Genomic DNA, 59,791 nt, shown 5'->3' with positions numbered 1-59,791 from the left:
TAGCAGAACAAATGAACAGAACCTTGACTGAGAGAGCCAAAAGTATGCGATTATAAGCAAGTTTACCAAAGTAGTTTTGGGCAGAAGCTATCAACATAGCTGCTTATCTTATCAATCGAAGTCCATCAGTACCATTGCAGTTTCAGTTACCGGAGGAGGTATGGACCAAAAAGGAGGTAAAACTTTCACATTTAAAAGTTTTCGGTTGCATTGCTTATGTACATATAAGTGATCAGGCTAGAAGCTAGCTTGATCCAAAATCTCAAAAATGCACATTTCTTGGATATGGTGAAGATGAGTTTGGTTACCGCATATGGGATAATCAAAACAAGAAAATAATTAGAAGTTGAGATGTTGTTTTCAATGAAAAGGTTACGTACAAAGATGCGACATCATCAAGTAATCCCGCACTATATGACCCTGATATTGTAGAGTTAGATGATTTCACTAACAGCAACGTGGCACAGCAGACTATTGATAATTCCTAGATAGAGGAATCTATCACAGAGGAGTGCTCTAAAGCACCACAAACTCCTACTCCGACTCTGAGGAGGTCTTCTCGACCACATGTACCAAATAGGAGATATTTGGATAACTTGTTACTAACTGATGCAGGTGAACCAGAGTGCTATAATGAAGCATGTCAGGTAGATGAGGCTAGCAAGTGGGAACTTGCCATGAAAGATGAGATGAAATCACTCACCGACAACAGGACTTGGGAGCTAGCTAGGTTGCCCAAGGGAAAAGAAGCTCTTCAAAACAAATGGGTGTACCGCATAAAAGAAGAGCATGATGGTTCGAAAAGATACAAAGTAAGACTCGTGGTCAAAGGTTTCCAACAAATAGAAGGTATTGACTACTTAGAAATCTTCTCACCAGTTGTGAAACACAACCATTTGGATAGTTTTGAGCATTATTGCAGCAGAGAATTCACACCTCGAGCAGTTAGACGTAAAAACTACTTTCCTCCATGGTGATCTAGAGGAGGAGATATATATGCACCAACTTGAAGGTTTTGCAGAGAAAGGCAAAGAAAAACTTGTTTGCAAGTTGAATAAGAGTCTATATGGTTTGAAACAGGCTCCAAGGCAGTGGTATAAGAAGTTTGACGGCTTCACGCAAAATAATGACTACCACAAATGCAACACTGATCATTGTTGTTATTTCAAGAGGTATAAATTAGGTTACATAATTATTTTGCTTTATGTTGATGATATGCTAATTGCAGGATCAGACATGGACGAGATCAAAAAATCGAAAAGGCAGCTGTCCACTGAATTTGAAATGAAAGACTTGGGTCCAGCAAAACAGATGCTTGAGATGAGAATCACTAGAGACAGAAAGAAGGGAACCTTGCAGTTGTCTCAAGTCGAGTACATCAGGAGGATTCTCAGAAGGCTCAACATAAGTGATACTAAGGCAGCTAGCACACCATTAGCCAGTCATTTCAAGTTATCAAAGACTCAGCCTGCAGAGTCAGAGGAAGAGAAGAAAGAAATGGACAAAATGTCATATGCTTCGGCTATAGGAAGCTTAATGTACGCCATGGTTTGCATAAGACCAGATCTCAGTCATGTAATGAGAACCGTCAGTAGATTCATGTCGAATCTAGGAAAAATTCATTGGGAAGCTGTAAAATGGATTTTACGGTATCTCTGAGGTACAATTAACAAATGTTTATGCTTTGGAAAAAGTGATCTGATATTGTAGGGATACATAGATGCAGACTTTGCTGGTGAGATAGATCACAGAAGAAGCACTACTAGATATGTTTTCACGGTAGGTGCTACTGCCATTAGTTGGGTATCACAAATTCAGAAAATCATTGCTCTATCCACTACAGAGGCAAAGTATGTGGCCATGACAAAAGCAAGCAAGGAGATGATCTGGTTACAGGGTTTGTTGACAGAGTTGGGTTTCAAGTAGATGAAGAGTGTTTTGTATAGTGATAGTCAAAATGCTATACACTTGGCAAAGAATTTAGCATTCCACTCAAAGACCAAACACATTAGACTCCGCTATCACTTCATCAGATCTCTTTTAGATGAAGGGATATTAGTAGTTAAGAAAATCCTTGACAGTCAAAACCCAGCAGATATGTTGACAAAGACTGTGACTTAAGAGAAATTGGAGTTATGCTCAAAATCAGTGGGTCTCCTAGATCTACTGAAATTATCCAGAAGTTGATCCCTGCATGTGCCCCTTAGCAAGGGGGTGCGGGCACTCTCTCGAAGGAGTGCGGATGCCTTGAGTCTAGGGCGAGGTCACAGTGTTGAAGTATTAGTGGACACTTGGCTACCCCCACATGTTTAGCGGGGGTGATTTGTTGACCCACCCATGTGGGTGCATTTATTCTGCTTAATAGTTGCAGCGTTGTGGTGCATGCGCAGCCTCGAGCATGCATATTCCTTTTATTGCTGCTTCATCCCTATACATATATATATGTACACTGCTTTGTATAGCTGTGTGTGAGTGTTAAAGAAAAATTATATAGACAATAGAAGAAAAAAGAGTTGTGTGTGAGGCAGAGAGATTTGTGCTAAGAGTTGAGTGAGACCATGTTCTCCTCCTCCACTATATTTTTCTTGATAATATAGTGTGACTCTCTCTCTTCCGTGGATGTAAGCCGAGTTTGGCTGAACCACACAATCTCCTTGTGTTTTGTGTGTTCTGATTGTGTTGTGTTTGTGTTGATGTTATCATCCCCTTTCCCTAACAAAAACACTTGAGAATAACTTAGAGAAAAAAGAATGGTTAGACAACGCTAATATGCTGCAAGACCTGCCAATTTAATTCATAAAAGACTACCCTCAACCTTGATTAGAATGCTTTAATATATATTGAAGATGTACCCGCATGCATGGCACATTGCATGTATACCACCACTATAAGAAAAGAATGCAGGGGAATCAAACACTTGCGAACTTGTTTTAAGCATGTTAGATGGCTTTTTTTTTTTTAAAACCTTGCGGGAAGTTTTGTTGTGTCTATTGTTCTTGAACTGTCTACATTGCATTTATTTGTAGGTAGCATTGAATGTTTGTGAGTGGTGTAAGAATAAGATGAGGAAATGTTGTAGAATAGAAATTTATTTCAAGGCACGTTACAATGTCGTTTTCCTTAAAGCATTATTTGTCCCCACCAGATTTATTTGTATTGGGTTAGCAAATACATTTTCAAGATACAATGAAATCCAAAATATGATCTGATATTAGTTTGGGTTATACACAAACGAAAATCGATCACAAACACCCTTAGAGTAATATGAACAAATTTTCTAGATAATAGAATCCAGATTTGAAAAGATATAATTTGTGGAAGCTTTTGTAAGAAAGAGAAGGAGAGAATGATGAATTTTCAGTACATTTCATGGAGTTAATCCTGTCTATTTATAGACAAAAATTATGTCTTTTTTCTGAACGGTTGCATCTATTCAAATTGCGAAGCAAATTTGACTTGGTCACACCCGATGTCAACTTGGTTGAGCCCTAGTCGAGCCCTGGTCGAGAATCTCAGGATTTCATGTTCAGTAGATGGTACCATCGACCAGGTTGCACCTGGTCTCCTGGTCGCACCACTTGGTTGCGCCACTTAATCTTAAAAATTTATAATTAATTTTTAACCATCTGATCATGATCAACGGCCGCACTTAAGTGCTTGTGCGCAACTAAATGCGCCACTAGCACCCCATAGCCCACGCCACGCATGCACACTTGTGCGAACAGTGCGAAGCACTAGAGTACACACTAACACTATCTCTTAACCAATTTTAAGAGATTATTCCACCTTGTAATTTATTAATGACCTTTCCTTTTCTACTTTTTCCAATGTGGGACAAACCCACATGACATTAAATGCTTTAGAAAATTCATCAAAAGAAGACTTTGAAAAACCCATATAATCATATATCTTAGAAAATATTTCAACATCCCCCCACCATTTTCAAAATATATATGAAAAACAATTTATTTAGATAAGACATAATTTATGCATAAATGAAGGTGTTTTTAGAACTTGAACCTTCACTTAGTGAATACATATCAAAGTTCATTAGGATTACATAGTAGACAAACTTTGAACTAGCAATCCTCTTTTGATTAACTGGATACATATCACACACAAATTATCATATCTTTGGGTGTTACCAAAATCCGACACATGGATTGGCCTTACGTCTTTATCCCAGTTTAATGAGTGCTATAGAGATAAATCCATTTCTCATAGGAAGCGACACCACTTTCGATACTCATATAGGTAGGTTTATCAAAGGTATCCCTGTAATTAAAATATCTCACAGAACCTGTTATAAACCTATTAAGAGCTTAAGTTCAACCTTTACCTTTACACATTACAGGTACAAAGCACTATTTTCCTTGGGATTGATTATGTGATACATATACTTTAGTGCTTCCAGTCACTATGATGTACTTTGCTCATTGAACATAAGAGCTTGAAAATTTCAAGTGTTGACTCAAGTTTCCCTCATTGGTGACTATGGGTTATGGATTTAAGTCCCATCTCCTTTGATTTCATCCAAACCATGTCTCTTGCAAGTCCTATTGTTAATGGGTCAACCAAATTTTGGCTTTATTTCACAAAATCTATAGTAATTACACCATCAATAATTAACTGCCCCACATAGCTATGTCTTAGGCCAATATGTTTAGATTTGCCATTACACATATTACTATATGTCCGTTACAAAGTTGTCTTACTATCACAATGCAAAGATATAGATGGCATAGGCTTTGGCCAAATTATAATTTCTAATAGCAAATTCCTAAGTCATTCTGCCTCTTCAAGAAGCTAAAGCCACAAATTCTGATGCCATAGTGGAATATGTTATAAGGCTTTGCTTCTTTGAACCCCAGGAGATACCTCCTCCACCAATGGTGAATATCCACCCACTGGTTGATGTATGATCATTACGATCAGTGATCCAACTAGCATCTATGAATCCTTCTAAAACAGTAAGATATCCTTCATAATGTATGCCGTAATCCATAATATTTTTCAAATACTTTAACACTCTATATATAGCATGCCAATGAATATCACTAGGATTATTAGTATATCTACTAAGTTTACCTACAACAAATGCAATATTAGGTCTAGTAGAAGTCATAGCATACATCAAGCAACCAATAAATCTAGCATATTCTAATTGATTTACTCCTCTACCAGTGTAAGGATATAATTTCAAATTTGCATCAAAAGGTGTGCTAACAGGTTTGTAGTCATAGTGATTAAACTTTTTCAATATATTTTCAATATAGTGTGATTGGGTGAGAATCAATTTATCATTGTTTCTAATTATTCTAATACCCAAAATCACATCTGCATTACCTATATCTTTAATATCAAAATTAGATGACAACAGTTTCTTAACAATTTCAATACTTTCAATATTAGTACCAAAAATTAACATATCATCAACATATAAGAAAATAATTACACCTTTATTTCTATCAAACTTACTATATGCACATTTATCATGTTCATGTATTCTAAAGCCTTTAGAAAGAATAACTCGGTCAAATTTTTCATGCCACTATTTTGGGGCTTGTTTAAGTCCATAAAGAGACTTAACCAACTTACATACTTTAGATTCATTTCCAGGCTTGTTCCATGTAAATTTCTTCATTCAATTCTCTATTCAAGAATGCAGTTTTTACATCCATTTGATGGATTTAGAACTTGTAGATGGAAGCTAAAGCAAGCAAGACTCTTATAGTTGCAATCCTAGAAACTAGAGCATAATTATCAAAGTATTCTATGCCTTCCTTTTGTGTAAAGACTTTAACTACTGACCTTGCTTTGAATTTGTCAATTGTTCCATCTACCTTCATTTTATTTTTGAAGATCCATTTACAACCTATTGGCTTTGAACCAAGAGGTAAATCAGCCAATTTCTACGTTTTATTACCCATGATAGAATCCATTTCATCATTTATAGCTTCTTTCCAAAATGCAGAATTTTGAGACTTCATTGCCTCTTCATAAGTAAGAGGATCTGATTCCACACTTGGTGAAATTATAATTTGTCTAGAGTGTGATTCTCTAGTACCTTCTACTAAGTAGATTATGAAGTCTGGTCCAAAAGACTTTGTTGTTCTCCTCCTTTTACTCCTCTTAGGTTCAGAAGGTTTACCACTAGTACAAAGTGGTTTCAAAGTCTCCACTGATTTATATTGATCACTAACCTTTTGTGTGGAAGTGAACTTATTTTCAAAGAATTCTGCATCTCTAGATTCTATTACTGAATTAACTCCTATAGAATCATTTGGTTCAATTACCAAGAATCTATAAGTTTTGTTATGTTCAGCATAGCCAAGGAATACACATTCTATTCCTCGCTCACCTAATTTCCTTATCATAGGTTCAGTAAGCCTTACAATTGCTCTATAGCCCCATATCTTAACATATTTTAAATTAGGCTTTCTTTTCTTCCATAACTTATATGGTGAAGTCTTAATCCTATTAAAAGGAACTCTGTTTAATATATGAAAAGCAATTTGTAAGTCTTCACCCCAATAACCACTACGTAGTCCTACATTTGATATCATGGCATTGACCATTTCAACCAATGTTCAATTTTTTCCTTTCTGCCACTCCATTTTGTTGTGGAGTATATGCTGCAGAAATTTCATATATCACACCTATTGATTCACAATAGGCGGGAAAGTGATATTCACCTCCTCTATTCAATCTAAGACACTTTATCTTGGTGTCACATTGGTTTTCAATTTCTGCCTTATAAACCTTAAATTTATCAATTACTTCATCTTTAGTATGCATAAGATAAACATAACAAAAACTAGAAAAATCATCTATAAATGTTACAAAATATTTTTTGCCTCCTATGGTAGGTGTACCATACAAATCACATACATCACTATGCACTAATTGAAGTAAATATGAAATTCTAGCAGTTTTTTTAGGAAAAGGTTTTCTGGTTATTTTGGTTTTAATACATATACTGCACTTATCATCCATGTCATTCACATATTTAGGAATTAATTTCATAGTAGTCATATCATGCAGTTTTGTAGTATTAATATGTCCTAAACGATTATGCCATAAAGAAATTGAATCAACTATATAAACAAAAACATTTACTTTATTAATATTAAGCTTAAACATACCCTCATACATATAGCCTTTTCCTACAAAGACTCCACCCTTGGAGAGTACAAATTTGTCAAATTTAAGCACTAACTATTGACTTTTTGAGTTTGATCCCTGTTTTGATCCTAACAAAGCATTTGTATCTCATGTGTGCATTTAGTGCATGAACATGTCTATATTTTAACATGCACATGAGGTAAAAGAAAAATGAAAGCCAAAAGGACCTCAAGATCATACATCTTGGCATATTCCATAAGGCTTGAAGAGTAAGACAGAAGAAGAGAGATCTACTTTCAATTTTATTGCATTTTATTTTAATTTGGTCTGTAATAATTGCATGGCATGCATGATGTGGACGTAAGATCAAAGTGCATAGACTGACCCTAGGGACCAACACTTTACACAGAAACTCATTTCTTAACTAACTGGTTAGGGTTAAAGATTAGGGTTAAACGAAGTTCACAAAAACAATTGACCGACGCCAAGTTTTTGGGCTTAATTAAAAGCCTCGGTCGACCAACCATCACAAGATCATTTGACCTTGGTCGACCGAACTGAGAAAGTTTACCAAAGTCAAAGCTTCATTCGACCGAACCCTTGGCAGTATAAATGTCTTGGTCGACCGAACTGACCAAAAGTCAACATATTGACTTCACTCGGTCAACCGTTTCGAAATGATTGTGTCTTGCGCGGTCGACCGAACTAACACGTGTATGACCCCCAACAACTTGGTCGACCGAACCATTAGTTCAAAACTCCCTTGGTCCACCGAACCTTAGAAAATGGTCAACCGAACTTGCCTTGGTCGACCAAACCTACGAAGGGTTCGAATCACCTTGAGACGGTCAACCATATCTCCAATTCAAAATGACCTCGGACGACTGAACTTAATAATATGGTTGACCAAACCTTGAATATGGTCAACCGAACCTCTCGGGTTGGTAAAATTTTTACCGCAGTAAATCAGGGCTAATTTTCATTAAATATAATTAAACAATTTCCAAAATACCCTTGATGTCCCCAACGGTTATATTTTTAGCAATATCTATATATATATCTCTTCATTTGTCTTAATTAGCATAAGATTAGCAAAAATAATTAATAAAAATTCTATGAAATTTTCATACTCCTCTTATTGCTCAAATTCTTTTAATCTTTTCAAAACATACTACTTATACTCTTTTTTATTATTTCTTTGATAAATCTTTCAAGAGAACATAGTTTTAAACCTTGGTTTGGTCATTCGTTTTACAAATCAAAGTCGTTTTTACTCTCATCTTTCACATATCTTTTATACCTTACTTTGAGAATATTATCTTAGTTTCTCCCACATATTTCATTTGATATATATTCTTGGGAGTTAATATTATTTGCTTGTGAATCTTGCACATCCATTGCAAGATTCAAAGGCTCATTGGCCTGTGCTTGCAAAAATATTTTTGAGTCATAAACCCTAGATTCTCTAGCACTTTATTTAGAGAAATATTTTGGGAGGAATTTATTATTTGAGCATAAAATCTTTGAGCACTCATCATACACATATTTATTCAAAAATTATTTTTGTGAAAATCACATTCTCATATTGAGCTTATTTGCATATCATACGTAAGTGTATTTGTGCTTATTGTTGTACACATCTGCATGTAGTAGAAGCATTTCCTTGTACAAAAAAATTATTTGATTATCTAATGTATTCCCGATAGGTTGTCGGAAGAGGGAGACTATCCCTGTGAATAGTCTCGGACTTGCTCAGACCCGATTAGGAGAATACCGAACTGGTTCATACTTGGTTAGGAGAACTAGGTGCACCATCCTGGTAGGGTATTGTAAACGGTGTCACTCCACTCGCAAAGTGAGCAACTAGTGGAATCCTCTTGCTTGTGAGCTTGAGGCAAGGACGTAGGCAATATTGGCCGAACCCTGATAACATATCGTGTGTCTACTTCTAATTTCCAGCACTTTATATTCCTTCACATGTATGTTATATTTGATATATTGTGAATGTTGTGCATGAATTAATTTCAGCATATTATTTTTATCTGCACAATTGGTATATGCTTAGAAAGACCTTAGGTTGTGTATTACTGATATCTGGTTTAACCTAGGAAGAAGTTTTAAAATTCCAATTCATCCCACTCCTGGGAATATACCAATTCCAACACTAACTTAAAGCCAAACTTATTAAGTAGGCTTCCAAAAACTAGATTCTTCCTAATTTCTGGTACATGGTATACATCAGTGAGAGTCAAGCTTTTTCTAGAAGTAAATTCAAAAGTGACATGTCATTTGCCTTTGATTACAGCAGTGGACGAATTTCCCATGTAGAGAACATTGTCATGTACCACCGGTTCATACTTTGAGAATGAACTCTTGTCTTTGCAAACATGTCTTGTTGCACCTGAATCAGTCCACCATGCATAGTAATCTTCAACAGCATTGATTTCAGAAATCATTGCCACAAACTTGTTAGAGTTTGTTTCAGCTTACTTTTTCATGAGAAGACGACATTCACTTTCGTAGTGTCCAGGTTTTCCACAATGGAAGCATGAACCTTTCTTTTTCTTATTTTGATTCTTGACAGAATTGTACTTCCTTTTCAAATTCCCTTTCATAGGATGTTGGGGTTGTTTAAAACTGCTTCCTATTTCCTCTTCTGCACCTTTTTGGTTATGCTTGAACACTTCCTCAACTTGGAAATGTTGGCCCGATTGTTCAAGAGACATATCATCCTTCCTATGCTTCAAAGATTTTCTAACATCTTTCTAGGATGGAGGTTGTTGACTCTATGAGTCCAATCCCGTTTTGATAATGACAAATCACATAGTATCTTACCTATGCATTGAGCTTTTGAACAGGATTATTACTTAACACGCACGGATAGTAAGGACGCTATGGAAGTCATGAGGAATTTGAAGCGCATAAGGCTTGGCTCATTCCATGGAAGTAGAAGAGCAAAAGGATGAAGATAATTCAATTTTTCAATTGTAATTTGTATTTAGTCTTATTTGTATTTACATGTCTCATAAGATATGATAGGAAGCTCACAACGACCAATAGACTGATTCTAGGACTCATGCATTTCATGAAAAATTTATATACACTTGTCCTAGGTTGGTTAAGCAATTTAGAAGGCTGAATTGGGCTGAAAAATAGGGGACTCATCGACTAGTGCCCTGGCCTTGTTGACGAGTACATGAAGGCCACTCACCGACTAGTGCCCTGTCCTTGTGGACAAGAAAATATCGAGACCTTAATATTCTCAGTCAGTAACTCATCGACTAACCCCCTGGTCTCGTCGACGAGCGAGTGAAGGACACTCATCGACTAGTGTGCCACTCGTCATAGAGTCTGTCGGGCAGACCTAACGCTCAGCGCTCAATGGTAAGAATTTTTTGAAATAAAATATCTTTTAATTCTCCATTGGTTAGAAAGCAGCTATATGCCGAAAATGCCAATACATATCACCACTAAGACTTATTTTACACCTTTTGCCAATATTCTTTTACACTTAAATCATTATTTGGCATTCTCTTCTTCTATTTTCAAGTTTCAAGAGTATCCACTCACATCATGTAACGACTCGAAAATCTTTACCATTTTTTTAAAATAAAATAAACTGTCACATATAACGTTATGATACTCATGTATAATCTGCTATAACATCTCAGGACCCAAGTGAGCACTAAGGAAAACCTAATTATATTACATACCTATGCAGCAGAAAAACATAAAACTGTTCATCCATATAAACAATACTAGAATTTAGTAACTCTTCCCAAACCGTATATACATATTTACACATCACCCCAGTATCATCCACTCAAAAATACAATCTCCTGAATACACTTACCCTACAAACAAGGTAGTGTAGTCACCTTCTCTATCTGCAAGCCTGATCCGCTCGCCTAACTGGATCACCTGAAAATATTAAATCACTAGGATGAGACAATGCTCAGTAAGAGGAAATATGCTATTACTAGTGTGTGGCAACTGAGCTTACATAAATATTATACTGATAAATATCTAAAACTAAGTTTAACTGATAAAACAATACATTGTACAACTCACACCTATATGCTTTAAAATACAACTGTAGCATCAGATTTTTCTATTTATTCATACTTCTAGTAATATAATATATCATTTGCTATTTTGTAAAACTGTATACATATAAATCACTGGAATAATATCCTGGAAAACTGTACGTTATGATTTAACTCCGCATGACAAGGTTGTGCGGCTCGTAGGTGGGACTTAACTCTGGTTGGCTTACCAGGTAAGTCAACTGTAACTTTACCAATCCTTAGCCCAGCCAATCTGCAACCTCTCCTAGGTACAGTACTGGTATTTACCTCGTCAAATCGGCCACCTCAATCCAAACTTCTGGGGAGCCTGCAATCCCTCCAGGTACGGTTGACGGAAACCTTCCACACACTATCTAAGATGTGTGGTTGCACTCTGATCTGTAATAACAATGGTACCGTGCTCTGATAACTGATTATTTACTAAACTGATTCATCAGGGTTTGATACTATATAGTACTGATATACATAATTATCTTGTTGTTTCATCATGATTCCAAAATAACCATAACACCGAAAGCTAATATGGAAATATTGTAATATCTGTACTGTATCATCTGTAATACCATAGTGTTATGGAAAATAACCATAACACCGGAAATTGATATGAAAATACTGTATTATCTGAGTTGTATAAATTGTAATATCATAGTGTTATGACTTTAGTATTTTGGAAATCATGGTAATATGCATATGCTGTAAAATATATGTCTGTATAAACACTGCAATTCATATTCTTGTTAAATCTGATAAAACATATCTCTGCATAATAATATAAATCATACCAATCTAAAAACTATATCATTTCTGTACTAATCTGATAAGGTCTCATAAACATATTTTTGTATAGATACTATAAATCATAATAATCTGGAAACTGTATAATTTCTGTACTGATCTGTTAAAATCTCATGTTGTCATGCCCCGAACCCGCAGATGGGTCCTAGGTGTGAATATAGTAACCTAACATGTCTCTATATCAATTTAACATACATGATACTACATTGAATGAGGGCCTGACCTTGTGGGGTACACGTACACCCTATACACATCCATATACATATCCATACTCATCAAATACGCAACGGAAATGTTCTTTCTATACATGCATCGTACCATACCAAAGTCTATACATAACTGGAAATATACATCCCAAAATACAATACATACTTCGGGTGTCTACAAAACCCAACACTGACAATCCTGTTACAAAACTCATACCTACTAAAGTACCAAACATAGCTAGACGACACCCCTGCTTTTGGACGCTAAGATGCTAGTTTTGGCTACCCGAAGGACTTGAAAAAAATATTTGTATATTCAGGGTGAGACAACTCTCAGTAAAGAAGAAAGCAGGTTATATCAATGTGTGACATACGAGTGTTATTTTGGCGTAAAACATAACACAATACAATACAGTACAATACAGTTCAATACAGTTCTAGTATTTTTCACAAATCCATTCTAGTACATACGATACCAAACATACGGTTAGTATCATCACACTCAAGCACCCAATACCCTATGATAATCGAAGCTTCACAGCGATACCGTTGCCAGTACAGTGTAGCTCACACCCTTCAATGACTAGCCGAAAAGAACAGGCGATATTTCAAACCCTCGGATATAGAGTCAGACACTCTTACCCACGGTAATTAGTTAAGACATAGCGTTAGCGTACGGTAATTAGCCGCCCCTAATTGATTTACAGAACCTGGAACAATTTTGGAACTCATGTCCTTATACTCATCAACGTACGGCAATTAGCCACCCCTAATTGTTTTTACAAAATCCTGGAACATTTTACATACAATAGTTCATTCCACACTTATTTGAGTATACAACAAATCATATCGTTTTCAGTTCGAAAAATACATTTTAATACAAATACAAGTACGACCATCTCAATACTACAATTTTATATAACATACAGATTTTCCAATAAAAATAGAGATGATACTCGAAATCTCCAATTTTCCTAAAAACTGTAACCCGAAAATCTCGTATTTTCACCCGATAGATTTTCCCAAATAAGTAAGCAAAACATATATACGATTGTAAACTACAAGTTTACCGATCCCGATTTCAAAAATAAACTGATATAAAAAGCACTCCTTTTGCTACACACTTTAGACTACGTCAAACAAAGTCCTTCTATAGGAAAACAGAAGGAAGACATGCACAAAGTTCCTTATGCTTCAGCCATAGGTAGTTTGATGTATGCAATGGTATGCACAAGACCTAACTTAGCCTATTCTGTTGGTACAGTTAGTCAACTTCTTTCTAACCTAGGTAAAGAGCATTGGCTAGGAATGCAGTGAAGTGAATTATAAGATATCTTCGAGGTACCTTTAACTTGAAACTTTGTTTTGATAATGAGAAACTTGTTATAGTTGGTTACACACATGCTAATATGGCTAGAGATATTGACTCCAGAAAATTTACTTCGGGTTACTTGATCATTTATGTAGGGGGAGCTGTGGCTTGGCAATACAGATTACAAAAATGTGGTACATTGTCTAGTAGTGAGTCAGAGTTTATTGTAGTGACCGAAGTGTGTAAGGAGTTGATTTGGATGGAAAGATTTATGCAAGAACTTGGCTTTACACAGGAGAGGTACGTGTTAATTTGTGATAGCCAAAGTCCTATTCATCTTGTTAAGAATTCGACCTTTCATGCTAGGTCTAAACATATTGATGTAAGGTATCATTGGATACGAGATGTTGTAGATACTAAACTACTAAAACTCAAGAAAATTCATACTGATGATAATGGTATTGATATATTGACTAAAGCCTTACCAAGAGGAAAGTTTGAAACTTGTTGCTTGATCATCGGGGGAGAGCACCTCCACATAGTTGAGAGGGGGAGATTTGTTGGATTTGGGTATCCCTCTTATGTGGAGAAACTCATTCAACTCTTTAGCACATTTTCTTTATTCTTTTTATTGAGCTTATTCAGAGGCTCTTTTTACACCATATTTAATTAAAGAAAATTAGGGTTGGCAAAGAAGAATTTCATCAAAAAAGTGTGTGTGTGTGTGTGTGTGTGTGTGTGTGTGAGAGAGAGAGAGAGAGAGAGAGAGAGAGAGAGAGAGAGAGAGAGAGAGAGAGAGAGAGAAGCATAAGATAAAATCTAGGTTTTTTCAATAATGTGCAGTTTTGATTAAGCGACGATTGGAAGGTCATCCATGGTCCGATCGAGCTGATTTTTTGTCTCTAGATAGAGGATTCATAGACATTGATTTTGAACATTTGGATTGGTCATCCAAGCACTATAGCATCAGATATCATATTTGAACAATAACCACATTTTTTGTGAAAGTCTCAACTTTCCCTCTTTGATTTTTAAGATCTCTTATTGTTAGTTGAAAATAGAGTTATGTACTCATTGTGATAGCTGAAAATTGTGATCTTATACTCGCACTTTTATCATAGTGAAGTTTTTGGGTGGACTCTCAAGTCTCGTGGTTTTTACCTTTGATTTGAAGAGATTTTCCAAGTAAAATTGTGTCTTGTGTGATTGATATTTGTGATTATTTTTTGACTGATTTTGTGCTACTGAAAATATGTATTCTTGTACTATTGTCATATTATAAGAACTCATTTTGTTAATTGGAAGAGAAAAAACTTCTAATTGTACTTTCGCAATTTTTCGATAAGTCTCGTTTCTTCTCAACAATACTTTCAAAACGCTACCCCTGATCATATTGACCGAATTTTCAAAAGCTTGCAAAGAATACTTTCAAATTGGTGGACAATACATTACAAAGGAGAAATATTTTTTATGCAAGGGTGTAATAAAAAAGAGATGTCTTTGAAATGTTATATTTTTGCGGAGCCCAATAATATTGCGGAAAACTTAGGTTGCAAACTGTGTTTGTTGACTGCTAGCAAGTTACCAATTGTTCCTTCTTTTTAGTTGGAAGAAGGTTTTCATTTTCTTTTTTTCCTTTTTCCACTCCAATGTAGTTCTTTGATATTATTTGTATTAAATTTTATTATTTTTATATTATATATGTCATATAATATATATATATTTTATAAATATATTTAATATTATATTTGCATTATATATATTTAATTAATATTAATTTAAAATAGAGTCAAACTTGAGTTGTATGAACTTGTGGTTGAATCGAGTTCAAGTTTAACAATTATAGACCTGATAAGTTCGAGTCGAGTAGAATTTGAGTATTTTATTATATCGACTTGACTCAACTATACTCGAATACATCCCTAACTAAAACTATTACTCCAATGAAGGTAGAATAGTACTTCATCTCAAAATGTCAAATGTTGTGTGACCTAAAAATGCATCATTAGATATATTAATTTGATCTCTTTCAATCGGCTTTTAAATATATATATATATATATATATATATATATATATATATATATATTTGGCAATACACTGCACCAAGCTAGTTTTTGAAAAGCACCCAACTGATCCTTAAATAATTTTATCATCACATCCAATCAATGTCAGCTCTCTCTACTTTTATCTTTTTGTTTTTTGTTTTTTATTTTTATTTTTTTTGAAATATCGCATTAATTCATTAACTGCAAAATGTTAAATGATTTACTACTCTAAAGCAAATTTTCAAATTAAATACAATTGTTTGAAGGAATTGCTTGCAACTTTGGATTAATGTGTAGATTATTCATCAAATTGTTAGAATTATGACCCGCTTCAATTTTCTTATATTTTGAATATAAAGAGGGTAAGTTGATTTCTACAAAAATATCATAATTTTAAAGATATTTTTACAATTCTCCGGATCATAAAAATATTTTGAGAAAAATAAAGAAACAATTTGAGAAGAATAGTTTTCCATAGGAAAAGAGTTGCTAAGTGGGCTCAAATATATTTAGCCAAACACTCAAAAATAAAACAGTTGCTAAGTAGGCCCAGAGTCATTCTATAAACCTTCTCTCTCTCTCTCTCTCTCTCTCTCTCTCTCTCTCTCTCTCTCTCTCTCTCCTTTTCAAGAATTTTCCATGCATATTCTTTCACTATTGTTACCTTTTTTTTTTTCTTTGGTGGTAGGTGGTAGCTAGTATTGAAACTTAGCAGAATTGATTTTTGTAATATGCATCTTCTATCTCCTTAATAATGTCCTCTAACATCCTATAAACATCATTGATTTGTGGATGACTACTGTCATCTGCAGTAAACACATGCATCGTATTATCGACCTCAATCCAACTACAACCAGGATTCTTCTGAATCCCTTTCTCTCTCATCAGTTTTCTTACATTTGCAACACCTTCTAATTTGTGATGATCTGAATACATGTTAGCCAGAAGGACATAACCTCCGGATTCTTCTGCATCCAACTCAAGCAAGTTCTTCAGTGCCAATTCTGCTAATTCTGTGCTGCCATGGATCCTACAAGCACCAAGTAGGGCTCCCCAAATGGCAGCATTTGGTTTAAAGAGCATCCCGTCAATCATATTTACAGCTTGTTCTAGCATCCCAGCCCGGCCAAGTAGATCTACCATGCACACGTAATGCTCATGCACCGGTGTTATTCCGTGATCTTTAACCATGGAATTGAAGAAATGCTGTCCTTCTAATACAAGTCCTGAGTGGCTACAACCCGATAGTACAGCGACAAAGCTTACATGGTCAGGTGTACATCCCGTCTTTAACATATTCTCAAGAGTATCAATCACTTCTCTTCCTTGTCCATTCTGAGCATATCCTGCCATCATTGCATTCCAGGATATCAAATTTTTCACAGCAATTGAGTCGAAAACTTTCCGGGCCTCAGCAACTTGTCCACACCTTGAATACATAGTTATAACACTATTTGCCACTGAAACATTAGAATCAAACCCTAATTTATTTGCTTGAGCTATAATTTGATTCCCGAGTTTTAATACAACAGAATTAGCACAAGCACTAATTGAAGCTGCAAAAGTAATCCAATCCAGCTTAACCCTTTCCTTCAGCATTAAAACAAACAATTTGAAACCTTCTTCCCAAAGCCCATGCTGTGTATATGTCATTAACATTGAGTTCCAAGTTATAACATTCTGTGCAGGCATTTTATTAAAATATTCCCTGGCTTTGTCAACATAGCCATGTTGAGAGAACACCGATATCATTGCTGTCCATGAAATTATATCTTTTATTGCCATAAATTCAAACATGTGAATTGCCTTCTGAATATCTCTGCATTTTCCATACATTGTAATAAGAGCATTCCGAACAGGAATGGAGGAATCCATTCCAAGCTTCACAGTACACGCATGGAGCTGTCCACCAAGGCAAATATCCTTTGGACTTGAACAAGACCCAAGAACAGTGGCAAGAGTAAACTCATCAGGTGCTACAGGGGCCTCTCTCATTTGATTAAATAAAGACAAGGCTTCCTCTTCAAGCCCAAATAGAGCCATGCCCCTGATTAAAGAAGTCCATGAAACTGCATTGTGTTCCGTTAAGCTATCAAACACTCGCCTCGCAGGTTTTAAACATCCACATTTTGCATACATATCAATCAAACCGCTGCCAATAAACACATCAAGACTTGTTTCCATTCGGATGATTCGAGCATGCAAATGGGCACCCCAGTCCAAATCAGGAATGCTCGTGCATACACTAAGAACATTAGCATATGTCATGGAATTTGTTCTGAATCCTTGACCCCACATCTCAACAAACATCTCAAGAGTCTGGATAGCCAACCCATGCTGAGCCAAGATGGAAATCATTGTGTTCCAGGAAACAGTGTCCCATTCAGGCATCTGGAAGAACAAATCAAGAGCACAATCCGCACCATACAACTTTGAATAAGCATAAATCATGCTGTTCCAGCAAAACAGATTGGGGTTTGGAATCCTTAAGAACACCATCTCAGCTAAATTTGCTGCACCACACTTAATGTACATATCAACAATGGAGGCCTCAACAGACATGTCATTCCCAAAATCAAATTTCTTAGCCATACCATGCAATTGGAAAGCCAAGCTAAGATACCCAAGGCTAGCACAAGCCTTCATGGCACGGGCAAAAGAGAAATGATCAGGAACACAATTAAAATCCCGAATCATCAAAGCGAAAACCTTAACAGTATTCTCTGGTTGGCCATTATTGAAATAGCCGGACATCATCGAATTCCAAGAAACAACGTCTCTCACAGGCATTTCATCAAACAGCTTCTCTGCTGCTGCCAAACGCCCTGAACCTAAGAGCCCACCAATCATTATATTCCAACTATAGACGTTAGGAAACTTGATATCGCGAAAAACACGGAAGGCATCATCAACCAAGCCACAATTGGAGTACGTATCCAAGAGATGGTTTTGGAGAAAAATGGAAGACTCCAAGCCTGTAGAAATGAGTTGAGCATGAAGCTTTCGCGCAATAGGTGTAGATTTGAGGGATGAGCATGCTTTCATGGATTCGCAGAAGTTGTTTGAGAACTCCACGTAAGACTGCCGGGCAGAGAGATCGCACAAGGGCATGAGTTTTCTTGAGAGGTTTTCTTGGTTTGAGCCAAAGTGAAGAAACATTCGAGAGAAAAGAGAGAAATAATTAAAGGGTTGCCATGAAAGTTTGAGGGTCTTTGGAAAGATTAAAGTCTTTCTTATTAACCGTACTGAGCATCTATATCCCTGTAAATTGAATGCAATTACACAACAACGAACAGAGGCCGAGAGAATCATCATCGACAGTCCTAACATTGTCAGTTACCAGGGCATTTGGTTGTCACCGCCATACCTGCCATTGAGAAAAGAAACAATCTGCAGCCGGTGCACTCACTTGCAAGCTTCACTCTCAGGCTCATTGGGCAAGGCTGAGTAATTGTGAGTCTTAAACCACCACTAAAGCTATGAGAACTTTCTTTAGAAATAGGAAAAAATTCGACTTTTTAGTTTTGGAAAACATTTTTTCATTCTTTAATTTTTTATTTTTTATTTTTTGAAGAATGGTGAAAATTTTAGTTTATTTTAAAATTTTTTGAGGTTTGTATTTAAAAAGGTTGAAAATAAAGAGTTTTGTTTTATATGTGTAAGATAATTTTTTGCTTTCTATTTATAAATTTTAAAAAGTGACAATGAAGATAGTTTGTCTTTCAAATTTAATATCAGATAATATATGGAATTATGAAAAAATTTGGGGTTTGAATTTGGATTGTATGGATTTAAAATAAATTTTATGTATAATTCAAAGAAATTGAATTCCAATATTCAAGTCCTGTGCTTCCGTATGCAAAGTAAGAGTTGGATATCTAGAAAAATAAAGAAAAGATGTTTTCTAAAGAGTTGGATATCTAGAAAAATAAAGAAAAGATGTTTTCTAATTTCTTCTATACTAATTTTGAAAACTGGAAAATAGTGTGACATTTTTGTACTAGTTGAAAAATTAGAAATGAAAGATTAAAACTATTTTCATAAGCAACAATGTCAAAATTATTTATTATTATTCATTTATTTCATACGTTTGTTGAATTTGTTGGAAAACTAAAATGAAAAATGAAAACAAAATATAATCATGCCCTATTAATATTTGTGTTTATTTGTTTGAATGATACACAGTTTTCTAAATTCTTGAGTTCTCTAAATTAGCACACAAAATGGTCAGCATACGACTTTCCTTCATCGGTCGCCCTAGCATTGCATTACTAATTGTAGATGTGGAAGAACTCCTTACTCCTGTTTGATGCTAGTTTCTGAATTTGAGCTATGTATGGTAATTTCATGCATTGAATTTGTGTAAAAAGAAAATCTCAGATTATAAGATTTTGGCTTTGCTGCTATGAGTGAGAACCGCTAGGCTGTAATGGATCGAACATAGGGGAGAGAAGGAGAGAATGTAGAAAAAAGGAAAGAATTATAATGGAAAGAATTCTCGTGTATTTCTTCTGTATTGGATCAGTATATATATAGAGTACAAATGGAATCAAAAATAGTTGGATGCTAACTACAGGAATAATATACGGTTATTCCTAACAATTTCCTTGTAACAGAATGGAGAAAATAAAAATAAAAATAAAAATTTCAACGGTTATGGTTATGAACGGCTGTCTGCAGCCCATTCAATTTTCTTCATTCTTCAACAACCCCCCACAAGATGGAGAGTAGATGTCTTCTACTCCCATCTTGGATAAGCATGAATAAAAAGCTTGTGAGCCTAAGCTCTGTGTGAGAATATCTGCCACTTGCAACCTGCTTTCCACATGCTTTGTTGAAATGCAACCCTCTTGAATCTTGTCTCTAATTAAATGACAATCTATTTCTATATGCTTTGTCCTCTCATGGAATATGGGATTGGTGGCAATGTGTATAACTGATTTGTTGTCACAGTAGCAGAAGACCTAGAGACCACACTTTGTTTCTTTGATTTCCAAGACACCAAGGATTTCCCAAGGAACACGCAGTAGCCTATCACGGACCTTCTAGTGTCTGGACAAGCCCCCCAATCTGAATCACTAGATAGAACAAACCCTGCCCTAGTGACCTTTTGATGAACCGAAGTACCTTGTGGGCTGCCTGCAGGTGTGGCACTCTTGGATTCTTCATGAATTGGCTTAGCATTTGGACTAAGTACGCTAATTCAAGCCTGGTTATGGTCAGATACAATAATCTACCGATCAGTCTTCTATAAAGAGTAGGCTCAAGAAGCAATTCTCCTTCTTCTTTGGACATTCTCACATTTTGATCCAAGGGAATCTTTGCTAGAGTAGAGCCAATGGTACCCGAGTCTCTTAAAATGTCCAAAGCATATTTGCGTTGACATAAATGAATCCCCTTTGCTGTCCTTGCCACTTCAATACCCAGAAAATACTTCAGCTTACCAAGGTCTTTGATTTTGAATTGGTCATCAAGAGATCTCTTCAATTGATCAATTTCATCCATATTATTTCCAACAACTATTACATCATCCACATATACTAGAATAGTTGTGAAAGAGCCCTCAGTTACCTTTGTGAACAAGCTATAATCTGCCTTGGACTGAATATATCCTTGGTGAATGATGAAATTTGAGAGTTTTGAGTACCATTGACGTGAGGCTTGTTTGAGACCATACAAACTTTTGTTTAATTTGCATACTTTTCTCCCACTTTCATTAGGATACCCCGAGGGCAACTCTATGCACTCCTCCTCCTCTAAATCCCCATGCAAGAAGGCATTATTGACATCAAATTGCTGTAAGAACCACCCTTTTACTGCTGCAATGGCTAACAAGAATCTCACGGTAACCATTTTTTCCACAGGAGAAAAGGTTTCGTGGTAGTCCAACCCCTCATGCTGTGTGTACCCTTTAGCAACAAGCCTGGCCTTGTATCTTTCTATGCTACCATCAGCAAGAAATTTGATTTTGTAAACCCATTTATAGCCTATTGGTTCTTTGTCAGGAAGTAAATCCATAATAATCCAAGTGTCATTGAGTTCAAGGGCAGCAATTTCAGCCTTCAAGGCCTTGACCCACTTGGGTGATGTACTTGCTTCTAGGTAAGTTGTAGGTTTAGTGTGTGAGGTTATAGAGGTCACGAAAGTCTTGTGAGGTGTAGACAACTTATCATAAGATATTGTGGCACTTAGAGGAGAAAGCTTACCTGATAAGATCTGGTCTTTCTGCTTGTCCAAGTCCTGAGATAGGAGAAGGAAGGTTGACTGCTGACATATGAAATCCTGCAAATAAGTAGGAGCTCTTCTTATTCTGGTTGATTTTCTAGGTGAGTGTGTATGGGTGTTGTCATGAGCTTCTGTTTCTGGTCTGGAGTTTTTTTGGGAATTGATATGTTCATTGTCACGCCTCGAACCCCGAAATGGGACCCAGGGGTGAAAATGTAACCTAACCTATCCCTATATCATATAAATCATCACAGATACAGTACTATGGATGAGGGTCCGACCCTGTGGGGTTCCCAAGCACCCTAAACACATCCAATCATAATCATATATGCAGCAAAAAAAAGTCTTCTATATACATATGCAGTACCATACCAAAGTCTATACAAGAGCAGACGCAATGTTCTATCAAAACGTACAAACGGGTGCCCAGTATATCCCAAAATGGCAACCCACCAAAATTACAGTCCTAGCACTTACCTAGTGCTAAACGCAGTATACCGGCCACTACGCTCCCCACACCAGGACGCTAGTTCCGGTTACTCAAAGGACCTGTAAAAATGTACGTACAACAGGGGTGAGACACCTCTTAGTAAGGAAGAACACAAGTTATATCGATGTGTGACATTTAAGTGTTATCATGATGCAACATACACGCAATTAAATGCATTCTAGTACTAATTTACACAGTGCATACACGCACACATACGACGACCATTTATACGCAGCCCGTCATAATACATACACATGATCAGTAATCCTCAGTGTCGTCACACTCTTCGGCCCAAAGCTGGCCCGCGACATACGACGTTGGCCCGTAGCCAACCCGCGAACACGGCGCCACCGGCACATGGCTAGTCCCCGACTCCTATGGCATCGTACTGGCGCTAAACTGGTGGATCCACACCCTTCGACTTGATCTCTCAAAATAGGCTCACGTCCTCGGATATAGAGCCGGACACTCTTGCCTACATGGCAGGCGATAACATGCCCTCAGATATTGAGCCGGACACTCTCAGTACCTGGAACAATTTCTGAACTGCGTTCCTACTAGCATTTCAACATATCACACACACATGCATGCTCATATAACCAAACAAACCACACTCATTTGGTAATATAAATCATGGTTTTCCAAACAAATACAGTTTAAATAAAGTCAAGGCACGGCCATCCCAATATCACAGTATAAATCACACATATACTCGGTTTTCAACAAAACCCGAGATTCAGCTCGTCGCCTCCTTTTTCCCAAAATTGTAATAATGAAAAACCCATCGTTTTCCTCGTTAGATCCCCCCAAATAAGTAGCCAAAACACACACAGGACCATGGACCACAGTTCCACCAAGTCCGATTTCAAAAATAACCAATATAAACATAGTTCCCCTTACCTTAACCTCGTAAGCAAATCCCGAATTCCAAGGTCCCTAAACAGCGAACCGAGTTCCAAAACCTACAAATCACAGTACAGAATATGTTCACAAGACAATTACCTACAAATCTACCGGATCAGAATTGAAAACCGAGTCTTACCTCGATTTTACGCCGAAACCCGAAAATCTCCGAAACGAGAATTCGGTCCGTAGAAGTTGTAGAGAATCCTTCAACAATCCTCGTGGTAGCTTCCATTTTCCGATTCCGTCAACGATCGGCAAAGAATTCTAGAGAGAAGGAGTAGGGAGAGGTTTAGAGAGAGAGAGATATAAATCTAAGTTTGCTTAGCTTGGAAGAAATGATAATTTCCTTTTATAGCCCTTTGACCCGGGCAATTTCCAATTTTTCCCCTCTCTTAATATTTAACCCATTTTTTATATTTTAGGTTCTTACATTCATTGCTTTGTGAATCAGATAATGCAGTAGGCATTGGCTTTACTTCTGAATTGGTATTGGGGCTGACAGTGTCTATGGAGTGATTATGAACAGGTAGAGTAGGAATGGAAATGACAGGGTTTTGAGTAAGACTTAATTCATTTGGATTTGGTAGTGAATTAGTGTTGCTGAAACTAGTATCAGGATGACTGATTTTGTTTGTTTTGAATGGAAAAATAGTTTCATAAAACACAACATTTTGAGAGATGAAAATCTTTTCAGTATCTAGATCCAGAAGTTTATATCCTTTGACACCAAAGGGATAACTAATAAATACTGACTTTCTGGCCCTTGGATTAAATTTTTTTCTTCCATTAACCAAAGTGGTAGCAAAGGCCAAGCACCCAAAAACCTTTAGATAGTCATAGCTGGGTTTCCTTTTAAACAAAATCTCAAAAGGGATTTTATGATTTAATAATGGAGATGGAGTTCTGTTAATGAGGTATACTACCGTAAGAATGCAATGGTTCCAATACTTCAAAGAAATGCTACTTTGAAATTTTAGTGCTCTTGTAACATTTAAAATATGTTGATATTTTCTTTCAATAGTAGCATTTTGTTGAGGTGTCTCCACACATGTCCTTTGGTGCAAAATTCCATGTTTTAGATAAAATTCTTTCATGTCAAACTCACCTCCATTATCACTCCGAATGGTTTTTACTTTTGTTTCAAATTGGGTTTCTATCATCACACAAAAGTTTTGTAAATTGGGTTTCAACATATAAGCCCAGGTACACCTACTGAAATCATCCACAATAGTCAAAAAATACCTGCAACCATCATGACTAATCTCATTACATGGACCCCATGTATCACAATGTATTAGCTTAAAGCATTTCTTATATTGATGTTGACTAGTTGGAAATGGTAGCTTGTGTTGTTTAGCTAAAGGACAAATGAGACATGGGTGATCATCAGAGGGTTTTGGTATGCTGACTTTGGTATCTGTGTCAAATTGAGAGTAAGAGGAATGGCCTAATCTATAGTGCCAGAGGTCAAAGGATTCACTGTTGTTGCTGACAGAAGCTGAAAGGCTAGTTTTGAGGTTATATTTGGATAGAGCATCAGATAAAGCTGAAGGAGAGACTTCCTTTTGTAGCATATGATAGAGTCCTTGCATCACTTCACCCATGCCAGTCGTTGTCCAAGTCAAAAGGTCCTGAATATAACAGCAATCAAAAAAGAAAACAAGGCAACAATTTAGTTCTTGAGTCATTTTCTTTGCTAAAATTAGATTAAAAGAGAAATTGGGAACACAAAGAGCATCATGCAATATAAGATTCTTGGTGACTTTGGTTGTTCCTACATGAGTAACAGGCACTATCTGACCATTTGGTAGAGCTACAGAGGAGGAAATGATACTCTGGATGGAACGAAATAAGGACTTGGAGCAAATCATATGGTCTATTGCTCCTGTGTCAATAATCCAAGGGATTTCTAAAACATTGCTGGATTTGGAAGTAAAGGCAGAAAGACACAGAGATATACCAGAAATTTTGTGGTTATTTGTATCTGAGGATGAAGGTGTGGCCATGGCATGAAGATGATTGGCTGAGGGAATGAAGGCTTGGTTGCCTGAGATAGGTTTGAGGAGTGCCAGAAGTTGAGTATACTGCCTTGTGTCGATGACGTTTGAGGTTTGTCTTTCAGAACCCCCTGCTCAGAACCAATAGCTACATTTGCATTTGACAGATTTATAACAGGTTTGTTCTTCTCTTCTCCTTTGTATCCTACTAGGTATCCATGCAATCTGTAGCATTTATCTACTGTGTGGCCTGGCATTTGGCAATGAGTATATGTGGGCTTGTTTGGATTTGCTTTGAAGCATCTCTCCGGAGAGTGTCCTAGTATTTTGCAGAAGGTACAATAATACCTATCCCTCATTTGTTGCCCAGCAGATTGTTTGCTAAAATTCCCTTTGCTCACCAAAGCCATAGAGTCACTGCCTAGGTTGTTTGTAGAAATTTCTCTTCGCTTTTCCTCTTGCTGGATAATGGAGTAAACCTCATTCAAGTTGGGAAAGGGTTTGATCAGCAGTATCGTGCTTTAATAGCTTTGTACGTATCATTGAGCCCCATCAAGAATTTCATTACACAATCCCTTTGCTGGTTCTGAACTACAACTCTTAACCCTCCACAGGTACAGTTAGGAATTGATTCATAATTGAGTAATTCGTCAAGCAAGGTTTTAAGTTTAGAAAAATAAATGCTTATTGAGTCTTGATTTTGCTTAAGGTTTGTGATGCCTTCACCTCGAATATTCTAGGAGCATTTTGCTGAGCAAAACGTTGCTCCAACTCCAACCAAAGCTGATGCACAGTCTCTGCATATGTAATGTTAGATTTGATATCAACCGTTATTGTGTTCTGCATCCATGTTATCATGATATCATTGCACCTCAGCCAATGTTCCATTAGAGGATCATTGGGGTCAGAAGGTTCACAGATGGTACCATCAATGAATCTGAGCTTGTTCTTAATTCGCAAAGCCCTCTTCATGGATCTAGCCCAAGAATAGTAGTTGCTGCAGTCCAAGGTGTGTGTGATGAGCATGGCACCTAAACCATCGCTGCTGCCAATATAATAAGGACTGGTGGGTTGTGTTGGGTCGTGAGGAACAGCTCCTGGCGAATTGGTGTTTGGTTGCACAGGAATGGTGTTTGGTGGTGGATTTGGAGGAGTAGTTTGGCTGGTATTAAAGGATTCCTCCATCGTGGCTCTGATACCATATAAGATTTTGGCTCTGCTGCTGTGAGTGAGAACCGCTGGGCTATAATGGATTGAACACAAGGGAGAGAAGGAGAGAATGCAGAACAGAGGAAAGAATTATAATGGAAAGAGTTCTCGTGTATTTCTTATGTATTGGAACAGTATATATATAGAGTACAAATGGAATAAAAAATAGTTGGATGCTAACTACAGGAATAATATACGGTTATTCCTAATAATTTCCCCGTAACAGAATGGAGAAAATAAAACAAAAAAAAAAAAAAATTTCAGCAGTTATGGTTATGAACGGCTGTCTACAGCCAGTTCAACTTTCTTCATTCTTCAACACAGATAAAGGTTGCTGCCCAGGTGAAGTCTAAAGCCAAAACATGTTGGAGTTAAACACACCGTTTGGTATTGAATTAGGATTGACCGTGTAAATATAGGGGTACAAGCTGAACTCATTATGCAAATTTAAATTCCAGATTAAGTTGCACTCAGTTTGTGAAGTTTTTGGAATGGATTTGGTGCGTTCAGCAAAAGTTCTATGCATACGGATCAATGATCATACTATGTATTGACATGAATCAAAAACCAATTTGGGGAACAATTCTAATTGATGAAAATATGAATCATGTAGTTTTTTTTTAATATTAATTATGCATTCCTTCTTTAAAAACAGGAAAGGAATAAAGCAAACAGCTAAGTCAACATTATCAGTACTGCAGAACTTCCAGAGAGCATTTTATGAAATAATGCACAACACAATCAGAAAAGAATCAAAAGAACCTTGAACACACCAAGGACACTCAAATAGTCAAACTCCTCTCCCAGGCTATAAGACAACAAACGCTGGCTGGCTAGCATCGGTTGATCTTTTGAGAATGCATTATCAACTCCACATCAAAAGTAGCCGTCAATAGCTTGTCGTGTATGTATTTTGATTTATTGGAAAACCATGATCTTGTTGTTAGAACACAATATTTATTTAACAACTGATTCAATCTTCATCCCCCAGCTTAGCGATCTTCATGGATCTGTCATCTCTAGTAGCTTGTTAATCACCTTGAACTTTCCAGCATGTTTTTCTGCAATTTGTGGCATATCATCAACATCAATGGTGCTGTTTTTGGTGGCCCATCTGAATGGTCTCGGATGAACTCAACCAATTCGAGAGGCTCGCATCAACCACAATATTTTGCATTGGAGTCTTGCACCCATTCAAACTTTCTGCGAAGCCACAAGGCGATAGGTAGAAGCATGGCTTTGAACTCGACTGTATCTGCCCTTGCCCTAATGTAATGTTTTCCTTTCCTTGGTGATTCGGTGGTGGTGCTGCTCTTGCCTTGACTGCCTTCCACTGGGTGAGATTTTCTACTGGGTTCCGCACAGAATGTATGTATTGGCTTCTATATCGAGCATTCTGATTCGACCCCATTGCATTCAGTTCTTGACTAGGAAAGTCCTGGTCAGATAATGGTGCTAATGAGGCTCTCTTCTGTGGTTCTATAGGTACAGAGTTGAATTGCTCAGAGAACTCCTCTTGATCGCTAACATTTTCATTACCATCATAATCATCATCGTCATCAGCATCATAGTAATCCGAATCACTCTCGTCGTACTCTAGTTCATCCTCTTCGTCGTAGCTGTCTCTACAGTTTTCATATCGGTAGTATGAGGGGTAGAATCCCATTCTTGATGCAGTTGAATCCCCAACAGGCCGTGCCAGAAAGCATGGAATTGCATTTGCTGCTGCTGTTTTACCCTTTCCTTCGTCTTTCTCCTCTTTGCTTTGCAAAAAATGACATGTAATTTCTTCATCATACGGGACTGGCTCATGGCTCACCACATTCAGATTAAACCTAACTTTCTTTCTGATTTTTATGCTTGATGGCTCCTTGGCCTCGCTTCTACAAAACAAGAAAAGGTGTTGCAAATTTAATGATGATGAAGATGATGATAAAAGAGAGAACTATGCGCGTCATCACAAATTCATCCCATCTCCAATCCATCTCAAAATTGCATTGTCCCTATTTAAAATTCCCTTCGACTTGGAAGCAGAATGATCATCATTCGTCCAAACCATCAAAATCATTCACAGCAATTTCAAGATGGGAGAATTTGTGACGAATGACGTTTTCAATGGATCAAAATTCAGAAAGAATAACTACAATTCCCCAACACCTTGACAGCGCCAAACAGAATGATTATGAGGGAGAACTCTCATGGACGCGGCATACCATGAAAACAAAAATCTGGATTTAGGGCCGCCATTAAAATATATATACCGCGGAGGAAAATCAAGAACCTAGGGGATAAAAATAGACTTACCTCAGTTCAGATTTTGTAGTGATGGAATTCTCTGCCGGATCAGGCTCTGCAGAGACGGTGGATTCCAGAGGCTTGTAACTCACAAGAATCTACAACAAATTTCAAATGGTAACTTCGTTCAGTGGAAACCCAACAAGAAAAAGCAATGTTTTTTTTTTTTTTTTAAATAAGGATAGGAAGCCTAGACTGTCAAAAAAACTGAAACCCCATCAATGGAACTTGAAGGGGAAACTCACTCGGTCTTCAATTAGAATTTTGTTGGCAGGTTTTCGACGCTTCCTGCTCTTGAAACAGCCATAACAAGCAAGGAAACACCCCATCAGAAGTCTCTGCTGCTTCTACAAAGCAAGAATTCTTCGTTGACAATGAAGTATTATTGGAGAGAGAGACGTGCAGCTGTGTCCTCCAGGGCATTTGAATTTCCTTGGCTCCTACGGCTTTTGAAAATAGGAACGTTGGGAGGGAATGTAATGATGATGAGGTGGCTGAGCCAGAGTTTAATTAAAGCAAAAGGGACATGGGACAAAGCCAGCTTGTCTTTAATTTGGCATTCAAATTTGCAACTGTGGCTCCAATTTATTTCATTTGTCCAAATATTTTTTTTTCTTTTATTGTTTTTACTTTTTTTTTTTTTTTATTAAATTGGAACTCCAGCCACCAACAAGTCATTCGAACCCTCTGGTGCGGCACTAAACTTATGAATCAGCATCCTCCCCTTAGGTCTCGCTGATCAAGTAAAGTCCATAATACGGACACGATTTCTGTGGATCATTTGGACGTTCGGTCTACCCGACCCCCGAGACATATCTTCATTACCATGCACAGTTCCCACTGCCTCATAGAGAACTCTCATCATCAACGATTCCCGCTGACTCACATAGCGAACTTTCACCATCCACGGTCCTCGTTGACTCACAGAATAAATTCTCACCATCCACAGATACCGCTATATTGTTTTTACTTTTAAGTTAGCATTCTGTTTGTTTAATTTTGTTAGATTTGCCGTTGCAATTTATTTTCTTTTTAAATAATTTTTTGTTTGTCCTTAAAGTAAAGAAAATTAGGACCCGTTTAATAATGGAAAACGATCTTCATTTTCGATTTTTTATTCTACATGCAACTATAAAAATGTCAACTTATTTTTAAGCTTTCAAAATAATTTGTATTAAAAAGTTAGACGAGAAAAGATTTGGCTAGTTCCAAAAAATAATTTTTATTTTTCACATTGTTTTTCAGTTTTTCAAAAATTGTGTAAGATATAGAATACATAGAATCGAATAAAAATATGTTTTCAACTTTCCTATACAAATTTTAAAAGCTAGAAAACAATGTGTCATCTTTATTTATTTTTAAAATATAAAAATAAAATATAAAACTATTTTTCACCAGTGAATTGCATCAAAACTTTGCCTTGTTTTCCAATTTTTTAATACAAATTAGTGTCACTAAACTGAAAAATAAGCTAAAATTTTATATTTTAAAAAAACACTGAAAATAAAAAATAAAAATTATTTTTATACAACAAAGCTGGTTTTTAAAATTTTAAATTAAATATAATTCGCAGAAGGATTTAGCTACAACTTTCCCTTAATGTGTAAATTTGTTCATAAATTGTCAAAATTACAGCATGCTTTAAATTTCTTTTTAATGTTTTGAAAATGTAGAAAGCCAACCAATTTCAACCAAAAAATATCAAGATGTTAAATATATTTTTACAATTCGTTTGGTCATGAAAATATTTTGAGAAAATAAAGACATGATTTGTTGTATATGTGTGTGTGTATTTCACTTTCATTCAGAACCAAACATGAAAAAGAGATCCCTACTTAAAATGTAAGACATTAATGACCTCAAATGAAATTATAATCATATTTGTTGAAGTAATATAAAAGGTCATTAAATAAAATATTGTTATCATAATTGTAATTATATTTTTTGATTAATGATCTCAAAATTTTGTAAAACTATAATGACATCTCGAAATATGAAAAGTCTATAATTTTGATATAATTATGATACATTATTAATCACTTGATGGAAGTAATTATAAAAGAGAGGTTAGGGTCTGGTCATATCTCAATCTATGATGCTTATGTTAAATATATCCATCAAATTAAGTTGAAGCATAAGGAAGAGCAAGGATTGTGAGATAGAAACACAGTCTGAAATATGTATATGTATATATATATAGAGGCTATCGATCAAGGTATGTTTTATTTTAACGTTAATGATTGTAAAATTATGAGTTTTGAAGGTCTTAAAATTTGGATATATGAATAATGTTTATTATGTTTAAACTTACATGTGGTATCAGATCGAAGCTGTAGAAATTCATGATTTTCAATTATGATTAATGGTTTATGTTTCGTTAAATTTTAGTTTATGAATCAAGGTATAGTAACCTTCTATTTTTCTAAGGCATAATGGTGTAAGTATGGTACGTCTTGGTTAATAAAATCTGACAATGCAGCAGCAGCAGCACGTCTCCAAACTTATTTTATGTGCACTGTGTTTAATTTTGTTCTGTCATGATACTTCTTAAAATCTATGTAATAATAATGATGGTGCAGAATGTCTGATGTGATAGTAAATATATATAATGTTAATGTATGCTAATATGAATATACAAGTATTTTGTCAAAATGTTTACGTTACTCACAATATTTTAACATTTGTGATGTTATAAAGTATTTTGATTTTAATCACCAAAGTGACTAAATCATCAAGTAAAGTACTCATATGTTTGATGCTAGAATGATATAAAATTATTATAAGACATCAAGAATCACTCAAAGCTCGATTAATTTTTCTTATAATATAAGGATAATGTTTTGGTAATATTATTATGTATTATTATTTTATCTATTCATCCAAAGATAATAAATACTTATGATAAGTACATATAATGTTACCAAAGTAATGTTAAAATTTAAAATTTAATCAACATCATTTTAAAGCTCTTTACATTAGTGTTTTTCCCAAAGGAAAACATTAATATATTTATGTTTGTGATCTTATAAATGTTTCATTTAAAACATTAAGTATGATTAATTCTCGCAGTATCTGTGCCTGGATCGTTACACTTGCATGCTTCATCTGTTCAAATGTTTAATGAGTTGAATTTTGCTTATTGGAGTGAACAAGTTCAATTTCACCTCGGTGTATTGAATCTTGATTTGACACTTTTAAGTGATCAGTCTACTACTATTACTGATTCTAGCAATGCTGAAGAAATAATCTATTATAATAATTGGAAAAGATTATGTTAAGTTTAATGTTTATGCGAATGAGTGTTGCAAATAACATCAAGACAACTATTTTCAAAACTAAAAGTGCTAAACAATTTTTAAAGTTTGTGGGGGAGCATTTCCAAACAGCAGATAAATCTATGCATGATCATGTTATTGAAATGACAAATATTACAGCAAAACTTAAGACTTTGGGTGTAGTGATCTTAAAAAAAAATTAAAAAATTAAAAATTAAAAATTATTATTAAAAAATTAAAAATTAAAATTAAAATTAAAATTTAAAATAATTAAATAATTAATTAATATAATATAATAATAATATAATATTATATATATATATATATATATATATATATATATATATATATAGTAAGTATATCTTGAAGGATTTCATCCTTCAGGAGGAAGCAACGCAGTGCAGAGGCAGCTGCGTGCTCCTCGTCTTCTCTCTCCCACTCTCTTCCACCACATCTCCGATATTTGGCCGATCAAAAATCCGAAAATATCATTAGGCTCTGCTCGCTGCCACCGATATTTCTACTGGAGCGGATCTGTCGTGGGAGCGGCGTAGGCATATCTCCTGAGGTAAGGTTAAATCTCAAACTTACCTCAATTTCTCTTAAACTATAAGCCCCATTAACGAACGGAAATAGCCAGGAGACTCGTGGGGGGATTCTCTACAATCTAGTCAGAGCGGGTTTTCAAATTGAAGTTCTGGGGTACCAATCATAAATCGGGGGTAAGTTTGATAATTTAAAATTTTATTGGGCTATTTAGGGTATTCAGAACTTAGGGAAATTTTAGGAAAAGTTACTCTAAGAATTATGACGGATAATATGATGAAATTTGAATTTCAGGATTTCAGGGGTTTTTGAACACTTTGGGTGTAGACCGAGGTGTTATTAGGCTTTTTCTAAGAATCAGGTAAGGGGATTAAGTTAAGTCAAATTGTTATGCTTATATAATTATATTTATTTATTTATTTATTTTAAAATTTAAAGGCTATTTTGGAAACCAACCGTTCAAAATGGATTTTACAAACTTAGGATATATAGTATGGTATTTTTGAATAAAATGAACGATGAAAAGTTTGTTTATTTATATGGATATGTTAAAATATGAAAAATTGTGTGGCAGATGATTTAATTTGTATGGATTATCGTATATCTGGATTTGGGATTTTGAAATACTGAATTGTTTGTGAAATACTGAATTGTTTGAGAAATACTGGAAATGCTTGTGAAAATACTGAAACTGTTTGTGAAATGCAAGTGTTTGAGCTAATGGCTAGTGGCCAGGTATTTTTTTTTTATTGGCCAAGGGCTAGGATTATTATTTGACGGCCGAGGGCCGAGTTTTAATTGATGGCTATATGCCAGATTGTATTTTGTGGTCGGGGGCCAGGTTTTTGGAATACAGGAAATATATGTGAATTAACGTTTTAAATGGTGATTTCTATTATCTAAATTGCATGATATGCTTTAGGAACCCTGGGGACCAATGTAGCGTGAGCACAGTACCGTTACTAGAGATTTGTTATGTGGCCGTGTGCGCCCACACCTGTGCTGAAAGGTGTAGGGTGACCTTGTCCGATTTGCCTACGTGAGGATAATGCACCCTTAGGTGAGGGCAATCGGACTAGCAATTGGAGTTGCGTGTACCCGCGGAGTATGTTAGCGAAGTATGGATGACTACTGTCTGGGTGGATCCCCCATGACATTAGTCCAGCCTTCGGGCTGCACAACTCGTGCCATGGGGATGTAAATGGCGTGTTTGTCACATGGAGTGTCTTATATGCATATCTGTTAATTTATGTGAATATGATTAATTAATAAGATAACTTCGAGGGCTTACCGAGAAAGGTGAGTGCCCTGGTAGCAGTAATGGTACTAGAGCAGAGGGAAGCTACTTGTATGGGCAGGTAATCTTCCCTATCCTCGGCTAATTGTGTGTGTGAGTGTGAAATAAGAATGTTTTCATAAATGTGTTTAACTGCTTGGTGAACTGGTTATTTTCTGTACACTAAATGCATACTGGCCACACACTGACATTAACTTAGTCTTTCCCTTATTGAATTGTGCCTCACCCCTACTTTACAAACTGTCTTTTCAGGAAATCCTAGAGATCGGGTCTAGTGGGCTAGAGGAGTCGGGCTAGTGGTGTAAATTTATGTAGGTAGTGTGTAGATAGAGATTTTATTTTTGTTTAGTTTTATGGGATGTAGTTATGTGAAAATGGATACTTTTGTGTATAAAGATAGTTAGAACTCTAGTAATGTAATTTGAGGATTTTATATTTTATTTTTGCTGCGTATGTATGTTTTATATTTGATGAATAAGGTATCAGGTACACTGACGTTACTAAAGTAGCACTCCGGGCCCACGTGGCGGGTCGAGGTCGTTACAGGTGGTATCAGAGCTTAGGTTTGTTAGGTTCTGCAGACTTCAAGGATTGATAATTACTAGAGTATAGGTTGAGATAAGATAGGGATAGGATTGGGTAGGTTAAGATGGGTTTTGGTCTGGAAGCTTGAAGGCAGAAATCTATTGACGGACTTTTGTGATTTTCTGAATCAGTCGCGAGTTTCAGAAAACCATGGTAAATCCATCGATGGTTTTGTTTCTGGGTTGAAGGACTTGAACTCAGAAAATTTAGATTGGAATATTAGGATTAGTGGGTATATGTGTGAAGCTAATGTTAGGATGGTGATTTTTACCTCAATGGTTTGTGATAGAATTGGGATATGAATATTATTAAATTAGAACCTGTATATTATATCAATTCCATTATTCCATATTTGCATTAATTATGTTAAAAGTGAAATTTTGAAGTCGGGTTATATCCTATTTACATGCTGACAGATAGTGTCATTGTATTATTTGATTTAGGTACAACCCACTCGTTTGTGTCTCGGGGATTTTTTAAATTATGTGGGTTAAAGGTTCAACTCTTAGAGACAGAGTTAGTAGTGGGCACACCGACAGGGTCAGTGTTAGTGTGTAGTAAGGTGATCAGGGATTATCCAGTGGAGATTCAGGGGAAAGTGTTGCTTGCTAATTTGATAGTCCTTGATATGCATGGTTTTGATATTATTCTAGGTATGGACTGGCTGGCATCCACGTACGCGAGCATTGATTATCGCAGTAAGGAGGTGGTATTCAGACCTCCTGGGGAGCAGGAGTTTGTATTTGTTGGGTCGTGTGTGCGTTTGACACCACGGATCCTTTCGGCTATCCAAGCAAAGAGGTTACTTTTGGGGGGATGCCATGGTTACCTTGTAGTGGTGAAGGAAGCGCCGAAGGAGGAACTCAAGTTGGAAGATATCCCAGTGATAAGGGAGTTCTCTGATGTTTTTCCAGAGGATTTACTGGGGTTGCCTCTTGATCGGGAGGTGGAATTTGTAATTGATCTGATCCTAGGGACAACACCAATCTCCAAAGCCCCATACAGAATGGCTCCAGCTGAATTAAAGGAGTTAAAGGAGTAACTACAAAAGCTTCTAGACAAGGGGTTTATCAGACCGAGTGTATCGCCCTGGGGTGCACCGGTGTTGTTTGTGAAGAAGAAGGACGGGTTGATGAGGATGTGCATCGACTACCAAGAGATTAATAAGGTAATAGTGAAGAACAAGTATCCATTACCCCGAATTGATGACCTGTTTGATCAGCTTTAGGGCACGCAGATTTTCTCTAAAATCGATTTACGATTTGGATGTCATCAGGTGAAGGTTAGATCATATGATGTATCGAAAACTGCTTTTCGGACTCGGTACGGCCTTTACGAGTTCTTGGTTATGCCGTTTGGGTTGACGAATGCTCCAACGGTATTTATGGATCTAATGAAAAGGGTATTCCACGAGTGCTTAGACCAGTTTGTTATTGTGTTCATAGATGATATTTTGGTTTACTCGAGGAGCCTTAAGGAGCATGATGCTCATCTGAGAATGGTACTTCAAGTGCTCAGGAAAAAGAAGTTATTTGCTAAACTTAAGAAATGTGAATTATGGCTAGAACAGGTTGCAATTCTGGGTCATGTAGTATCCAAGGAAGGAATTTCAGTGGATCCGAGAAAAGTGGGGGTTGTAGTTGACTGGGCAAGGCCGAAGAACGTACAGGAAGTTAGAAGTTTTCTAAGTCTTGCCGGATACTACCGCCGATTTGTTGATGGGTTCTCCAGATTATCAGGGTCTTTGACTCGACTCACGAGAAAGAATGTGAAGTTTGACTGGACCGACGAATGTGAGCAGAGCTTCCAGGAATTGAAGCAGCGTCTAGTCACTACCCCAGTGTTGACCCTTCCATCAGGTGAGGGTGGGTTTGTAATTTACAGTGACGCATCATAAAAGGGACTTGGTTGTGTTCTAATGCAGTAAGGGAAAGTCATTGCATATGCGTCTCGTCAGCTGAAAGAGTATGAAAAGAACTATCTTACACACGACTTGGAGCTTGTAGCAATTGTGTTTACATTGAAGATCTGGTGACACTACCTTTATGGTGTAAGGTGCGAGATCTTTATTGACCATAAGAGTCTTAAGTAATTCTTCACCTAGAAGGAGTTGAATATGAGGCAGCGCAGATGGCTTGAGTTGATAAAGGATTACGACTGCACCATTAGCTATTACCCAAGAAAGGCGAACGTGGTAGCCGATGCATTGAGCTGGAAATCTGAGGGTACGTCAGCCTCAGCAGTTACGGCTTCACACCAGATTATGATGGACTTGGAGAGGTTGGGTGTAGAATTGGTAGAAGGAAATCATCTGGCGTTCATTTCTAGTCTGGTGGTTCAACCGTATTTACGGGAGAGAATTAGAACAGCTCAGTTGAAAGATGCAGAGTTGATGGAGATTATAGAGAAAATACAGAAGAAGCAGCACACAGACTTTAATGTTGCTGAGGATGGAGTTCTCAGATTTCACACTCATTTGTGTGTGCCAGATGACGCAGAGATAAAGAAGACAATTCTAGAGGAAGCTCACCGTTCTCTCTATACTGTTCACCGAGGTAGCACGAAGATGTATAGAGACTTACGAAAATCATTCTGGTGGAGTAACATAAAGAGGGAAATTTCTAAATTTGTGGGTCAGTGCTTGACATGTCAGCAGGTGAAGGCAGAACACCAGAGGCTAGTGGGACCACTTCAACCACTGGACATCCCTACGTGGAAGTGTGAGCATATCTTGATGGACTTTGTATCGGGATTGCCTTCAGTGTTGCATGGGCAGAATGTCATATGGGTAGTGGTTGACAGATTGACAAAGACTGCCCATTTCATTCCAGTTAGAACCACTTATTCCATGGATAAACTAGTAGAACTCTATGTTTAGGAGATAGTCAGAATACATGGCGTGCCTACCCATGTCCATCGTTTCAGATTGGGATCCGTAGTTCACTTCCCGTTTCTGGAAGAGTTTGCAGGGAGCGTTCGGTTCTCAACTCATTTTCACTACTGCATTTCACCCTTAGATAGATGGACAGTCTGAACGAACCATTCAAATTATCGAGGATATGCTGCGGGCATGTGTGTTAGATTTTTGGGGCAAATGGATCTGATATTTGCCATTGGTTGAGTTTGCATACAATAACAATCACTAGGCTAGCATTGGAATGGCACCATATGAGGCTTTGTATAGTCACCGATGTAGATCTCCATTGTACTAGGATGAAGTAGGTGAGCGGCAAATTTTGGGACCAGAACTTGTTTAGTAGACCTCTACAAAGGTTGAACTTATCAGGGAAAGGATTAAAGCAGCCCAGAGTCGGCAGAAAAGTTATGCGGATACTCGCTGACGGGAGCTAGAATTCGAAATAGGGGATATGATATTCTTGAGGATTGCTCCGATGAAGGGAGTGATGAGGTATGGAAAGAAGGGCAAGCTGAGCCCTAGATACATTGGACTGTTCAAGACTCTAGAAAGGATTGGTTCAGTGGCGTACAGAAGAGCATTACCCCCAGCGCTATCCAGAATACATGACGTGTTTCACGTGTCCATGTTGAGGAGGTACATTCCAAACCCCTCGCATGTGATCAATTATGAATTGTTGGAGATCGGGGATACTCTGGCGTACTAGGAGGTACCAGTTCAGATTTTGGATCAGAAAATACAGGAACTGCGTACTAAGGATATACCGTTAGTGAAGATGTTGTGGCGAAATCATGCAGTTGAGGAGGTTTCTTGGGAGTTAGAAACGGAATTACGCCAGAAGTACCCGCAATAGTTCAGCGAGGACTAGTGCCAGACAGGTAAGGTATGGTTGCATATAAAGGGATTAGAGTAGGTTGTGTGGTTAGTTGTGTATAGTTTTAATTGTGGATAGTTTTTGGGAAAATTCATATGGATATTGTAATTTCCCAAAAGTGGCATTGTAACTACGGTATTCTTCCGCCATAAGTAAGGGTAGTTAATAAACGTGGGACGGGGCCGTTATGTGGGTGGCTACCGACTCTTCTATAGACAGGGATCGTGAGTTAAGAATGTGATTGAAAATAGTTACGTCACACCCCGAACCCGCAGGTGGGTCCTAGGTGTGAGTTTAGTAACCTAACCTGTCTATGTATCAATTTAAACATACATGATACAATACCAAAGAGAGTTCGACCCCATAGGGTGAACGAACGCCCACATACATACATACAAACATCCATACTCATCCAACATACGCAGAGGAAAACTGTATTTTATACATAAACAGTATCATACTAGAGTCTATATTATACAAGCTAGGATATACATTCTCATAATACAAAACATACCCAGGTATCTACAAAAACTATCCCAATAGCCTGGATACCAAAACTCGTACATAATGGGTACAAGCAGTAGCTATGAAACCCTTGCTTCCAAATGTTAGGATGCTACTTACCGCTACCTAAGGGACCTGAAAAACATTGTACGTACATTCGAGTTGAGACACCTCTCAGTAAGAAAGAAAACAGTTTATATCAGTATGTGGCATACCGGTGTTATTTTACATACTTCATAACACTATAAAATACGATACAGTTTGAAACAATTCATACAGTTTCATACATATACATACAGTTCCAGTATTTTCACAAAAACCATTCCAATACATACGATATCCAAAACATACATACATACATTCATACATACATACATACGGTCAATGTCGTCACACTAGTATGCAACTACACAAGGTCACCTCGTCTCACAGCGATTACATTGTCACATATGCAACTACGCTGCGACGATCAAGGCCTAATAGTGATTACATTGCTCCATACGCAACTAAACAAGGTCACCTAGTCTCACATCGATTGCATTGCTACATACACAACTACAATGCGATGACTCAAGCCCAATAGTGATTACATTGCTACGTACGCAACTACACAAGGTCACCTAGTCTCACAGCGATTACATTGCTACACATACAACTACGAAGCAACGACTCAGGCCCACAATGATTACATTGCAACATACGCAACTACACAAGGTCACCTAGTCTCACAACGATTACATTGCCACATGCATAGCTACACTGCGACGACCTAGGCCCACAGTGATTACATTGCTACATACGGTGTAGAACACACCCTTTGGTGACCAACCGGAACATACTAGTGATATTTCACACCCTGGATAAAGATCCGGCCACTCTCGCCCACGGTAGTTAACCGATACATGGCTGTTTTACAAATCCCTGGAATCATTTTGGAACTCACGTTCCTATACATTTCAGCGTACAGTAATTAGCCACCACATAGCTGTTTTACAAATACCTAGAACAAATACATACAACCATACATACCACACTTATTTGGTTTACGGAAAATCATATCATTTACAATTTCAAGTATACAGTTTATGCAAATATGGATTATGGTCACCTCAATAATATAGTTTTAACACAACCAACAGATTTCCAAACAAAATAGAGATGATACCCGAAATCCTCAATTTTCCCAAAAAACTATAACCTGAAAATCCCGCATTTTTACCTGATAGATTTTCCCAAATAAGTAGTCAAAACATACATACTATCGTAGCCTACAGGCTTACCGATCCTGATTTCGAAAATGAACTGATATAACTAGAATCCTCTTACTTTAACCCGAAATCCAACTACAAACTCTACGGTCCTCAAAACTACGAACCAAGACCCCGAAACCTACAAATCACAGTACAGTACATGCTTACAATCCGTACTACAACACATATACTGAATCAGAAATGAAAATCGAGCCTTACCTCGATTTTAGCTCGAAACCCAAAAATGCTCGAATCGAGATTCCAATTCGCTAGAAACGTAGAGAATCCTTCACTGATCCTCGCAGTAACCTTGGATTTATGAACCGAGCAATGATCAGCAAACAAAACTAGAGAGAGAGAGTGTAGGGAGAGTTCTAAAGAGAGGGAGGGAGAGCATTTGGGGAAACTTAGCCCCAAAGCAACCCAAAATATCTTTTATAGCACCTTTGACTCGAGTAGATTCGTCGACGAATTCTTCACTAGCCTTATAGACGAATCGGCAGCCTTGTCGACGAGTAAGATATTCCAAATTTTCCTGAACCTCTCAGCATTCACTCGTCGACGAGCCTCTGAATTTCGTCGACGAGAAGCCTTCTACCTTCGTCGATGAATTATAGCCTCATCGATGAATTCTGTACAAATTCCATTTTTACCCCTCTTTTACATAATTAACCCATACACCAAGGTTCGAATTCTTACAAACTCCCCTCCTTAAAAAAATTTCGTCCCCGAAATTTACAATCTCTCATTACGAACACCTTCATACTACTACATACATACATACTCTACAAATACGACAACCATTTATACGCAGCCTCGTCATCATACATACATACATACATACTCTAGAGAATACGGTGGCCATTTATACGCAGCCCCGTTACGATACATACATACACCCTCTAGAGAATACGGTGGCCATTTATACGTAACCCCGTTACAATACATACATACATTCCCTCACTTATGGCGGAGGAATACCGTGGTCACATACATATGTAGTCTCGAGAGCTTACAATACAACAGGACCCTCCCAGAGACTAACCACTAACTACAATATGATAACAGAGGTTTACATACATACATACATACTTGTACCACCCTGTTATCCAAATACTACTCAACCAAATGCGGATACTTCTCGTGTATTTTCGTTTCTAGTTCCCAAGAAGCTTCCTCAATCTCATGGTTCCGCCATAATACCTTCACTAGCGGTATCTCTTTGGTACGAAGCTTCTAAACTTTACAATCCAGAACCTAAACAAGTATCTCCTCATACGCTAAAGTATCCCTGACTTCCAACTCATCATAACTAATAACTAGGGGTGAGCAAACGGTCGATTCGGCCAAATTCGAGTAATTAACCGAATTAACCAAAAAATTCAGTTAAATAAAAGCATTAACTGAACCGACCGAATTGTTCGCGGAAACCGAACCGGACCCGATCGAATTACCCGAACGGGTAATTCGGTTAACCGATTTTATTTAAAATTGATTATTATACAAAAAAAATTAAAAAACCAAATCCAACTTAATTAAATACCTTATTTATTAATTTTATTAATAAAAATGATATCTTACCATAGAACAAAGAACCCAAAACAAGAAAAACAACGACAAAATATAATAATAATAATAATAATAACGAGTATAAGCTAACTTAATTAAACTCCTTAATGCACTTACATAAGCAAAATAGGGTTGTTCACAAGAAGCATAACCATTAACCAGTGTTTATAAAATTGCCAAACCAAATGACGAGTATAAGCACAAGTTTAGTTTCTACTAAAGGCAAATTAAGCAAGACAATCCCAGAATTCAATAGAAAAAAAAAAAATTGGGGTGGAGTGAATTGGGGGTAGGGTTACCCACCGTTAGCTGAATTAAGAAACTCTTAATTTTGAAGAAAAAAAAAATCTATAATGACACCATCAGAGGCTCGCAACTAGTTAGTTAGGTGTCTTATCCCTGTTTAGATAAAATCTAATCAATGTAAAAATAGAAGTATAGGACCCTGTTTACATAAAATCTAATAAATGTAAAAATAAAATCAGCTGCATACCAAAACAATCTAGAAAATCTTCCTAAAAAAATATAATCACAGACCAAACAAAAAATTTAAAGGTCTACAGTGTCTACTTGGATTTGAGTTCAAGAGTACAAAGTTCATAATATTATATTACAGACCAATGTAAATAGTTTGTGCAAAATAAAAATAAAAAACAAACATAAAATATAAATTGTTTCTAAAAAATTAAAATAAAAAACTAGGACTTCAATGCTTCATACATCAGCTGACAAGTGACAGCTACAATTTCATGGCTTCTTGTATTAGAATCTCCCACTTTTCAGCTTCTTACATTGCAAAATACAAAGCACAATTTCTCTGCTTATTTCACCTGTAAGTCTGCAACAAACCAAAATAATGATAATTGATAGCATGTAATTTATATGACAAAACACTAAAACATAATCTCAATATGAAAGTATGAAACCAACCCTTTGTCTTTCTTTGTTTGTCTTTTTCACCAATTGTGGACTCCAATGCAACCTTTGACAACTCTAAAAAATTGTATAGAGGCACTCGTAAGTTGTAATAATTAATCATTCAATGAACAAATGAAAATTTTTGACAATATCTAAATATAAAATTACCTTTTTCTAGATTTTCAAGGTCATCTATGTCTTCTTCAACCTTAATTGGAGTATGTGAACCCCGTATCCAATCCTGTGTACAGATAAGAGCTTGAACAATTTTAAGAGTCAAAGAAATCCTAAAGGCATTAGGAACACACCCCCCTGTGCTAAAAACAGACTCTGAAGCAACTGTAGAGATGGGTACTGCTAAAACATCATGAACCATATGTGAAAGGACGAGAAACCTTTGACTATTTAACCTCCACCACTCCAAAACATCAAAACCCTCCACGTCCTTTTCACAATCCTCCCCCAAATACCTATCCAACTCTGATTTATTATCTCCACCTCCAATTTGAGTCTTGTACTTTTGATACAAAACTTTGAACTTTCGTTCTGCTGCTTCACCTTGACTAGTGGAGCAAGTCGAGCTTGAAGTTTCACTCCTGTTTGATTCTTCATTTTTAGATTGTGACAACTTTTTATACTTAGCAAACAATTCCATTGTTGTATCTTGAACCTTTTTCCCCACCAATAAACCTTTGTCACCTTCATACATAGTAGAAAGAGCATATTGCACAAATCCCAACTTACATCTAGGGTCAAGAACAGATGCAACAAAAATCAACATATTCATTTTGTCAATGTTTCCCCAGTACTTGTTGTATTTATCCTTCATTTTCATGCTCATTAAACTCAACTCTAGGTCATCACTATTTTCCCACTCTTTTAGAAGACAATCAATCCCACTAATTTCATCAAAAAAGGTATTACTTGTAACATAAAAAAAACCTGAAACTCGTATAGTGAGTTCATAGAAGTGTTCCAAAAACATCACAAATTTTCTAACTTGTTCCCAATCAAAACTACTTGGTATGCCATCCCTAGTCTCAAGCTCAATTCTAAATGAAGGATCTTCATCCCTAAACCGTTCAAAAGCCATTTTATATCTTTGAGCCGTGTCTAGCATCAAATAAGTAGAATTCCATCGAGTGCTAACATCTAGACATAACATCTTTTTGCATTCTACTTTTTCTACTTCTGCACAATGCTTGAAATTTTTCAACCTAGCAGGTGAATGCCTAACATATCTGACTGCGTCTCTAACACGAGCAACTGAATCCCCCATTTCTTTCAAACCATTTTGCACAACTAGGTTAATTATATGTGCAATGCACCTCATGTGCAAGAATTTTCCTCCACAAATGTCTTTTCTCTAATTTGAAACTTTTCTTTTTATGTAGGCAATTACAACATCATTTGAACTTGCATTATCTATAGTCATTGTAAACACATTATCAACTCCCTAGTCAAGCAAACACCTCTCAATGGCCATACCTATCTCTTCACCTTTATGACTACAAATTGGACAAAAGTCAAGGATCTTTTTGTTCAATTTCCAATCATTATCTATAAAGTGTGCAGTCAAACACATATAATTGACCTTTTGCAAAGAAGTCCATGTATCAGTTGTGAAACTAACCCTTTGAGAGGAGGTTTTCAAAAACTTTTTCAACTTTAACCTCTCTTCCATGTAAAGGTCATAACAATCCCTAGAAATTGTCCATCTTGATGGAATTCGAAAACGAGGGCATGCAACTTTCATAAGATGTTTGAATCCCATATTCTCTACAAATTTAAAAGGCAATTCATCAACAGTAAGCATGTAAGATAATGCCTTTCGAATTGCCTCTTGGTCAAATTTCCAATTTGTAAGAGTTGCCTCTGAGCCCTCTGCATTTTTTAAGGCTGGTTGATAATTTAATTGTGTCTATTTTGTTTCTTCAACATGTGGATTTTGTGCACATCTAACCATATGATATCTAAGTGTGCCCGTACCATTCTTTTTAGGATCAGCACAGTAATCAATATGACAATAATGACACTTACCTTAATTTCACCAGACTCCGTCACAAATTTAGTGAAGTGATCCCACACTTCAGATCTTGGTCTCATTCTCTTCCTAACTTTTTGATTAGATTGAGTAGGAGGATTAGTAGCACTCTCACTTGTCATACTGAGATTTGAAGGCCGATGTTGGGAATTAGCTTGTGTCATTATTGCATCCTCCAAGTTTAGCACCTCCACCTCTATAGGCAAGTCATTGCTCATTTTCCCTTTAATATCTGAAAAAAATAAAAAAGAAGGGTAAAGTCCATCATAGAAGAGTACTAATCCAAATTTTTTAAAAAAATACTCTGATCACAACATAAAGCATTCTTACCTTAAAAACTTTTACATAAAACAATATGCTTACCTATTGCATTTATATTCATAACTTAGCAAGTGGCAATCATATGCAGAAAGCTCAAAAAATGTGGTTCTGGGTTTCAATTATTAAAAATGCATGCAATGAGCACGCGTTGATCATCCCACTGAAATTTAATTGATGCATTTGTTGTGAATAGCATTTTAATGAATAAATTTGCATCACTTATTTCTAGCTAAAAGAAAATAAAATTACAATACAACATTTTTCCACAAAATAAAATGGAAGCAAACACTTGATAATGTTTCAATGGAATATGTTCTCATTGAACTTTCAAGATTTAAAATTTTCAAGCACTAAATAATGCATTCCAATAAAACTAACCAAGAACTAGGATAAATTTTCTCCAGATTTCACCTGATTTTCATGGCTCTAAGGTGGTGTTTGGGAGCATCCATTAAATATTTTGAAGCTGAATTCGTTGATACACACGAAACCAAATTTGTTGAATAATCTGAAGGTTGTACTAAAATAGAAATACTCATCCTAAATGCAAAATCAACTTCAAAGACAAATCATATTTTCCATTCTTAACCTTCTAATAATTTCTACCAGAAATTAAAAATGAAGTAGCAAAAATGTCGATAAATGCAAACCCAAAAAACGCACATAAATATAATAACAAAAGTGGAAGAAAAAGAAGAAGAAGAAGAAAAGGAGGAGGAGGAGAAGAGGAAGACTTACTGGGGTCCGGGTTTGCACGACGAGCTGGTGGCTGAGAGTCTGAGACGCTGAGGACTGAGACGAAAGGCTGGACTCTAGAGAGCCGAGCTGCCAAAGACTCGAAGACAACGAAGAGGCCAGAGGGGATTTGCTGACTCCGACTCTCCAAGAGGTGGTCCGATGAGTCGATAACTCCGATGGAGAGGCAAGAGAGCTGCGGCCTGCGGGCGTGCACCGTGCGGGGCAGATCGGCACTTGGCAGAGCGCAGAGAAACTGAGGAAGTGAGAAACCCTAAGTCCATAACTTTAATCCCCAATCCCCATTCCCCACTGCCACTGTGAGTCTGTGGACACTGGACCATGAGTGTGCTTGTGTGAAGTGTGAAGTGAATGAAGGCACGAAGCCTTTTTTTCCCCCCAGGCCCAAGCCCCAAGCCCCAAGCGGCCAAGCCCGAGTCGCCCGATCCCGACGGCCCCAATTGCCCTATTATAAATTATATTAAAAATATAAAGTATTAGTAATTCAGTTAATCGGTTAACCGATATTTTTTTAACCGTTAACCGAACCGAAACCGATTAACCAAAAATTTGTAGATTTTTAACAGAACCGACCGAACCAGATTTTTTACCCGAATCGAACCGGCCAATTTTGGCCAGTTAATTCGATTTTCACCGAATTATGCTCACCCCTACTAATAAAATGAGATGGATCAAACACGTACCTTCTAAGCATGGATACTTGAAACACATCGTGGACCCTCAAGAATGCTAGGGGTAGCGCAACTCTGTAGGCGACTGGACCCACTCGCTCAATAACCTCGAATGGTCCGATATAGCTCGGGCTCAACTTGCCCTTCCTTTCAATTCTCATCACTCCCTTCATCGGAACGATTCTAAGGAATACTTTACCCTCTACCTCGAACTCCAACTCACAGCAGCGAACATCCGCATAACTCTTCTGCCGACTCTGAACTGATTTAATCCTTTCCTAGATCAAACCTACCTTCTTAGATGCCTGCTGCACGAGTTCAAGTCCTAAAACCTGACGTTCATCGACCTCATCCCAATACAAAGGAGATCGACACCTCCGACCATACAAAGCCTCGACTAGTGCCATCCTATACTAACCTGGAAGCTATTGTTATAGGCAAACTCCACTAGTGGAAAAAACTAGATCCAACTACCACCGAAGTCCAATACACAAGTCCGTAACATATCCTCCAAGGTCTGTATTGTCCTCTCCGACCGTCCATCAGTCTGAGGGTGGAACACTGTACTGAAAGTAAGTTTCGTCCTCAATGGTTCCTGCAAACTCTTCCAAAATCAAGAACCTCGGATCCTGATCTGAAATAATGGACACCGGTACCCCATGCATTATCACAATCTCATGCACGTACATATCAGCTAGCCTACTCAAAGGGTAGCTAACCTTCGTCGGTACAAAGTGAGCGGATTTCGTCAACTTGTCCATAATTACCCAAATAGCGTTCTGCCTATGAAGCGTTGTCAGTAATCCGGTAACAAAGTCCATGGAATGTGCTCCCACTTCCACACCGGAATAGGCAGAGGCTGCAGCGGTCCTGCCGGTCTCTGATGTTCAGCTTTCACCTACTGACACGTTAGACACCGCTCCACAAACCGGGCAATATCCCTTTTCATACCACTCCACCAGAAGGACTCGCGCAAATCCCGATACATCTTCGTACTACCCGGATGTACCGTATACAAAGAATGATGCGCTTCCCCCAGAATTGTCCTTCTGATCTCGTCGTCGTTTAGAACACATAGCCTCATCCCAAACCTCAACACACCTCTGTCAGAGATGTTAAAATCCGCATCCAAACCCTGCTACACTTTCTCCACAATCTCAGTTAACTCCACATCATTAGCCTGCGCAACTTTAATACGCTCAAACAAAGTCGGTTGGATTACCAAGATAGCTATGAAAGCATGATGATCACTAGACACCAACTCCACACCAAGGCTTTCCAGATCTCACCTGACATGATGCTGAGCTACAACTGCAGTTACTTCTACATGCACTGACTTCCGACTCAACGCATCCACTACCTTATTAGCTTTCCCCGGGTGGTAACTGATCGTGCAATCGTAGTCCTTGATCAACTATAGCCACCACCTCTGCCTCATATTCAGCTCCTTCTGCGTGAAAAAGTACTTGAGGCTTTTGTGGTTAGTGAAAATCTCACACTGAACACCGTACAGGTAGTGTCGCCAGATCTTAAGGGCATAAACAATAGTAGCCAATTCTAAATCATGCGTAAGGTAATTCTTCTCATACTCCTTAAGTTGCCGAGAAGCATAAGCCACCACCTTACCCTGTTGTATAAGCACACATCCCAAACCCTTTAGGAATGCATCGCTGTAGATCAAAAAACACCCATCCCCCGAAGGAATGGTCAAAACGGGAGCGGTAACCAGCAGGTGCTTCAACTCGAGAAAGCACTGCTCACAATCACTAGTCCAGTCAAACTTCACCCCCTTCTTAGTCAATCGTGTCAGAGGTCCAGACAACTTAGAGAAACCCTCTACGAACCGACGATAGTAACCCGCCAGTCCCAGAAAACTTCGAACCTCTTGCACACTTTTCGATCTAGCCTAGTCGACCACAGCTTCGATCTTGCTAGGATCAACAAAGATACCTCCCTCAGACACCACATGGCCTAAAACGTGACCAGATTCAACCAAAACTCACACTTCTTCAACTTAGCATACATTTTCTTCTCCCACAGAATCGGTAACACTAACCCCATATGTTCCACATGCTCTTCCGTACTCCTCGAATATACCAGAATGTCTTCAATGAATATCACTACGAATCAATCTAGGTACTCATGGAAAACCCTATTCATCAGATCCACGAACACTGCTGGAGCATTTGTCAACCCAAAAGGCATGACCAAAAACTCGTAGTGACCATATCTAGTTCGAAAAGCAGTCTTCGCTACATCCTCAGATCTAACCTTCACTTGATGATACCCTAACCGTAGGTCAATCTTCGAAAAGACCTGCATTCCCTGCAGCTGGTCAAAAAGATCATCTATACTAGGCAAAGGGTAACAGTTCTTCACCATCACTTTGTTGATCTCATGGTAGTCAATGCACATACGCATTGACCCATCCTTCTTCTTCACAAATAATACAAGAGCTCCACAGGGCGAAACACTCGGTCGAATAAAACCCTGGTCTAGTAATTCCTGTAACTGCTCCTTCAACTCTCGAAGTTCTGCTGTAGCCATCCGGTACGGAGCTTTAGAGATCGGTGCCTTACCAGGCAGCAACTCTATCGTAAACTCCACCTCCCGATCTAGAGGTAAACCGAGTAGTTCTTTAGGAAACACATCCGAAAACTCGTTGACCACCCGAATTTTCTCGAGTCTCAACACATCCCATGGCAGTTCTTCATGCAAGCTAGGTACCCCTGACAACCATCCAAGAGTAACCTTCTCGCCTGTAGTGCCGACGAAATCTGTGGCGTCGAACGCACACACAATCCCACAAATTCATACTTTTGCTCTCCAGGAGGTCTGAACACTACTACCTTCTTACGACAATCAATCACCGCATAGCTGGAGAATAACCAATCCATTCCCAGTATGACGTCGAAACCTGACATGTCGTATACCACAAGATTTGCCGATAGCAGTCTCTCCTGAATCACAACAGGGCAATTTCCTAACATCTTACTACAAATTGTTACACTCCCAGTAAGCGTAGTCACAAACAATATTTCATTCATCACAATAGATTCCGCTCCACACAATTTCACAAAACTAGCAGATATGAACGAATGGGTTGCCCCCAAATCAAATAAAACAACAGCTCTATTCGAAAGCAATAACATAGTACTTGTCACCACATTCCCAGAGTGTTCTGCATTTGTTAGAGTAAGTGAATATACTCTCATCGGAGCCGTGATTGCCTGGTAACTCCCTCGAGGCATCTGATTATCCCCACGGTTCTGGCTCTGTGCAGGCATAATCTTCCTCTGTTCCTAACAGCTCTTCGCCATGTGGCCCGACTTGCCACAGTTGTAGAAGACACCTCAGAATGGCTAACATTCGCCATCGTGCCATTTATGGCATTTGGCGCATGGTGCGGAGGATGGATCCCCCTGATAACTCAGTTGCTCGGTGTTTTGCTGATAACTAGAGCTGTAATTCTTTTTCTTCTTCCACTTACTCTGCTGAGGACCACTCTGAGGACCAGAAGATACTGGCCTCTTCCCCTAAACTTGCACTATTTCATCTCCCCGAAGGTCAGTCTCAACTATGGTGGCTTTATTCACTAGGATAGAGAACTCACGGATCTACAGCATCCCCATAAGACAGCGGATGTCTTTCCTCAGACCCCTCTCGAACCTCCGAGACTTCTCTTGCTCATTCGGAACTAAGTATGGCGCAAATCGAGATAACTCGATATATCTGGCAGCATACCTCTGCACCATCAAAGTTCCATGCGTCAGACTCGAAAACTCATGGGCCTTCGCATCTCGAGTGAAGACCAAAAAGTATCTCTCGAAAAATACCTCCTTGAAGCGGCCCCACGTCATATCAGATGGACCAGCTCTCTGCGTCTCAAGCAGGCTCACTGCCGTCCACCATCGCCCTGTCTCCCCAGTCAACTGTAAGGTAGCATACAAGACCTTCTACTTCTCAGTGCAGTGGAGGACTCCTAAAATCCTCTCGATCTTCTCAATCTAGTCCTCCGCCACTATCGGATCAAGTCCTCCCATAAATGTCGGAGGGTGCATGCGTGTGAACCTCTCGATGGTGCACCTCGCATCAATAGGAGAGCTCTCACGTCTCCTAACCCTCCGCCCAATCTCTTGGATCACCTGTCTCGCCAAATCACGAGACACAGAAGGAGACTCATCACTTGTCATCTCCTCGGAGCCACTCTCCAAGTTATTATCCTTGGGCTCCATTCTAAAAACAGAATAGGAATCGATTAGAATTCCTATATCGTACACAGTTAACACAATCACAGACCTAATCATGTCCACTATTACTCTCATAGGTCTAAGCCTGTCCCGTCACACCGACACAAATCCATCAATGGTTTGCCATGCCTTTACTGGAATCGTCATCCCAGGAAAAATATGGAATACCGCTAACAAATCCCGGTCTAGTAACAGAACAACCCTCGACCAACACTACCCATTTCCTACATCCTATACTCTGGTATGTACACATCAATACTCCAAACCAAGTCTACAAGACCTAACAACCTGGTTAGCTCTGATACCAAGTTGTCACGCCCCGAACCCGCAGGTGGGTCCCAGGTGTGAGTTTAGTAACCTAACCTGTCTCTGTATCAATTTAAACATACTGATAAAATACCCAAGAGAATCCGACCCCATAGGGTGAACGAACGCCCACATACATACATACAAACATCCATACTCATCCAACATACGTAAAGGAAAACTGTCTTTTATACATAACCAGTATCATACCAGAGTCTATACTATACAACCTAGGATATACATTCTTATAATACAAAACATACCCAGGTGTCTACAAAAACTATCCCAACAGCCTGGATACCAAAACTCGTACCTAATGGGTACAAGAAGTAGCAACGAAACCCTTGCTTCCAAATGCTAGGATGCTACTTACCGCTACCTGAGAGACACCTGAAAAACATTGTACGTACATTCGAGGTGAGACACCTTTCAGTAAGGAAGAAAACAGTTTATATTAGTGTGTGGCATACCAGTGTTATTTTACATACTTCATAACACTATAAAATACGATACAGTTTGAAACAATTCGTACAGTTTCATATATATACATACAGTTCCATACAGTTCTAGTATTTTCACAAAAATCATTCCAGTACATACGATACCCAAAACATACATACATACATACATACATACGGTCAATGTCGTCACACTAGTACGCAACTACACAAGGTCACCTCATCTCACAGCGATTACATTGCCACATACGCAACTACGTTGCGACGATCAAGGCCCAATAGTGATTACATTGCTCCATACGCAACTACACAAGGTTACCTAGTCTCACATCGATTACATTGCTACATACGCAACTACAATGCGACAACTCAGGCCCAATAGTGATTACATTGCTACATATGCAACTACACAAGGTCACCTAGTCTCACAGCGATTACATTGCTACACATACAACTACAAAGCTACGACTAAGGCCCACAGTGATTACATTGCAACATACGCAACTACACAAGGTCACCTAGTCTCACAACGATTACATTGCCACATGCATAGCTACGCTGCGACGACCTAGGCCCACAGTGATTACATTGCTACATACGGTGTAGAACACACCCTTCGATGATCAGCCGGAACATACTGGTGATATTTCATACCCCGGATATAGAGCCAGCCACTCTCACCTATGGTAGTTAACCGATACATGGCTGTTTTACAAATCCCTGGAATCATTTTGGAACTCACGTTCCTATACATTTCAGCGTATGGTAATTAGCCACCACATAGTTGTTTTACAAATACCTGGAACAAATACATACAACCATACATACCACACTTATTTGCTTTACGACAAATCATTTCATTTACAATTTCAAGTATACAGTTTATGCAAATATGGATTACGTTCACCTCAATAATATAATTTTAACACAACCAACAGATTTCCAAACAAAATAGAGATGATACCCAAAATCCTCAATTTTTTTGAAAAACTGTAACCCAAAAATCTCGCATTTTTACCTGATATATTTCCCCAAATAAGTAGTCAAAACATACATACGATCGTAGCCTACAGGCTTACCGATCCTGATTTCGAAAATGAACTGATATAAACAGAATCCCCTTACCTTAACCCAAAATCCAACTACGAACTCTACGGTCCTCAAAACTACAAACCGAGACCCCAAAACCTACAAATCACAGTACAATACATGCTTACAATTTGTACTACTACACATATACCGAATCAGAAATGAAAACCAAGTCTTACCTCGATTTTAGCCTGAAACCCGAAAACGCTCGAATCGAGATTCCGATTCGCTAGAAACGTAGAGAATCCTTCATTGATTCTCGCAGTAACCTTGAATTTATGAACCAGGCAATGATTAGCAAACAAAACTAGAGAGAGAGAGTGTAGGGAGAGTTCTAGAGAGAGAGAGGGAGAGCATTTGGGGAAACTTAGCCCCAAAGCAACCCAAAATATCTTTTATAGCACCTTTGACCCGAGTAGATTCGTTGACGAATTGTATCCTCGTCGACGAATTCTTCACTAGCCTCGTCAACGAATCGGCAGCCTTGTCGACGAGCCAGATATTCCATATTTTCCTGAACCTCTCAGCATTCACTCGTCGACGAGCCTCTGAATTTTGTAGACGAGAAGCCTTCTACCTTCATCGACGAATTATGGCCTCATCGACGAATTCTGTACAAATTCCATTTTTACCCCTCTTTTACATAATTAACCCATACACAAAGGTTTGGGTTCTTACAGTTAATAAATTTCGAGGACGAAATTTTTGTAAGGAGGGGAGAATGTAGTGATCCTAAAAAAAAAAATTAAAAATTTTAAAATTATTATTAAAAATTTAAATTCAAAATTTTAAAAAATTTTTGATTAATTAATTAATTAATATTAATTAAATAATATAATATTATATATATAGTAAGTATATCGTGAAGGATTTCATCCTTCAGGAGGAAGCAACGCAGTGCAAAGGCAGCCGCATGCTTCTCGTCTTCTCTCTCCCACTCTCTTCCATCACGTCTCCGATATTTGGCCGATCAAAAATCCAGAAATACAGTTGGACTCTGCTCACCGCTACCGACATTTCTATTGGAGTGGATCTGTCATGGGAGTGGCATAGGCATATCTCTTGGGGTAAGGCCAAATCTCAAACTTACCTCAATTTCCCTTAAACTATAAGCCCCATTAACGAACGGAAATTGCCAGGAGACTCGTGGGAGGAATTCCCTACAATCTAACCAGAACGGGTTTTCGAATTAGAGTTTCGGGGTACCAATCCTAAATCGGGGGTAAGTTTGATAATTTAGGATTTTATTGGGCTATTTAGGGTATTCAGAACTTAGGGAAATTTTAGAGAAAGTTACTCTAAGAATTATGACTAATAATATGGTGAAATTTGAATTTTAGGATTTCAGGGGTTTTTGAACACCTGGGGCGCAGGCCGAGGTGTTATCAGGTTTTTTCCAGGAATCGGGTAAGGGAATTAAGTTAAGTCAGCAATTTTATGAAATTTGAATCAATTAAATTTTTATACTTATATAAATATATATATATTTATTTATTTATTCATTTGGAAATTTAAAGACTATTTTGGAAATCAACCGTTCAAAATGGATTTTACAAACCTAGGATATATCGTATGGTATTTTTGAATGAAATGAACAGTGAAAAGTTTGCTTATTTATATGGATATGTTAAAATATGAAAAATTGTGTGGCAGATGATTTAATTTGTATGGATTATCGTATATCTGGATTTGGGATTTTGAAATACTGAATTGTTTGAGAAATACTGGAAATACTTGTGAAAATACTAGAACTATTTGTGAAATGCAGGTGTTTGAGCTAATGGCTAGTGGCCAAGTATTTTTTTGATTGGCCAAGGGCGAGGATTATTATTTGACGGTCGAGGGCCGAGTTTTAATTGATGGCTATATGCCAGATTGTATTTTGTGGCCGGGGACCAGGTTTTTGGAATACAGGAAATATATGTGAATTAACGTTTTAAATGGTGATTTCTATTATCTAAATTGCATGATATGCTTTAGGAACCCTGGGGACCAGTGTAGCGTGAGCACGGTACCGTTGCTAGAGATTTGTTATGTGGCCGTGTGTGCCCACACCTATGCTGAGAGGTGTAGGGTGGCCTTGTTCGATTTGCCTACATGAGGAGAATGCACCCTTAGGTGAGGGCAATTGGACCAGCAATTGGAGCTGTGTGTACCCACGGAGTATGTTAGCGAAGAGTATGGATGACTACTGTCTGGGTGGATCCCCCAGAACATTAGTCCAACCTTCGGGTCGCACAACCCGTGCCATGGGGATGTAAATGGCGTGTTTGTCACAGGGAGGGTCTTATATGCATATCTGTTAATTTATGTAAATATGGTTAATTAATAAGATAACTTCGAGGGCTTATTGAGAAAGGTGAGTGCCCTGGTAGCAGTAATGGTACTAGAGCAGAGGGAAGCTACTTGTATGGGCGGGTAATCTTCTCTATCCTCGGCTAATTGTGTGTGTGAGTGTGAAATAAGAATTTTTTCATAAATGTGTTTAACTGCTTGGTGAACTAGTTATTTTCTGTACACTAAATGCATACTGGCCACATACTGACATTAACTTAGTCTTTCCTTTACTGAACTGTGCCTCACCCCTACTTTACAAACTGTCTTTTCAGGAAATCCTAGAGATCGGATCTAGCGGGCTAGAGGAGCCGGGCTAGTGGTGTAAATTTATGTAGGTAGTGTGTAGATAGAGATTTTATTTTTGTTTAGTTTTATGGGATGTAGTTATGTGAAAATGGATACTTTTGTGTATAAAGATAGTTAGAACTCTAGTAATGTAATTTGAGGATTTTATATTTTATTTCCGCTGCATATGTGTGTTTTATATTTGATGAATAAGGTATCAAGTACACTGATGTCACTAAAGTAGCACTTCGGGCCCACATGGCGGGTCGGGGTCGTTACATTGGGAATGGACGTGAATGGAATTTTTCTTGTTCAATTCATTTTAAACTCATTACCGACTGAGCAGGGACCGTTTCAAATGAACTATAACACCGTGAAAGATAAATGGAATGTGCATGAGTTGCACAATATGCTAGTTCAAGAGAAAACATGACTGAACAATAAAGGAATTCACTTTATTCATTATGTGAACAATCAAGGAGCTGAAAAGAAGGTAAAAAAGCATGGAAAGGGGAAAGGATCTTTAAAGGATAATGAATCCTTTTCTCATATCCAGAAGAAGGTATCAAGTAAGGACAAGTGTCGTTTTTGTGGGAAACCTAGACATTACTAGAAGTACTACTTGAAACGGAAAGCTTGGTTTGAAAGGAAGGGTAAGCCTAGTGCTTATGTATGTTTCGTATCAAATTTAGCCGAAGTTTCTTATAATACTTGGTGGATTGATTCTAGATGTACAACTCATATTTCTAATATGATGCAGGGATTTCTTACAATCCGGAACATAAACCCAGATGAGAAGTTTATCTTCATGGGGAACAAAATAAAAGTGTCAGTTGAAGTTGTCAAGACTTATCATTTAATCCTAGACACTGGTTATCTTTTGGATTTATATGAGACTTTTTATGTTCCTAGTATTTCTAGGAATTTACTTTCATTATCTAAATTGGATGTTTCTGGATACACTTGTAATTTTAATAAAGGATGTTTTAGTTTATTTAAGGATACCTGTATGGTTGGTTGTGGTATGCTTTGTGATGGATTATATAAGTTAAAACTTGATAATCATTATGTTGAAACGCTTTTAACCTCGCATCATAGTATTGGCCCTAGGCGAAATTTAGTGAATGAACGATCTGCTTACTTATGGCATAGACGGTTAGGTCATATTTCCAAAGAAAGACTGGAAAGATTAGTGAAGAGTGAAATACTTCCAGATTTGGATTTCACTGATCTTGGCATTTGTGTAGATTGTATTGAAGGAAAGTAGACAAGACACACAAAGAAAGGAGCCACAATGAGTACTCAACTTCTGGAAATTATACACACTTATATATGTGGACCCTTTGACATAAATACCTTTAGTAATGATAGATATTTCATCACCTTTATTGATGATTTTTCACATTACGAATATGTCTACTTGCTACATGATAAATCTCAAGCGGTAAATGCTTTGGAGATTTATGTAAATGAAGTTGAAAGGCAATTAGACAAAAAGGTGAAAATTGTTAGATCTGATAGAGGAGGTGAATATTATGGAAGGTATAATGAAACTGGACAACTACCTGGTCCATTTTCTAGATTCCTTGAAAAATGTAGTATTTGTGCTCAATACACAATGCCGGATACACTAGAACAGAATGGTGTATTAGAAAGGCGTAATAGGACTTTGATGGATATGGTTAGGAGCATGATAAGTAGAAAGTCTTTACCCAATTCATTGTGGATGTATGCTTTAAAAATTGCCATGTACGTATTAAACTGCATTCCTAGTAAGGTAGTTCCAAAGAAACCATTTGAGCTTTGGACTGACAAGAAACCAAGTTTACGACACCTGCATGTTTGGGATTGTCAGGCAAAAATTAAAGTTTATAATCCACAAGAAAAGAAGCTGAATGCAAGAACAATCAGTGGTAATTTCATTGGTTATCTAGAAAAATTGAAAGGGTATATATTTTATTGTCCTAATCATGTCACAAGAATAATTGAAACTGGAAATGCTAGGTTCATTGAGAATGATGAAACTAGTGGGAGTATGGTTCCATCAAATGTGGAAATTAAGGAAATTATAACTCCCGCTATTTAAAGTAAACCTATTATAGAAAGACCACAAGAGGTTGCATTAAGACAATCTCAAAGAGAAAAGAGATTTGTTATCTCAGATGATTATGTGGTTTATCTTCAAGAGTCATATTTTGACTTAGGAATTGAAGATGATCCAATTTGGCCATTAGCTGTGATAATTCTGATAAATGGATGGATGCCATGAAAGAAAAGTTAAATTCTATAGAACAAAATGAAGTTTGGGATCTTGTAGAATTGCCAGAAGGTGGCAAGAGAGTTGGATGTAAATGGGTTTTTAAAACCAAATGAGACTCTCATGGTAACCTTGAACGTTATAAGGCCAGATTTGTTGCTAAAGGCTTTACTCAAAAAAATGGTATTGATTATAAAGAGACTTTTTCACTAGTCTCTAAGAAAGATTCTTTCAGAATTATTATGACTTTAGTAGCTCATTACGATTAAGAGTTACATCAAATGGATGTGAAAACTGCCTTTCTAAATGGGAATTTAGATGAAGATGTTTATATGGATCAACCATTGGGTTTTACAGTTGAAGGGAAAGAAAATTTGGTGTGTAAACTTAAGAAGTCAATATATGGACCTAAACAAGCTTCATGACAATGGTATCTTAAGTTTAATAATACCATTGGTTCCTTTGGATTTAAAGAAAACATTGTTGATCTGTGTATATATATGAAGATTAGTGGGAGTAACTTTATATTCCTGATTTTGTATGTTGATGATATTTTGCTTGCAACTAATGATCTTGGTCTCTTACATGAGACTAAAGAATTTCTCTGTAAAAACTTTGAAATGAAAGATATGGGAGAGGCAAAGTATGTGATCGGAATAGAAATATTTCGAGATCGGTCCCAAGGACTGGTTGGTTTGTCTTAGAAAGGTTATATAAATAAAGTTTTAGAGAGATTTAACATGTGTAGTAACCAAAATAATAATAATAATAATAATAATAATAATAATAATAATAATAATAAGAATAATAATAATTAATTAATTAATTAAATGAGTAATTAAATAATATAATATATTAATATATTAATATAATATAATATATTATTATATTACTATATAATAAAGTATTTTATATATATATATAGGTTAACATTAGGAAGCTTCTAGCTTCCTGATGAAATTGAATTGAGAAATTCAATTAGGCAGAGCCCCCTACGCATGCCTCGCATCTCTCTTTCTCTCTCTTCCAACATCTCTCCTCTCATCTCCTCTCCCACTCTCCTCAATTTCTTGGCAAATATTAGGCTGATTGGAAAATGGAAGATACCGTTGGATTCCTGTCTCCGCCACCGACATTCCTACCGGAGCAGTTTTGTCGTAGGAGCAGCGTAGGCATCACTCCTAGGGAAAGGTATAATCCCTCTCTTTTATTAATTTCTCCTTAGATCTTCAGCTGAATCGACAATCAGACACCACCACAGGGTTTTAGTCTTGATCGACAACATTTTGGCCGGAGCAAATTTTCAATTTGAAAATCCTAGAGCTAGCAAATCTATACGTGCAGGAGATAGTCAGAATGCATGAGGTATTGATGTCTATTGTTTCAGATCGAGACTCGAGATTTACTTCTCGATTCTGGAAGAGCTTACAAGAAGCACTGGGGATGAAGCTTACTTTTAGTACAACATTCCACCCCGAGACTGATGGATAGTCAGAGAAGACGATATAGATCTTGGAGGATATGTTATGGGCTTGTTTATTAGACTTCAGTGGTAGTTGGATTCAGTTTCTACCGTTAGTAAAGTTTGCCTACAATAATAGCTTCCAGACTAGTATCGGGATGACACCGTTCAAGGCATTGAATGGTTGAAGGTGTCGATCTCCTCTATATTGGGATGAGGTCAGTGAATGGCAGATATTGGATCTTGAACTCGTACAGCAGGCTTCTGAGAAGGTCAGGTTAATCAAGGATAGGATTAAATCAGCTTAGAGTCGGCAGAAGAGTTACGCGGATGTTCGCCATCGTGAGTTGGAATTCGAGGTTGGGGGTAAGATATTTCTGAGAATTGCTCCGATGAAAGGGGTGATGAGATTCGGGAAGAAGGGCAAGCTGAACTCGAGGTATATCGAACCATTCAAGATACTAGAACAAGTGGGTCCGATGGCCTATAGGATTGCACTACCCCCAACGCTTTCAAGGATCCATGATGTGTTCCACATATCCATGTTGAAAAGGTTCGTGTCAGATCTGTTGCATGTGATTATTTACGAATATTTAGAGATTGAGGATGTTTTGGCATATGAGGAGATACTCGTTCAGATTCTGGACCGTAAAGTTCAGAAGTTGCGTACCAAGGAGATACCGTTAGTGAAGGTTCTATGACGGAATCACGTGGTTAAGGAAGCTTATTGGGAGTTAGAGACGAAAATACGCTAGAAATATCCGTAGTTATTCTGTGTGGTAGTTTTGATAGTAGGGTCGGTATGGGTATGTATGTATGTATGTAATACTCTGTTATCATAGTAGTATTGTGTGGTTAGTATTTGGGAGAGTATGTGATATTGTGAACTCCCGAGACAGTGTATGTATGTAACCACGGTATTCCTCCGCCATAACTAAGGGTATGTATGTATTTGGGACGTGGCTGCTATGTGGGTGGTTGCCGGCTCTTCCTAGAGTCAAGTATGTGTTTGGGTATGTGGTTGAGTTGGTAAAAGAGAGATTACAAATTTCAAGGATGAAATTTTTGTAAGGAGGGGAGGTTGTAAGAACCCGACCCTAGATATGTAGATTGACTAACTAACGA

The 59,791-nt window shown here is 37.5% G+C and overlaps 3 protein-coding genes across 3 annotated transcripts; all 3 read right to left on the bottom strand.

The window, feature by feature from the left end:
- Positions 1-16,281: 16,281 nt before the first annotated feature.
- LOC131151583 (pentatricopeptide repeat-containing protein At2g13600-like) lies at positions 16,282-19,021 on the bottom strand. Its single transcript, XM_058102831.1, has one exon. It carries the CDS (start codon positions 18,901-18,903, stop codon positions 16,282-16,284), a length of 2,622 nt encoding a protein of 873 aa, XP_057958814.1. The 5' UTR covers positions 18,904-19,021.
- Positions 19,022-26,974: 7,953 nt separating this feature from the next.
- LOC131151587 (uncharacterized) lies at positions 26,975-29,151 on the bottom strand. The gene is made up of 3 exons (XM_058102835.1): positions 28,941-29,151; positions 28,705-28,793; positions 26,975-28,283 (listed from the first exon to the last, which is right to left on the bottom strand). The coding sequence occupies exons 1-3, from the start codon at positions 29,022-29,024 to the stop codon at positions 27,488-27,490; spliced, it is 969 nt and encodes a 322-aa protein (XP_057958818.1). The 5' UTR covers positions 29,025-29,151; the 3' UTR covers positions 26,975-27,487.
- A 13,182-nt stretch (positions 29,152-42,333) lies between these two features.
- On the bottom strand, positions 42,334-43,709 carry LOC131151274 (zinc finger BED domain-containing protein RICESLEEPER 2-like). The gene is made up of 4 exons (XM_058102526.1): positions 43,373-43,709; positions 42,599-43,129; positions 42,443-42,505; positions 42,334-42,350 (listed from the first exon to the last, which is right to left on the bottom strand). The coding sequence occupies exons 1-4, from the start codon at positions 43,707-43,709 to the stop codon at positions 42,334-42,336; spliced, it is 948 nt and encodes a 315-aa protein (XP_057958509.1).
- Positions 43,710-59,791: the final 16,082 nt, after the last annotated feature.

Source organism: Malania oleifera, chromosome 3 (genome assembly GCF_029873635.1).
Source record: "Malania oleifera isolate guangnan ecotype guangnan chromosome 3, ASM2987363v1, whole genome shotgun sequence".
In the NCBI taxonomy this organism is placed as follows: Eukaryota; Viridiplantae; Streptophyta; class Magnoliopsida; order Santalales; family Ximeniaceae; genus Malania; species Malania oleifera.
The sequence above is the reverse complement of the archived record's forward strand: the minus strand, read 5'-3'. Positions and strand labels throughout refer to the sequence as shown.

Coding starts and splice junctions, on each gene's coding strand:
- LOC131151583 (XM_058102831.1), bottom strand. CDS start 18,903: ATGTTAGGACTGTCGATGATGATTCTCTCGGCCTCTGTTCGTTGTTGT.
- LOC131151587 (XM_058102835.1), bottom strand. CDS start 29,024: ATGGGGTGTTTCCTTGCTTGTTATGGCTGTTTCAAGAGCAGGAAGCGT. Junction 28,794..28,940: donor AAATTCTAATTGAAGACCGA/GTGAGTTTCCCC, acceptor AATTTGTTGTAG/ATTCTTGTGAGTTACAAGCC. Junction 28,284..28,704: donor ACTACAAAATCTGAACTGAG/GTAAGTCTATTT, acceptor CTTGTTTTGTAG/AAGCGAGGCCAAGGAGCCAT.
- LOC131151274 (XM_058102526.1), bottom strand. CDS start 43,709: ATGGGGGATTCAGTTGCTCGTGTTAGAGACGCAGTCAGATATGTTAGG. Junction 43,130..43,372: donor ACTCACTATACGAGTTTCAG/GTTTTTTTTATG, acceptor CTATGTATGAAG/GTGACAAAGGTTTATTGGTG. Junction 42,506..42,598: donor CCTTGAAAATCTAGAAAAAG/GTAATTTTATAT, acceptor ACAATTTTTTAG/AGTTGTCAAAGGTTGCATTG.